This window comes from Trachypithecus francoisi, unplaced genomic scaffold (genome assembly GCF_009764315.1).
Source record: "Trachypithecus francoisi isolate TF-2019V2 unplaced genomic scaffold, Tfra_2.0 Lachesis_group13, whole genome shotgun sequence".
NCBI classification, from domain to species: domain Eukaryota; kingdom Metazoa; phylum Chordata; class Mammalia; order Primates; family Cercopithecidae; genus Trachypithecus; species Trachypithecus francoisi.
In genome coordinates, this window is record NW_022681458.1 from 24,558,358 (window position 1) to 24,630,446 (window position 72,089).

Sequence of the window (72,089 nt, forward strand, 5' to 3'; positions counted from 1 at the left end):
CTGTTGAGTTGTCATGTGAACAAATCAGAGTGGTGGTTGAGGACACCAGATGTGTTATTTCCTGCCACAGCAAATTAGAGGGCTCACACTGTTCCACTGCAATTGAATTTGTTGATTATCTTTGCAAGAGGGAGAAGCTTAGCATCAGTGAAGACATTGGTGTTTGGTAGGTATTCATTTAATCTCTGATCAATCTTATATAATAAGTTATATTATTCTCTCCCTTGGGGCTGCATTTTGCAGTTTTTTTCATAAAGGCAATTCAAACAGGGTAGAGTCCTGAAAAAAGAAAATCAGACTTGTAAGAAATAGCACTATAGAAGCCATAATAAAATTTTTTCTCGGCTGGGCACGGTGACTCATGCCTTTAATCCCAGCACTTGGGGAGGCTGAGGTGGGAGGATCACGAGGTCAGGAGTTCAAGACCATCCTGGCTAACGTGGTGAAACCCCATCTCTACTAAAAATACAAAAATCAGCCGGGCGTGGTGGTATGCACCTGTACTCCCAGCTACTTGGGAGGCTGAGGCAGGAGAATCGCTTGAACCCAGGCAGTGGAGGTTGCAGTGAGCCGAGATCGTACCAGTGCACTCCAGCCTGGGGGACAGAGTGAGACTCTACCTCAAAAAAAAAAAAAAAAAAAAACAGTTCTCAGGAGTGAACTCAGGTGATAACAGATAATAGCTGGTCTAATATATTTTCAGATTAAAGTAGTTTTTTAATATCATGTGGAATTGAACATGGTAGTTTCAATCTACCAATAATACAAGAGTTACAACAGTTTCCAACATTGAGTGTGCGTGTGTGTGTGTGTCACTCTGTTGACATCCCGGTGTGTTCCTCCTTATGCCAGTGCATGCCAGCTATATGTCTGGGCAAGAGGAAGGGCTGGCTCTGAAACTTTCCCAGTATGATAACACTGCTCTTTGGCAGAGGCCACCCACTTTCTTTTGCTACAGAGAGCACACAACCCTTCTTTTGCCCTGTGTAATCTATTAGCACCACCAGTATAGCTAGACAGTGTTTCTAGCCAACGAGAAGCTAATGTGTGATGAGTGCTTATTCCCACCTCCTGACACCACATATGCACACTCACACATGCCCAATCTTCTCTGAGCCCCATTTTGGACATGTGGGGATGTCTGTTACTCATCCAAGTTGAGATGTTGAATAGGAAGTAGGATTTGCAAGTCAGGAATTCTGGGTAGAGGACAGATCTAGGGGTAAAAATGGATGAGTCATCAGCATATTGAGGCTCTACAGAATGTGCAGTGCAACGACACAGCTTGGTGAAGTGTTCAGAGGATTCGAGGCTCTGGAGTTGGCTCTGCCACCATGAAACTGGTGACCATAAATGTGATTCTTCCCTATGTGAGCCTATGTCTTCCCATTTGTAGAATAAAGGGATGGGAGAATGGCATTTCTAAGGTTCCTTCCAGCTAAAACATGTTTGTGATTTTAGGATTCTAATTGCTAAAGCGTCCCTACCTTCAAAGAACTCACTATCCCCTGGGTTGAGCAGGTCACAAGCCAGTCAGTCGTAGGAGCAATGGGGCAACACAGCAGGAGCCTGCCACACTAGTCGCCCAGCAGTGGGAACGACCATCCTGCACTGGAGTCGCCAGGAAATGGTGTGGATTGGAGGCCACCAGATCCACAGAGACTTTTAGCTGGGTCTCATTCTCAGTCCTTTGTGGTGCTGTTCGCCGCCTTGCAATTCTAATAATCTGTAGGTCTAGTCAAAATTTCACCCTATCTCCAGGAATTGGTGCTTTGATCTGTAAAAAGAAGAGATTGGGCCAGATGATTTCTGTTTCCATAGAAGAGTCTAGCCCAAATATTTTGAGTCTGTGGTTGCCTGCAGACTAGCAAGAACCTTAAAACTGGTTTCATGATTTTGGGTATTCTGGAAGTTTCAATAGTTTTCAAGAAAGTTAGAGGTTCTGGGATCTGGGTCATTTTTCTTCTGAGCTACCACCCTATCTATCTTTGGATGGAACCTACACTGTTGTCTTTCTACCAGGTAAACCTCCAGATACACAAACACTGCAGAGGCTGTGGGTCAGAGAGCAAGAGCTAATTGCTGCACTGGAGTCTGAGCTTAAGGGCTGACTTGGGTCCATAATGGGAGCTATCAAACCCTTTGGCCGTCAAAAAAATATATACCTACTTGATAAGAAACTGAACCTGAATAACATTAATAATAATAATAATAATAACTATTCCTTGAATGCTTATAATATGCCAGATATAATGCTAAGCACCCAATAAGAATCTCATTTAATATTTGCAACCTTCTGAGGTTGGTATTATTTCCATAATACAGATGGCAAAGTAAAGTTTAAAGGCTTAAGTAATTTGCCCTAAGCCCCTCAACCAATAAGTGACAGATCTGGATCTGGGAATGAAATCCAGGTCTGTCCTACTCCAGGATGCCTGAGTAACCTTCCTGCTACACTCTCAGAGTCCTGAGTTGACTTTGAAAGAAGCTTTTACTCATCATATGTGCATTAGCAGGACTGCTCAGTTAGACTACAATGTTCCAGATTTATAGGCCCCCGGGATAAACTATGCAGATTTTCTGTATTTATTACCCCATCTCTGCCTGTGTTCATGTCTCAGCCAGCACCCTCTTTCCCCACCCATGGAAGTCTCTGGGCCATGCTGACATGCCTGGTTTATAAAATCACTGGCTCAACATTCTCTAGCCCTTTCATTCGGTGTCATAAATTCTTTTTTTTTTTTTTTTTTTGAGATGGAGTTTTGCTCTTGTTGCCCAGGCTAGAGTGCAACGGTATGATGTCGGCTCACCACAACCCCTGCCTCCCGGGTTCAAATGATTCTCCTGCCTCAGTCTCCCGAGTAGCTGGGATTACAGGTATGCACCACCACACCCAGTTAATTTTGTATTTTTAGTAGAGATGGGGTTTCTCCATGTTGGTCAGGTCTCGAACTCCCAAACTCAGATGATCCGCCCACCTCGGCAGATCCCAAAATGCTGGGATTACAGGCATGAGCCACCGCACCTGGCCTGGTGTCCTAAACTCTTTAGGAGGCTGCAGGAGTGGGAGAGAAAGCAAGGTGGGCTGAAGGTTAAAGACTGGGCACAGGGCTATCAAAAAATGTGATATGCAAGCTCTTTCTGTGACCCTAGGACTTTTAAAACCCCAATTATAGTGCCCTTGGTCATCCTGATATGGAGATTATGAACTTGGGCTTTGGCATCAGCTAGACCTGGGTTCTAATCGTAGTTCTAAAGCCTTTTCCAAGTTACTTCCCTTCTCTACGTCTCAGTTCCCTCATCTGTACCATGAGTAGGAATAAGTCCATCCAAGTTTGTTTTTAGCATTCCCGGAGATCACACATCTGCAGGGTTCAGCACAGGAAATGTTCCAAACTTGTAGCGGCTATTTGTAGTACACCCTCATTGGCCGCCAGCCTAGTTCCTTCTCACTTTTTCCATGCTGGGCGAGGTGGTGCACTGCCCTTTCTGATAGGTCAAAAGCTGGACTGCCTCTGGAACTCTCTTTGATGTGGCTCCCCTTCCCATTTTATGAGCAGAAACGGGTGGAATGACCTTGAAAAGAAGCATGATTAAGCACTTTTAGCTAAGCACCCACTGTGTACAGAACACAAAATTAGGCATAGAAAAGCTGTGTTCTTACAGAGTAGAGCATCCAGTTGAAGAGCTAAGACCAATACTCCAAAAGGATGAGGCCATAAGAACACAGGACTGTGCATAACTAAGTGCTGTGTGGGCGCAGAGGACAATTGCTCAAGCTGCTTAAAACTCTAAGCCAGTGGTTCATCCAGATGCCTGACAGAACGATCTCAGAGGCCTAGGAACCTGAGGAATCTCATAGCTGGTTATAAATGCACATTATCTGTAAGAGTCAGGATTGCATTGCTGGCACCCTGGGTGGGTACATGGGCAGTGGCAACGATTTGTGTGTGGGCTGCTGTTTCCATTCCCAGAGGGCAGAGCTCATGTTTGGGCTTGGAGGGTGTTTCCTACTCAATAAACAAAAAGTGGCCGCAACAGGACTGGGGCAAAACAGTGAGGGGAAAGAGCACGGAACTAGATGTCCAGAGAGCTGGGTCTTAATTCCATCCTGAGCACTAACTCCTCGTACAACCTTGAGCAAGTCCTTTGCCCTTCTGTTTATAAAATGAGGTGGGTGGATCAGGAGTTCTCAAACTGTACTCCATGCTACCCTGGGGTTCTAGAAATTCTGGAGCTCAAGGGCATCAGTGGGTCAAGAGGACAGGTGAGTGGTGGATTGGGACTCCAGGCTGCCTCTCTCTCTACTTTGTCTGCCTTCAACCGGAGCAGTCCTACCTATATCTTTTTACATATTAAGTTTCTTTTCTTGGAAAATCACCTATCTCCCTCCTCATCACTTCCACTTACACATAGGCCAAATGAGTCCCAGAGAGCTGAAGCAACTTGGTCAAAGTGACCCAGTGTGTGGCAGAGACTATACTAAAGTCTCCTTTGTGATAATGCTGACAATTATTTGTTGTCCAGGGAAAAATGGCACTCCCCATCTCTTATAGATATGGAAGGAAATCATGATTCCTAAATTCTGAAATGGGGCAAGGTAGGGGAGAGAGGAGGGGGCTGAGCCCCTGCTCATGACAAAGCACACCTGAGTACCAGTTCTGACAAAGACCACCTGAAGTCTGGGCAGTGCTCAAAGGAGAAGCCGGTATGCAACTGGGGACTTGAAACTCCACTCCTTTTTGACAAAGAGGGGGGCCCAAGCACTCCCTGTTGACAAAGAAGGGAGCCCGGCCGGGCGCGGTGGCTCAAGCCTGTAATCCCAGCACTTTGGGAGGCCGAGACGGGCGGATCACAAGGTCAGGAGATCGAGACCATCCTGGCTAACACGGTGAAACCCCGTCTCTACTAAAAATACAAAAAACTAGCCGGGCGAGGTGGCGGGCGCCTGTAGTCCCAGCTACTCCGGAGGCTGAGGCAGGAGAATGGCGTAAAACCCGGGAGGCGGAGCTTGCAGTGAGCTGAGATCCGGCCACTGCACTCCAGCCCGGACGAAAGAGCAAGACTCCGTCTCAAAAAAAAAAAAGAAGGGAGCCCAAGCCCAGGAAAAGAGCCCCATGAGTCCCTCTGAGGACTTGCTAGAGTGGCTGTCACTTTCACCACCATCAGCCTCTTAGTCACTCCCAAAAGTCAGTACACTATGTGATGAAGGTTCCTTTTCCCTTTTTAAAAAAAATTAATAGACTTTATTTTTTACAGAAAAATTGAGCAGAAAATACAGAGAGCTCCCATATACCTCCCTCCTCTTTTGCATTGGTGTGGTACATTTGTTACCATGAGTGAGCCAATATTGACACACTATTTTTAACTAAAGTTCACAATTTACATTGTTTACACTGTCTTCCAAAGTGGCTGTACCATTTGGCATTGAGCAGAAAATAAAGTTCCTTGTCCTCTGAGTCAGGGTTCACTCTTTGTGCTGTACATTGTACAGGTTTTGACAAACACATAATGTCATGTGCCCATCGTTTCAGTATTTTATAGAATGGTTTCACTGCCCTAAAAACTTCCCATGCTCCACCTATCCATTTCTCTCTTCTTCCTCTATTCCTGGGCTCCGGGAAGCCACTGATCTTATAACTTACTCTGGTTTTGCCTTTTCCAGAATGTCATCAAGTTGGAATCATACAGATTTCAGATTGGTTTCTTTCACTAAGCAATATGCATGTAAGTTTCCTCCTTGTATTTTCATTGTTTTGATAGCTCACTTCTTTTTATCGCTGAATAAGATTCCATTGTATGGATATACCACAGTTTGTGTATTCATTCACAAATGGATGCTGAAGGTCATCTTTGTTACTTCTAAATTCTGGCAATATGAATAAATCTGCTATAAACATTCATGCCAAACTGTCTTCCAAAGTAGTTGTAACCATTTTGTATTCTTACTGTTATAGTGGGTTGGTTTGTTTGTCTTAAAACAGAGTCTTGCTCTGTTGCCTAGGCTGGAGTGCAGTGGTGTGATCTCAGCTCACTGCAAACTCTGCCTCCTGGGTTCAGTGATTCTTGTGCCTCAGCCTCCTGAGTAGCTGGGATTACAGATGTGCATAACCACACCTGGCTAATTTTTGTATTTTCAGTAGAGACAGCATTTCACTATGTTTCCTAGGCTTGTCTTGAACTCCTGGCCTCAAGTGATCCACCTGCTTCAGTCTCCCAAAGTGCTGGGATTACCGGCATGAGCCACCATGCCAGGCCTGTCATAGTGTTTTCATTTGCAAAAAATGTCATTAAGTGGCCTTCTAAGTAAAGAAAAACTAAAACTAAATTATTACCATGAATTTTACTGTTTATACTGTGAAATACAAATATAAGAACATTAACTCAAGGCTAGGTGCTGTGCTATGATCCTAGCACTTTGGGAGCCAAGGCAGGAGAATTGCTTGAGTACAGGAATTCAAGACCAGCCTGGGCAACATAGCAAGACCCCATCTCTACCAAAACAAAACAAAACAAGAAACAAACAAACAAAAAATCATTAGCCGGAGGTGGTGGTGGCATGCAGATATAATCCTAGCTACTTGGGAGGCTAAGGCAGAAGGTTCACTTGAGCCCAGGAGTTCAAGGTTTCAGTGAGCTATGATTGCACCACTGCACTCCAGCCTGGACAATGGAGCAAGACCCTGTCTCTGGAAAAAAAAAAAAAAAAAGGAATCACTGAAATTACACAATTTGTATGTTGTAGCTCATACATGCATAGGTATTTCATTCTTGCCAGAAAAGTAGAAACACTGCACAGACTTAAGTGTTTTTGATAAATGTGTATTCTACCAGCATTTTCTACTTTCCATTTACTTTTTCTGTTTCTTTCTTTTTTTTTTTTTTTTTTTTTTTTTTGAGACGGAGTCTCGCTGTGTCGCCTAGGCTGGAGTGCAGTGGCGCGATCTCGGCTCACTGCAAGCTCCGCCTCCAGGGTTCCCGCCATTCTCCCGCCTCAGCCTCCGAGTAGCTGGGACTACAGGCGCCCGCCACCGCGCCCGGCTAGTTTTTTTGTATTTTTAGTAGAGACGGGGTTTCACCGTGTTAGCCAGGATGGTCTCGATCTCCTGACCTCGTGATCCGCCCGCCTCAGCCTCCCAAAGTGCTGGGATTACAGGCTTGAGCCACCGCGCCCGGCCTACTTTTTCTGTTTCTTAAAATTCCATATTTTATTTCAAATTCTACCTTCAATTTAATGAGAAGTAAGGAAGGAGTCAGAGGACAAGAAACTATACATTGCCCTGTGTTTTTCTTTCCTTCCATATCATCAGTTTCGCAAAAGTAGTTGGCTGACACAGGGAAGTAACAGGACTAAGGAAGCTTCCTCGGTTGTTCTATTTATTTATTTATTTATTTATTTATTTTTGAGACGGAGTCTCACTCAGTCACCCAGGCTGGAGTGCAGTGGCCGGATCTCAGCTCACTGCAAGCTCCGCCTCCCGGGTTTACGCCATTCTCCTGCCTCAGCCTCCCGAGTAGCGGTGCCCACCACCTCGCCCGGCTAGTTTTTTTGTATTTTTTAGTAGAGACGGGGTTTCACCGTGTTAGCCAGGATGGTCTCGATCTCCTGAGCTCGTGATCCACCCGTCTCGGCCTCCCAAAGTGCTGGGATTACAGGCTTGAGCCACCGCGACCGGCCTCACCATTGCCTTCTTTCTGCATCTGAAATAAGCTCTTATTTGAATGGAAAGCACAGCCTTGCAGCGCGGTCAGCACCCACTTACTCAGTCATAGTCATGTTAATAAGGAACAGAAGTAGGGAATCTCTGTTCAGTGAGACTCAAAGCCATCAGCTTCCAGACCATGCTTATCTTCTACCTGCTTGAGTCTCTCTGAGCCACCACGTGTGGTATGTCCACTGGAATTGGGTGTTCACAGGGCATCCCAAGTGCTCTATCTGAATGGGGCAGCAAGGAATGGAGGACACACGCATCGCAAATGCCTCCTCTGCTCATGAACATGCCCCATTGTTCTACCAGTCTTCACTTACAAAACATTTATCAAAGATAAATGTATTACAGATTTGAAGATGGCCAGCGAAACATGCACTGGGCCCTTCTGAACGCAGGCCCCATTAGACAGCACAGGTTGTAAAGATGTGAAGCTGGCCCTAAGTTTCCTTAAACTTTATCTGTTCTGCTCCACTGCAGGTCACAGCTCTCTTGACATAGGAGGAGAGAACTTCTTCCTGTCATCTGCCTAATGGTCAAACCAGGACCCTGAACATGATCCTAAGTCCTCACTCTCTCTCAAAGTCTACATTCAATCACCAACTCCTACCAATTCCCCTGCAGAAGCACCCCTTTAATTTTCCCACTTTCCACTTCACCACTGCCAGCTGGTTCTGCCTGCAACGGCTGCAAAGGCTGCATGATGGATTTCCCTGCCTCCTGTTTCTCTCCTCTAATGGAATCCCCAGACAACAGCCAGAGTGAGCTTCCTAAAAAGAAAATCTAATCAGGTTACTTTCCTGCATAAAACGTTTCAATGCCCCCAAAGTCCTCGAGATCAAGGCTTATTCTGCATGGCTTACAGGATTCCTTCTGGTCTGGCCTGACTTTCCAACATTTCTCATGGTTTACTTCTCATTTTGGTACTCCATAAAAATTCAACAATGTACACTTCTTTGAATATCCTTTTCTCAGCAACTCTTACTTTATTCTTCACAAGCCTCAGATATTACTTCTCCCCATTGCTATAAGTGCCATTACATAATACTTTCAGAGCTATATCATAATTACTTATCTGCCTCTTGCACTAGATTCTAAGCTCCAGAGAGCAGGGGCTTGGTCTGGAATTACTGTAGTGTCCCCAGTGCACTGAGTACAGTGACTGTCACATCGTCATCACTCAATAAAAAATGTATTGCAAGAACAAGCTCTCTCTGAATCTCCCTGAGCCAGATGTGTCCTCATGTCACAGGCCAATGAGATCAAAGCTTCTGGGTGGGCGGTGGGGTGAACTGGGTGGTACCCAGCCCATCTCCTCATTTCCCTGGGCCAGCCTTTGCTAATTCACTCACATTTCTTGGCAAGTTGTGCATGACGCTTTATTGGGGCTTCTTGGGCAAATGTTTTTCAACTTTCCATTTGTCAACAACAGCTCAGGAAAATGGAGAATACATAAAAACACCAACCTGTATATAAAATCAGAGTTTTCAGGGACATTCTCTCAGCCCAAAAACACCCTTGTTTGGCCCAATCTGAAGTTTTTTCAAGTAGGGTCAGTCTGACCAAGCAACAGAGAGGGCGAAGAAAGTGGGATAATTTATGCCATTTCCAGAATATATGTCCACATTGCACACAGGCTGGTTAATCTGCAGTGAAATAGCAAGCATTTGCACAAACTAATTTAACACTTTTCTCAAACACCTCAGATTGTTGCAGAACCTCTCTGTGCTATTAAAGAGAGGTTAAGAAAGGAAAGAACAAACAAAACACACACAAAAAATAGCAGTTTGAAGTTGAAAACAAAGAGTCTCAGAATAACTTCATTTCCATACCATAGTCACTGCAAAATCATCCTTTGAAAATTGCTTTTTAGTTAACAAGCCTATTTATCTTGTCTCATTGGATCCTTGTAACAATGCAAGAGGTCCTTGAAGTTTTCTGTACCAAGTCCAAATTCTCCATCTGCTTTTAAAGTCATCCTTGATCTCAGCCTTTGCTTGTGCCCCTACCTGTGTCGCATTCAACTGGCCACAGGTTTCTCATTATGCAGTCTCCACGCCTAGGTCACAGATCCTGGGAACAGTCCTATTCATGTGATCTCCATGGCTTCTCCCTTGGCATGCTCTACTATAGTAAAGCTCAGTCTTCTCTCTGGTTTCTTTTATAAAGTGTATAGAGTGTGTATCTTTATAAAGTGTATATCTAAAAGAGCATTTGGTTTTATTTATCTATTTTGAGGTTCATCATTGTGATTCTTGAATGTAAAAAAAAATTTTTTTTTTTGGAGACAGTCTTGCTGTATCACACAGGCTGGAGTGCAGTGGTATGATCATAGTTCACTGCAACCTCAGCTCCTGAGCTCAAGTGATCCTCCTACCTCAGCATCCCAAGTAGCTAGGACTACAGATACACTCCATTGTGCCTGGCTAATATTTTAAATTTTTGTAAAGATGGGGTCTCTCTTTGTTGCCCAGGCTGGTCTAGAGCTCCTAGACTCAAGCGATCCTCCCGCCATATTGCAGATGTGAGCTACCGCACCCTGCCTGAATCTAAACATTCTTATCTTTCATCGGTTCTCAGCCACCTTCTCTTCAAACATTGCCTCACCCCATTCTCTCTGTTTTCTCTCCTGGAAGTCCTCTGAAATACATGTCAGACTTTGTCATTTTATTCTCCATGTCTCCTAATATCTCTTTCAGAATTTTCATCTCTGGTCTCCATCAAGATACTTTCCCACATTTAGCTCCAAGTTTTCTAATTGTTTCTCAACTATTAGGCATAGTTGAGCTGAGATCCAGCCACTGCACTCCAGCCTGGACGACAGAGCGAGACTCCGTCTCAAAAAACAACAACAACAACAAAAAAGAATATTTTTCTTATTTCCAAGAAAGGGTAGCATTTGTTTCACTTTTTTTTTTTTTTGAGATGGAGTCTCACTCTGTTACCCAGGCTGGAGTGCAGTGGCGCAATCTTGGCTCACTGCAAGCTCTGCCTCCCCGGTTCATGCCATTCTCCTGCCTCAGCCTCCTGAGTAGCTGGGACTACAGGCACCCGCCACCATGCCTGGCTAATTTTTTTGTATTTTTTAGTAGAGACAGGGTTTCACCGTGTTAGCCAGGATGGTCTTGATCTCCTGACCTTGTGATCCGCCTGCCTTGGCCTCCCAAAGTGCTGGGATTACAGGCGTGAGCCACCGTGCCCAGCGGTATTTGTTTTACTTTTAAAGCCTGTCTGATTTTATTCGTTTATGTTTTTCAAGCTTTATTTTATATTATTAATCATTTTAACACACTTAATTATCTCCTCTGACAGTTGTATAATCTAAGGCTCTTGAAAGTCTAATCCTGTTGTTTGTTGGGTCTGCAGACTTTTGCTTATGTTTTTTCCTTCAGTGTTGTATGATTTCAGATTGTGAGCTCATCTTCAGCAGGACTTTAATCTGGAGAAACCAGTGTAATCAAACTGCTTGCTTCTAACAGAGTATAATTGGCCCATACCAAACTTTATCTTATTTCTTAGCCCAGGGGTTTCCAGGTTGTGTGGGAATTGTTTATTTAAACCCCAAACCCACGAAAGGCTCATGCCAGTGGTTCTGAATTCTTAAGGGAGACATTTCCCCCTCTTGAGCTAAAGCTCAGTTCAAGATAAACATACTTTCTTCTCATTTCTTTCTGCTAGGGATTGGCTTTTTATGCAATTTTTAAAAGGACATTGTCCTTCCAGGGTCCTGGCTTTAGGTTGACATCTCAGTGCCAACACACCACCTCCCACAGGCTCAAGAATTTGTTTCCTGTCCCTGAACAGTATTAAAGCCTGAGCCTCTGTGCAAATAAGACCAGCTCTAATACCAATACCACGCTCATGTGTGGTAACTGTAAGAGACAGCCAATGTGCTTGCTTTCCTAGTTTTCAGTTCTCTCTTGATTTCTAGCTCCTGGGAATTTTTGTGCACTCAGCTTTGTTAACAACAGATAGTATTTCTTGTTTATAAGTACCAGGTGCGGTGCTAAGTGCTTATTGTATGCCTTAACCCATTTAACTCCTGTTGCACCCCTTGAGGTAAGTGCCATTATTATCAGTCCTGTTTTCATATAAGGAAATTGAGGCACAGATAGGTAAAGTAACTGCCCAAGGTCTTAAGGCTGTTAAGGGATTAAGCTCAGACCGGAAGCTTAGGCCAAATGACCTCAGAGCCCATGCTCTTTTTTTTTTTTTTTTTTTGAGACAGTCTCGCTCTGTCGCCCAGGCTGGAGTGCCCTGGCCGGATCTCTGCTCACTGCAAGCTCCGCCTCCCAGGTTTATGCCATTCTCCTGCCTCAGCTTCCCGAGTAGCTGGGACTACAGGCGCCCGCCACCTCGCCTGGCTAGCTTTTTTTGTATTTTTGTAGTAGAGACGAGGTTTCACTGTGTTAGCCAGGATGGTCTCGAACTCCTGACCTCGTGACCCGCCCGTCTCGGCCTCCCAAAGTGCTGGGATTACAGGCTTGAGCCAGCCTGCTCTTAACTCATGCTTATTATTGCCTTAATTATGTTATAGTGAACTCCAAGTTTTTCTTCAAAGAATCAATGTGTCAGTATGTTTAGCTCTCTTATTCTTTGATTCTCCATTTTTAACTTTCTGGTTCTCTTTGCCCGCTTGCCTCTAGTTTCAGTAAACAACTTTCTTGCCAGTTCTAATTAATAGTTCACATCTGTTCCCCTGGTCACCTGCTTTGGCCTGAGCCATCCTGAGTCACCTGTTCTTTAAACAATCTTCCTGCCAAACTGCTGACCCTGCCACTCCGGCTCACACTCCTGCTCTCTCTACTAAAAATAACAAAAAATTAGCCAGGCATGGTGGCAGACACCTGTAGTCCCAGGTACTCGGGAGCCTGAGGCAAGAGAATGGCATGAACCCGGGAGGCGGAGGTTGCAGGGGGCTGAGATTGCACCACTGCACTCCAGCCTGTGTGACAGAGCAAGACTCCATCTCAAAACAAAACAAAACAAAAACAGCCAATCAGAATTAGTTTAGACTGTGTGGTCCAACCCTAGCAAATAGGGGAACAACGCAGCAGTAGGGGCTACCTGCATCAGGAATAAGAACCTCTTCCCTTCCCCTATCCAGGTGTGCTTTCACCATTACTCCATCTGTGAGTCGCACCCTTCTATAAAGGTAAAGAATTGCCTTGCTGAGAAAATTAATTTTATGTTCAAGTGCTATTTCTTTGCAGCACTGAGGAATAAGCATTTGTTTCTAACTATTAGGATATTTAGGTGTTTTTCTAACAGGAAACAATTTAGATTCCTTATTGTAGTTTCACTCTATTTCTCCCCAAACATCTGAATCAAGAATAACTGCATGAATAGGTGTGCTTTCTGTCAAACTGACAGCCTGACAATTATTTTAGCTGGTAGCACAGAGAAAAAGTTGAAGCCTGCACTTTGGGGAAGAAGCCAAAATCCAGGCTCCATCATGAACGCTGCTTCTGCTAACTCAAAGAAAATGACTTACAGCTGAAGAAATTGGAGTATCTTTGAGTTGTCAGGGTCTTTACAGACAGTCCTTATCAAAGTGTGGTCTATGGACCATCTGCATCAGAATCAGCCCAAGGCACTTCTTTAAAATGCAGATTACCCCGAACCTAATAAATCCGAATTCCTGGGGTCAGGTCCAGGAATCTACCTTTTAAAATAAGCTCTCCACCAGGTTCTAATTAGAATGTGCACTGGGGTTTGAGAACCACTCACTGCTCAGTGTTTGCTTTGGAGCCCAACCTGGGACCACAACAGGCACACCAAAGCGTTCCTACCTTCCTTTCATGATGTGGCACCACACACTCAATGCACAGATGAGGGAGCAAGCCCATGAACGTGGCCTTCTGCTGGGGTTCCATGGATCTTGGGTTCCTCCCATACCACTACTACTAATTACATTACCCTACCAGTAACTGCACTATGCTGTAAGGAATGGTCTTGACTGCTGTCTGTTTCCCCATACAGTCTGTGAAGGTAGAAAATGCTCTTTGCTGGCTTTACATCTTTGATACATAGCATGGGGCCTGACATGTAGTAATCACTCAATGCTTGTTGAATGAATGAATAAATTGTTTGAACTCCTTAAGAGCCCCCTACTAATCAATGATGTGAATGAATAAATTGAGTTGAACTGCTCAAGAGCCCCCTACTAATCAATGATGTGGTGAGGGCTAGAACCTCAGTCTTTAATTATCCCAAGAGGCCTTTAAATCTTCCAACTCTGCTATTCCAGCAGTCATTTTTCTCCCACTCTTTTGGGAGCAGATGGAATTTCCTTTTTGCCAAGAGAAGGTTCGAGATATGGGATAGCAATGCATTCCTTCTTACTCCCCTGAATCCCACTGAGACACTGGAATTGTTATCCAGTAGCTAACTGGGTGGGGGGTGGGGAGGCGCGGGAGTGAGGGTAGGGCGAGGGCAGACATTGAGAAGCTGTAATGTGAGAATCATTTGGAAGTGTTGTAGCCTGGACAGCGATGGAAACAGCCCAGCAGCTCCAAGACAGACTTCATCATTGTTGGTCCTTGAAGGCAGGGAAGCTGGGCTGAGATGCTACAAGGCTCCTAACAATCTTTCCTTTCCAAACAAGGCTCCTTAACTTGCAGGTGTGTCCCTATCCCTGCAGTGCAGTGAAGCATGGCAAGAGGACCCTATGTCAGGAAAGCTAATCCCCATTCCCTGCCAACACTACTCAGTGGAAGGGACAGTCCAGCAGGCTGGTATCTCTCCAAGGATCCACCTTCCTTCTTCAAACCAGGGTTTGAACCAGCTCCTGGGTCCAAGTTTAGCCCACTCTTCCAGTTTGTTATTTATGAAACATGTTTGATTCTAGCTCTTTCTACATGCCAGATCCTCTGAAGGTTACTGAGATGAGAAGGACTTGGGCCGCGCCCTGACGGTTTAGACTAGAAGACAGGCATTCACACTCACCTGCCAGGTCATCATTCAGGGAACAGCTTCAGGCTCGCAGCGAGGCCTCACCTTCTCCTGCCTGAACAGCTTCAACCCCTTTGATGTTTCTCTGCCGGTGCCACATCATGGAGATTGTTATTTTAATGCTCACAGAGCCTACGTGATGTGGGACACCCAGTTCCAGCAGCGACCCACATGCTTGAGTGCCGTGTAATCACAGGCCTCCCAGCAGTTTTCCCGCACAGGAATCTAGAAACAGCACCCACCTCCCACCTCCCTCACACCGTCTCACTCCTGCCTGTCTCTCTCTGCAGCCTCTCTGTCTCCTTTTCTTTTACCTTTGGCTCACACTCCACTATATGTCTAAGTTTTCACTAATCTGGAAGCCTCTTGTGTTGTTGATTCAGGGCTGTTGTAGTCAGGCTGAGAATTCTCAGCAGTTAACCATCATGTTACCTTCCACCCTCACAGGGTCTCCAAGGGGATTAAAGAAGCTTCTTAGGACACTAGGACACCAGGACACCAGGCACGAGGTGGCCTACTTAGCAGGTGCCTGTGCCGTGCCCATGAACACTTGTGTTCATCCATTTGTTTACATGCATTTATCCAAGACAGGAGGGGACATACTGTTTTGTGTGTAAATGGAAAACTTTAGGAATGCAGCGGAGGCATGATGCAGCAACGTTCTTTCACCAGGCCCTGCTTTTCTCTGCTCATCTCAGTTCTGCTCACTCTGCTTGGCTCCACCTCAGACCTGTTCTCCCTGGGAGCAGCAAGATGGCCCTGGCAGCCCCAGTTCCCACTCCCAGCCCCATTCCAAATCCAATGAAAGTGTCAGAATTGAAGCCTTTTTTTTCTTCTTTTGAGGCGGAGTTTCTCTCTTGTTGCCTAGGCTGGAGAGCAATGGTGTGATCTCGGCTCACTGCAACCTCGCCTCCCGGGTTCAAGTGATTCTCCTGCCTCAGCCTCCCAAGTAGCTGGGATTACAGGCATGTGCCACCATGCCTGGCTAATTTGTATTTTTAGTAGAGACAGGGTTTCTCCATGCTGGTCTCAAACTTCCGATCTCAGGCGATCCGCCCTCCTCAGCCTCCCAAAGTGCTGGGACTACAGGCGTGAACCACTGCACCCAGCATAGCACTTTGGGAGGCCGAAGCAGGCGGATCACAAGGTCAGGAGATTGAGACTATCCTGGCTAACACAGTGAAACCCTGTCTCTACTAAAAATACAAAAAATTAGCCAGGCGTGGTGGCATGCTCCTGTAGTCCCAGCTACTTGGGAGGCTAAGGCAGAAGAATCGCTTGAAACAGGAGGCAGAGGCTGCAGTGAGCCAAGATCACACTACTGCACTCCAGCCTGGGCGACAGAGCGAAACTCCATCTCAAAACAACAACAACAACAGCAACAAAACCGTTGCTGAAGGAAGAGAAAGAGAAAAGAAGGGTTAACTTGAATAGGGGCTGGGCTCTGGGTATTCTTACCCCAGAGAAGTCTTGCTCACCCAAAGGCTCCCATTCTATGACCTCATAGAATAAGAAATCATCAGGCTCAGTCCAGGCACGGTGGCTCATGCCTAGAATTCCAGCACTTTGCGAGACAGAGGAGGGAGTCTCGCTTGAGCCCAGGAGTTGGAGATCAGCCCAGGCAACATAGCAAAACCCTGTCTCTATTTGAAAAAAGAAAAAAAAAGGTAAAAGAAATTAAAAAAAAAATCATCAGGCTCTCAAAAAGTCTCCAAAGTACACCAGAGGGAAAAATAAGAGTAACTCTGCCCCAAGGTCCAGGCATAGGAGAGCAAGCGTGCTTCTTTCTGAAACAAGCAGCCCTACTAGATGCGTTCTCCTAGGCGGGCTGGATGACCATGTAGTGGAAGTCAGCCTCTGTCTATTCCAGGAAGGGAAAGTTGAGCTGGAGGTAGAACGATGGTCCATCTAGGGGAAAAGATAATCAACTCTCTGGCCTCGTTTTAGTTTTAACTAGATCTACATTTGCTCTCCAGCTTGGCAGAACAATGTTAACAAATGCCTTTCTTTTTCATCCAGATATTCCCCAGATGGTTTCACGAGTCCCTGAATGGTGTATGTTTTGGCATAAATCTACCCGCAGGACTTTTAAGAGGTCATATCCCTAAGCAAATTCAATAAAACAAAATGAGCAAGTCCTTGGGACAAACTGGAATTGTCTCCAAATCTAATATTGAGGCCTGATGCACTTTTTCAAAATGGAAGCCACCCCAGTAGCCCCTCCAGAAAATGTGTTGAATTTATTCATCCATGAAAGCAGAGGGCTGGAAGTGCGGCACAACTAAGGGCTGGAGAAACTCTTTTCTCCCAACCCAACAAAACCAAGCAAGTTTGAGAGAAGGAAAGAGTTATTCTTGATTGAGAAGAGGTGGATAGACCTGGGAGGGAAGCAGAAGAGAGACGAGAAAAGTTTTCTACCCCCTGGTTCAGTGAAATGGAGAGAAGGGAGGAGAGGGGAGGGGGAGGGGAAATGAGGGGTAGGGGAAGGGAGAAGGAAGGGGTAGGGGAAGGGAGAAGGAAGGGGAAGGGGAAAGGAGGGGAGGGGAAGGGGAAAGGAAGAGGAAGATGGGTACACAGAAAGACCTGCAGGACCACTAGAACACCTTCTCCTGGGCCTAGGAGGAAAGATTGCCTAAATTCTTCTGAATCCCCTTCATGAAAAAGGTCAGTCTTCCTGGGCGAAGACCATAGGAGTCCACAAGAGGCTGCCTCCTGGGACATTATGGAAACAGGGGCTGTGGGCAGGCAGACTAGAGAGGCATTTCAGCAATGGTTTGACCTGGTATGTGAAAATTTTTTCCTGCTTAGATAGTTGGCAAATATTTTCAAGGCAAAATGGAATTTATTAACAGAAGATATTTGTCAAGGATTATTCTCTCCCCCAGCAACGGACCCCTGCCACCCCATTCTTCATTTTTTATTTTATTTTTGAAACAACTTCTTCCCAGGATAGAGGACTTCATCAACAAGGTTCTTTCATCTTCCTTCGTTGTTTGGATCCTTAAGCCTGGCTTGAAAGAAGAGGGAGAAGTCTTCAGGGGAAATGCTCCCTGCGCTGACCCACAGGATGGCTTCCTTCAACAAATGCAGGTATCAGCTTTCTATGCTGGGAAGAGCCTGGGATGATAATGAATTGTCATTCCAGAGGAATTCATTTTGTTCACCCTGGCATGGGCTTTGGGGCCCCACAAACCTGAGTCTGAATCCGTAATCCCCTAATTATTAGCCATGTGGCTTTCATCTTAGTGAACCTACATCGATTTCTGTAGGAGTAGAGCAAGGGGAGAATAGGTGTTGGCTTTTGCCATTGTTAGGAGGATTCAGTGAGATGGTACATGTTCAGTGTCTGGTACAAGGTCTGACTCAGAGTGAAACCTCAGTGCATGTCAGTTCTGTTCCTTCCAATACAGGACAGAGACCCTGATGGGAGCCTGCTCATGGGCTACTCAGCTAAGGATTAGAATATGGCAGCTTTAGGTATCACTTAATACAGGTAAGAGTCCAGCCTTCACAAAACCTACAGATAACCAGAGGCAGCAAAAATAGGTAATATTCATTGAGGGTTTACTAAGGACCAAGTGTTCTAAACACTTTACCTGTGTGAACTTACTTAACCTTCACTAGAATCCTATTATTATGCCCAAAGCAAGAGAATGGCAGAACTAGCATTGGAAGCCAGCCCACCTGGCTCTCCAGCCAGCTTTCTTAACATCACTGCAGCAATGGAAGGGAACCACTGGATTAAATCATTTCAGAAATTGAACAGGGGTTGAGAGATTAGCTCTTTCAAGCCCTTGTTTTGCAGAAAAGAAAAGCAAAGCCCAGAGAGGGAAATTCCCACCCAAGCCCTTGCAGCTGCTGGTGGTGGAGTAGCTCCTGGTCTCTCAGGCCAGTGTCTTGCCACTGTCAAGGAGAGGAATGGCCAAACCACTGGGGAGAGAGACTGTGTTATTGACCACACTGTCTATGGGAATGGCAATTCCCTAATGGAATTTTATGCAAATTTAACCCACACAAAAGGCCAATCATTTTTTTTTCAGCCACCTTTGATTGGCTGCCTGCTACAAGAGACATCAGGAGGTCCATATTGCCATGGGGGGAACTAAAGATGGAGGATCCTTCATTTGTGGAACTGGGAATGGGCTTTGGGTCACACGAGGCTCATCCCTGATGAGCTAGAACGTGGCAGTTACCTGAATCCAGAAACCGATGTTAGGCTCTGTATGGACGTGCAGAGGAAGAAGGACCTGTCGCCACATCCACAGAGGGGTCAGCAAAGACACACTTGCAATGACCCTAAGAAACCATGGGCAAGTCTCCATTTTTTTCCTCAGCCAAACCTGTATGCACTGGTACAGCCATACCAATTATTAAAATATTGAAAAACTTCTGTATCCCTTGGGAAATAGCCACTACCGTGAGCCCCTCTAGTGCCCTTCTCTCCTGGCACCTTCAGATCTCCCTGAGTCCAGCAACGAAAGGGTTAACACTTGCCCCAGCAGAGGGCCTCTGGGGGCCGGCTCCTGCCTTCAGAGCTGTCTGTTAAGACTGATCTAGGACTAGATTCATTCTTACTGTTTTTAAATAGCTTGAATGTCACCTCCAGATGAAGCTCCCCAAAAGGAATGAGACATCTAAATAGAGCCACGTGGGGTCCATCTGGGGTGGCTCCCCAGAGGACAAATTTTGCAAAGGAAATCTGAAAGGGTAAGAGATGCAATTTAGTGGCTAGGAGAGTGAGGGTTTGGACAAAGCTCTGATTAAGGAGCAATCCTCCTGTGGCATGCTAGGGTTTAAACACAGGGTTCAGAGTGGCATGCACATCCCTCTGCCCTCGGCTGCCCTCTGCACACTACTCCTGTCACAGACTCTGAGGACAGGCCTAGCAGCCAGTGGCCACCTTATTAATACTCCTTGATCTGCCACACTCCCTCCCCTCATCACACAGGCTGGGAGCTTATGGTCCTAGACAACACGTGCTGGAAGAATGCAGATCAGAGCAGCACAGAGGACTCCCCGACAACCCGCGAATCCTCTGCCCAGCAGGGTTGCCAAAGGTCATCCAAGCAGGGTTGAGGGATATAGGAGGCTTCACTCAGATTCAGACATTTGCAGAGAAAGAAAAAGGTTCAATAACTTCTGGGGTATGATGTCCCACATTGTGTGACAGCTGGGAAAGGGCTCCTTGTCTTCGCCTCATCCCCGCTGTTCAAACGGAGAAAGAGCAGACAGGGCCAGGGAGGCAGAAAGAGTGAGGGTGAGACAGAGCCCACTCACCTTCCCCTACACTGCAGTGGAAATGCAGGGCCAGGCCAGCATGTGTTTTGCTGGCTCTGAAGCCGGACAGTCCTGGGTCCACACCCAGGCTCCACCCTTACCAGCTATCAGACCCTGGGCAGGTTATTTAACCTGTTGGAGCCCAAAGTTTCCTTGTTGATAGAACAGAGATAATAATACATCGGGGGCCCTGTGAGGATTGAGTGAAGTCACATATGGAAGGCATTTACCCGTGTGACTATTGCTGGTTCTCTTCCTTCATCTTATTAGGCCAGGAAACAAAAACTGTCTCCCGAGCCATTCAAAGGTTATAAACTAAGTTTAGGAGTTTTTTCTTCCACCAAATAATTTCTCCCATATCTTCACCCGGTTTTTTCTTCCCTTGAACTTCCCAATCCTTGGCCCTTTCCTAGGAATAAAAGGGCAACAGATGCCCAGGCAATAAGGAGATGGTTCCTGCGGCCAAGTAGATATTTCAGAAGGGATGGCTTCTGCCATCTTGTACTGCATATCAAGAACCTCCCAAAAGTTTGCAGGGTTTAACCTGGAACTTTGACTTCTAGGAATCAAAGTGAAAACATTCAAGAATTTAAAGGTTCAAAGATTTAGAAGTTTATGTACAAAGCTGTGACACACATACATATATATGCACACTAACACATATGTGTGGGAATATATATATACACACAAACACATACATCACAATCTAAATGTCACATAAATTTTGCTAAACAAATTAAACGAATTATTTATTTATGGTAGAACATTATAAAGAACACTATATATGATAGGACACTGTCATGAAAAATCAGGTTTGAGAAAGTATTTGTTGAGAGAGAGAGGGACTCTTGAAATACATAGTACAGTGAAAAGTCAAGACCCAGAACTGTATTTATGGGATGATTTCAAACACCCAACAGATGTCTGAGTATAGACAAAAGGCTGGAAAGAAATTTGCCAGGATGTGAGTTCTGGTCAACTCTCAGTGTTAGCATTGGAAGTGAGTTTTACTTTCCTCATGAAAGTAATTCATGTCCATGGTAGAAAATTTGAAAAACACAAAATGATATAACACGAAAAGGTGGATTTCAGTTTTAAAATATCTTAAAAGAATGATTAATTTGCAACTGATCCACAAAAAAAAAAGTCAACAATCGAAACCTTCAGCTCCTTGACTACCAGCTGCAATGTTTGCAACACTATGCTCTGCACACAGCTATGCACACAGGCAACACACATGCACATGCGCACTCTGAGATTCCACAAAGACACGCAGTGAAGTCCCTTGGTGGGGTTACAGGAGCTGAGGCTGAGATGGTGTCCATTGGAAGAGAAAAGACATGAAAAAGGAGGAGAGGATTGTGAGGAGAAATGAAATGAGAAAAGTGGCGAGTGGGCTTCTAGGAATAAAATTCCTGCTAATCACCATCTTCATTTAGAGAGATGGGCTGAGAGTCTTTTGCCAAAGAAAGAAGAGTCTACAGGATGGCTGGGACAGATGCTATTTTAAGAAAAATATATGAAACCATCTGGAGACTGAAGGACTTGTTCACCAGAGCCAGGTGGGCCCATTTTCTATTGCAAATAACAAACCACCCCGAGACATGGTGGCTTATGGGACAGTGGTCATTCATGCATCTGCAGCTTGGGCAGGGCTTGGTGGGGTAGCTCACCTCTGCTCCATGTGCTGTCAGATGAGACAATGTGATTGGGGGTGCCCAGGACAGCAGCCCCTAGTCCTGGCACACTGGTGCTGGTCAGCTGGGAGCACAGCCAGGGCCGTGGGCTCCTCTCCACGTGGGCCTCTCCTCCCCAAGGGCTGCTTTGGCTTCTTGTGGGCACAGTGGCTGCGTTCCAAGAGTGAGTGTCCTAAGAGACAGGAAGTGAGAGCTGCCAGTGTCTGTGGGCCCAAAAGTTGGCGCAGCACTGCATTCATTTGTCAAGTAGTCACAAGGCCAGATTCAGGGCAAGGGGAGACAGATTCCAATTCTTGATGGGAGGAGGGTCAAAGAATTTGGGGGCCACATTTTAAAACTGCCACAGAGGGGGACACACAAGATCAATTCTTGGGGGGCTGCTCCAGCCCAAACCGTTTACAACATCATAGTGCTCATGAAGGACAGATGGGATGAGAAGTTTGAGGCGTGAGCAACATCACACCATATCCATAAAAAACTGCCTGCTCTGGCCTGGGAGGGGAAGCCCAGTTCCTCTCTGGCCCACCTGGCCAGCCCCCACAGCATGGCTCCCTTCAGCCTCTGGGCTCTTCTCCTTCCACCTCTTCTGTCCTCAACAACCCTGAACAACCTCCAGTTCCCACAGGTCCCCAGGGCCTGTGTGAGCAAATGGAACATCCTGCCACTCCTCAGAGCCAGCTATAAATGCCAAATGATGTCAGGGAGCACTCAGGTGTTTCCGGCAAGAGAATTGGCCACTTTCTCTCCATGGGACTGACGAAGCAGAGGAGGGAGCTGGTCGTGCTTTGTCTGGCCGGTGTGCAGCTCTGCCAGGACTGGTCTTCTCCTGGGACTTTAATGCATATAAACTTCTAAGAGGGGACCTCACAGATGAGTACAGCCATGAAGGGGTATGAGCCTCAGTGCAGGGAAGTGGCTGACTCAGAAAAGCGGGGACTAGAGCCCAGTCCTCCCAAGTCAAAGTCAGATGTTTCCTCCACCAGCCCATCTCCTAGGGTGCATTCGTTCCCTACTAGCAATGGAGCTTCTACTGTGAGCGAGGCTCTTACACCTAAGGGAGCTCATCTTTGATGAGAAAATGTTTCCAGTCCAACACCGCCACCCACAAAACCCTAATAGGGCATCTAAACATTTCCTGCAAAGAAGCCACAGCTCAGCAGGGCACATCTGCAAAGCCAAGGTACACTGGCTCCTGTTCCAGAGCTCAACACCTCTCAACCACCCTACCAAAGGTGAAACTTCTCTAAAGTCCTCAGTGTCACCTTTTGTAAAGGATGGGAACTGTGCTTCTTATGCTGTGATATATTCAAGGCTAATTTTCTATAACAATGATGCTTCAAGTGAATTACCATTAAGTAAAAAGCATGATCCGGGAAGTCACGGTTTCCTGTTCACCATACCACCCCATATGCCCCAGGCCCAGGATAAAAAGCACAGCCCAGTGTTGGGGGTTTGCTATAGAGTTTGAGTTTTGGGACCAGATGGCCCCTGAATCCAGGGATCTGGGCAGGAGAGCCTGGAGCATTAGGGTTCTCCTACAGCCATAGAGCATGCCTTACCAGGGTCACCCCAAACAGGTGTGCAAGCATCAGGGTGCCCAGGTGAAGGCACAAGTGAAGGCTGAAATTCTGCTTGGGACCGACTGGCCAAAACATCTCCCTGCAGGCAGCAGGGACCTGTGCCCCTCATCCTTTTCCACCAGCGAACAGAATTCCCCCTCCCAGTGTTCCTGGTGTATGGTCTTTTAACAAATGTTTATTGAAAACCAACTATGTACCTAAGACTGTCATAGACACTTGGAATAAAGAGAAAAACAAGCAAAATCCCTGCCCCTGTGAAACTGACGTGCTAATGGAAGAGGCAATATGATATCAGGGGTAATAAATTCTCTCAAGAAAAACAGAGTGGGGAGGGGATGGAAGACAGGGAGGCCGCTCTGGACGCACTGGTCTGGGAGAGTCTCTGAGGCGGTGATGTCTACGCAGAGGCCTCAGTGGGGTAAAGGAACCCAAAGAGACATGGTGGCAGTAAGATGCCAGCCAAGGGCACATCAAGCCTCAGCGCCCTAGTGGGAGCACATGTGTATTTGAGACTGAAACAAGTGAGCAAGGGAAGAGAAGTAGGAAATGAACCAGAGGCTCCTGCTCTCTACACTGCGTGGAACCTAAAACCAGAAAGATAGTACTAGCATTTAAGTGCTGGGTATATGTCAGGCACCTCTCTTGTTCAATTGTTAAAACCACCCTAGGAGGGAATATGTAGGCTCAGAGGAACTACCAGATCACACAATACTGAATGACTAACTTGGAATTTGAACCCAGGAACGTATGACTGAGCAGCCTGTTCTGTTTTCACTATAGCCTCCTGGAGACAGGCTTTCTCTCAGGGTCCTGAGGCCCTTTTATCTAAGCAGTCACTGTATGGGGCACACTGTCTGACCCACTGTCTGAGCCCAGGAGAAAACTGTGACAAGTGCCTGCCCTTTGGCCATCAGCCTCAACAAAGGCAGACCACAAAGACTCACTCTTACCCATGTCCGGATCCCCCACCTGCCCCTCTTCCCAAGCCCCAAAAGGGCTATGGTTTGTGTACCCATGAGATATCCTGAGGCCAGAACAGAGAGAAACAGGACTGCTAGACAGATCTAGATTCCCAGCCTTCGAGTTCCCTCTTCTTGGAACCAAAGGAAGACCAACTGCGAAGTCACATGAAGAGACACAGAGGGGCTGAGCCAAAGCACAGCAAGCATGGTGCCATCTTTTTTGTTTTTGGATGGAGTTTTGCTCTTGTCACCCAGGCTAGAGTGCAATGGTGCCATCTCGGCTCACTGCAACCTCCACCTCCCGGGTTCAAGCAATTCTCCTGCCTCAGTCTCCCGAGTAGCTGGGATTACAGGTGCCCATGACCACACCCGGTCAATTTTTTGTATTTGTAGTACAGATGGGGTTTCATCATGTTGGCCAGGCTGGTCTCGAACTCCTGACCTCAGGTGATCCACCCACCTCAGCCTCCCAAAGTGCTGGGATTACAGGTGTGAGCCACCACATCTGGCCGTACAGTGCCATCTTCAGAACTGCAGAGAGTTCTGTGTCAATTCCATGGTTAGTGTCCTAGAAACCTTTGTTTTCTAGACTAAGGACTCTTGGGAATCACATCCAGGGAACCAGAAGTGACTGAGATGAGATAAGTCAACGACGTCGTCTCTCTTCCTCCTGCAGTAGAAGGACCAGGGAATAAGCCAGAGTACACAGGCACCCAGCCAGGAGGAGTCCAGGCTTGGACTATTAGTCAGCAAGTTCCACCATGGTGAGCAGAAAGCACAGGCCAAGCGGCTTTAATTCAGCTGAAACCCCAAACCACCAGGCTGTGTATTCACCTCACTGGGGTACGAAAAAGATTTGGGGGAGAGTTAGTGCTTAAGACAAAAGTCGGCCGGGCGCGGTGGCTCAAGCCTGTAATCCCAGCACTTTGGGAGGCCGAGACGGGCGGATCACGAGGTCAGGAGATCGAGACCATCCTGGCTAACACGGTGAAACCCCGTCTCTACTAAAAAAATACAAAATTAGCCGGGCGAGATGGTGGGCGCCTGTAGTCCCAGCTACTCGGGAGGCTGAGGCGAGAGAATGGCGTAAACCCGGGAGGCGGAGCTTGCAGTGAGCTGAGAACTGGCCACAGCACTCCAGCCTGGGCGACAGAGCGAGACTCCGTCTCAAAAAAAAAAAAAAAAAAAAAAAAAAAAAAAAGACAAAAGTCACTTTCCCTTCCAGTTCTGATGATTCAAGATGTATCCAACCATTATTTTCCAACCACTTACTAGAGGAAACCTTTTACCAGCCTTCCTCTATTTTTCTTTATTTTATTTTATTTTTTGAGAAGGAGTCTCACTGTGTCCCACAGGCTGGAGTGCAGTGGTGCAATCTCAGCTCACTGCAACCTCTGCCTCCCAAGCTTAAGTGATCCTTCCACCTCAGCCTCCCGAGTTGCTGGAACCACAGACTACTCAGACTGGCCCAAACATGCCCCTGCAGGCAGCAAGGACCTGTGTCCCTCACCCTTCTCCACCAGCAAGCAGAATTCACCCTCCCAATGTTCCTGGTTTACGATCTTTTAACAAATATTTATAGAATACCAACTATGTATCTAGGACTGTTACAGACACTTGGAATAAAGAGAAAAACAAACGAAAGGCCTGCCCTTGTGAAACTTATGTGCTATGTTTTTCCACACCACACCTGGCTAATTTTTTATATTTTTGGTAGAGACGGGGTTTACCGTGTTGCCCAGGCTGGTCTCAAACTTCTGAGCTCATGCGGTCCTCCCACCTCAGCCTCCCAAAGTGCTGGGATTACAGGTGTGAGCTACGGTGCCTGGCCTATTCCTCTTTATTTCCTTTTTCCTTTATATATTCTCCTCATCTGTGCTTGAGTGTTCTCTCGTGCTCTCTCTCTCGTCTCATGTAATCTAATACAATGGAATATTTTTCTTTGGGATCGTGGGGGAGGTTCTCACGTCTGGGAGCCTGGCCAAGGTATATGTATTTACAACATCTGAGTTCCATTCCAAAAGTTTGTTTCATGACCCTGTTCCTTTGATTACAATCTAATCCTATGTACGGGCAGGAATGTTTTCTGCTGCAGCACCGGCCTTGAAAGAGGCATATTACCAGCTATCACAACCTCCTCCCTGGTCACCCAGTTCAAAGACAACACACACACCCCCAGGCCTCTTCCTACCAAGCAAAATTTTTAGAAGAACCATGCTTGCAGAAAAATAAATAAGACATTTTCAAAGAGACATCAATCTTAAAACTTGCCCTTAGCTTCTTTAAAAAAAAGAAAAAAAAAAGAGTGTTAGAGTAGATCAGTCTACGATTTAAGCTTTCAGGTTGTGGGGAAAAAAAACATGTATGAGTTCAATGCTAGCAATGATATTAAACATATATCAACTTCGTGTGCGGAAATTTTTTTTCTGATTCAATGCATTTATGAGCAGCCTACACCCCACTTTGGAATAGAGGCATGGAATAGTGAAAGATGCCTCGCTAGAAGCAGCCCTACTTTCAAATCCTAACTCAGCCACTTAGTGGCTGTGTATGCAAAACTATTTCTCCAAGCTTCAGTGTCCTCATCTATAAAATAGAGACAAAAAATATCCAATTCTTTGGGTTGAAAGAATTCAATGAGATAAAGTCTTAAAGCTCTCAACAAATGTTAATTTCTCCCATACGCACATCCTTGCATTGCGTGCAGTTAAGAGAGGCTGCAAACAGGCATTATCAGACCCTTACCATCAAAAAGATCACAACCTGTGGAAAGATAACATTTAGCAGTATATAATAAACTGCAGAACTGGTGCTAGGTTGGAAATAGTCAACACAGAAACAGGGCATAAAAAAGATGGCCCCAGGCCGGGCGCGGTGGCTCAAGCCTGTAATCCCAGCACTTTGGGAGGCCGAGACGGGCGGATCACGAGGTCAGGAGATCGAGACCATCCTGGCTAACACGGTGAAACCCCGTCTCTACTAAAAAATACAAAAAAAAAAAAAAACTAGCCGGACGACGTGGCGGCGCCTGTAGTCCCAGCTACTTGGGAAGCTGAGGCAGGAGAATGGCGTGAACCCGGGAGGCGGAGCTTGCAGTGAGCTGAGATCCGGCCACAGCACTCCAGCCTGGGCGACAGAGCGAGACTCCGTCTCAAAACAAACAAACAAACAAACAAACAAAAAAAGATGGCCCCTATCAGCAGGGCTTTGGGGAAGCTTCGTCAGGAAGGCTGCACAGAGATGGTCCGTGAAGGGTGGCGAGGCTGGCACTTCAGGCTCATGTGTGGAGGGAGAAATAGATTCCCATGCTTGTGGGAGCACAGGACAGGACTGACCCGAAAAGGTGGGGATGATGTGACAGGGAAGGGGCAGTGTAATGGTGTGGGGACACTGGAAAGCCAGGCAGAGGCAGTTGGCCATGATTTCATTTGAAATGGTGTTCATTGTCAGCTTTGACACCGTAAGATCAGAGCTTTATGGAATGAAATGCCTCCCCTCTCCCCAGACAAGAGGCAACCAGCGGGGAGAAGGAGGAGCCAGTGGGAGGGACAACCACAAAAGAAGGAGGGTGGTGGAGTCCACCCACGGCTCAGATGCAGCATATAAAAGGGAAGAGGAATCACAGATGCCTCTTGGTTTGCATCAGGAAAGCAAGCAAAATATATTGACCATACCGGAGGCCCAGAAGTTAGAAAAGGGAGTTGCCCGAAGAAGAAACAGCCATTTGGTCCATTTTGGACAAGTTTATGTGAGATGCCTGAACAAGAGCGCTGCGTGTGTGTGTGCTCTGGAGAGTGTGTACCCCTTAGCGGGAAGGCCTGCTTCCCCTTCTATTCCACTCTACCCACTCTTCTCACTGTATTCCAGTTTCATGTTTCTTAAAAACTTAGCTGAATTGATAGCTAGGTGTGCCTGGAGGGAGGAAGTTACACAAGCTGTCCTGAGGAAGCCAGAGGTGTGTTCAACCCCTGTGATTCCTGAGTGAGTGTTAATTGGGTTCCTGAAGCCATCAGTTAGTGGTTCCCAAATGTTGTGTTCAGATTCTCCCACCTTTTTTTGCAGAAAAATAAGAGTTTCTAGAAAGGATCTGACTCCAAACCAGGCAAAGTCCCATGTCTTAGAGGGAGTCAATACCTTAGAGAATGTTAAAATTATTGGGCCCAAAGGTAATTTGGAGATAGTCTTTAGATGCTCTTAAGAATATTGTTCCTGGATTATGTATATTCTAAATATCTTCTGTGATTCATCTCTTCACTTTCTTTAAGGAACCCTTTGATAAATCGTCATAGGTACCATGGATGGGTCCTCCTGCGCATGCATTCTGCCTCCAGGGAAGCCCACCCTTCTCTGCTGATGCAGTTCAGCATGGCTTTGGCTGGCAAAGTCGTGTTGGCTTCTGGGCACCAGAATAGCAATCAAGCCCCGAGGCAGCCAGCATCAGGAATCGAGAAAGGGAGTTCCAGATGGAAGCGGCAGAGTGTGAAGATGCTTGACTGCAGGCCAGCCCCGTGGCGGGGGGAGAGGTGTGGGGGTTTGGAATGCCCTAAAAGGTTCCAGACCAGAGGCAAAGCTGCTGGAAAAGGCTGAGCACAGACCCAAAGGAAAGCCCTGTATCCAACCCCTATGTTAAGATATGGGGAATTACAGACCCCCCAGGACTGAAATTACCCTCCCTCTAAGAACATCATGTCCACTGTTCAACCGTCTGCCAAGATTACCAAAGCAGAATTTTTTTTTAACTGAGACGGTATATCTGCCACGACTCCCACAACTCCCATGGGTCATTCATTCAGACCCCTTCTATGCAATATTAAGAAGGGAAATTGCACTACCTTCTATGCAATATTAAGAAGGGAAAGAAGTCTAACTTTAGATTTTTCTGGACAATTTGAAGAAACAAACACAGAGGAAATGGTTTACATCAATGAAATGGATAAAAGTTAGAGAATAGAAAGAACTTCTCAGGAGTCTGAGAAAGTGTGAGAGAACAACCACAGTCTGAACAGTGAGTCTCGGTATTCTTTTGTGAAAGAGCCAACTACACTAGGCCTCAGTTTCCCCACCTATAAAATGGAAAGACCATTCCTTGCCTTGCCTTACTTGACATTGTAAAGAGTAAAGCCCATTTGAGATGTTAAAGGCCTTGGCATGTTGAAAGGAAGTGTCTGCAGAGATCTATGAACTGAGAGGTTATCCAGCCATGGAGATGGGAAAATGAGGACTGTCCACCCTAGAACATCTACCAGAGGCACCTAATGAGTAATGGGGCCAGAGCCGTTTGTAATGTGCCACCAGACTGTGCTCATCCTCTTGGCTGCCAACACTCCTCCTGCTTTCAGATGATAGCCCACTTTTCTCCATCAAAGGAACCATGACTTGACTACTCCCAAGGCTTGGTGATCCCAAGCATTCCAAGACCACCTCCCAGAAGCCTCCATCAGAGCTACCAAGCAGCAACTGCAGACTCCTCCTGGAGGCAGGAAACAGTCACAGGCCCAAAGGGAGGTGAAGAGAGAACACTGAGGCACTGGCTTAAAACCTGGGAACGTGAAGCACCATCTCAACATGTAGGTTTCAACTAACGGCAGCCTCAGTGAGCCCTGGAATCCCACTGGGGTGTCTTGATCAGAGACTGGAGGAGGCCAGAACTGGTTCCGCATCTCCCACCCCTGCCTCAGCCACAGCATCTCTGATGTTACTGGTCTTAAATATTGGGATGTTTTGTTTGCAAAAAGAGTTCTAGGACTCTAAAACTGTTTATGAAACACTTGTCTGCACTAGTAAATTTTATTTTTAAAAACCAGAAGAAAATTACAGAAGAAAAATTAATTGCACTTAAGACTTTAGAATCATATATCACATCCAACAGAAGAATTCTACTAGAAAAAATGCCCAAGCTGTTGCCCCCAAACTAATGTAACATGCTCACAAATGGCATCTGCCTTTATATTCTCGCTATGTCTTTATTTAGCTTTCTCCATTCTCTCAATTCCTAAGTACTCCTCTAACAGGTAGAGATGCTGCTATTTAGGAAAATGTTCCCTGCGTATCCTCCTCTAGGCCACTGCAGACCCTTCTCGCAGCTCTGTTTTGTGCACCTTCCATACTTAACATTTGGTACTGCAGGTAGATCTAGACTATGAACACCTTGAGGATCGGGATCATGTGTAATTCCATCAATCTATGTGGCCCATGTTTCAGCACAGTGCCAGTAACTCAGGAGGAGTTTGACAGACCTGAATGAACAAATGAACGAATTAATGCACGAAGACACTTCTACACAAATATATAATTTCCTGGTTTCTCTTCTGTAAGTTAACATCTTCTATGTTTTGTTTTGTTTTTTTCTTCTAGGTCACAGAGGGCTAATGCTGTAAATTCTCTCTCAGGGGAAAGCTGGGCAGACGCACTTGGGAACATTTAAAAAACTAGGTTGGCATTGGAGAGGAAACAGCCAATATATTTAGCCACCCATGGCATGCCAAGGCCTTATCGAGACAGAAATAGGCACTGTAGGAGGAATCTCAATTAAATATTTTTCTAAGCAGTCAGCTCTGGGCTTTGCCTGAACATGGATAGAGAGCTGGGGTGAAGCATAGGACAGAAAGCCAAGAAGATCTCAGTGGGGCTTCTGAATCATCCTGGGGCTTAACTGCTTGCAATGTAAAGCTGGTGACCCCAGGGGGCAGGGGTGCTGGCCTACCTTCCATGTCCAAGGAGCAGGACACCCTCCTTGCAGACACTTTCCAGAATCCCCCACATTTGGGGGACCCAACCTCTCTGCCATACCTACTCTTAAGTGGCACCAAGTATCTGGAATATTCTTCCTATGAGCTTTACCCAACTATTTCCAATAGTCAACACTCCCTAAGAATCCTGTCTTATCCAGAAAGTATTCCTGGAATGACTTGAGGAGAAACACAGTGACACTTTGGGCACAGAATTCCACCCTGAGGCCTGGTTATCTTTTCCTTGTTAAAATATGCAGCACTTCAATCTAGAGACATAGGGACAACTGCCCTGAATTGACTGGGGTATCAGGATGGGCTCCAGTGCTGGGCAGGGTGAGAGTGGGAGCGGGTATCTGGTGGGGGTACAGACAGTCCAGTGCAGAATGCATGTATGAATAATAAGAAATCTCTCTTTTTTTTTCATATTTGGGCTTTTCCAAATATGGAAAACAGCTTTTCCCACTTAAAAATGTATCATCAACCTTTTCCCATGTCATTGCATGTTCTTTTACAATGTGATTGTTAACATCTATATAGCATGCCCTCATTTGGAAGTCATTTTATTTAGCCTGTCTCCAGCTGTTAAGCATTTAGATTGTTTCCTGTTATTATCACACTATGATGAACACCCTCAGGGTGACTGTTGTGTTAATTTCTAATCATTTCAAGAAGCAGGCTAGCTGGGGTTAAGAACAAGGGTGTTGCAGCTATTCTTCCCGATCTCAATCCCAGTGTCATGACTTGTTCCTTGTTAGACCTTGCTCACATGACTTGGTCTTCACATGCCTCATTTTCTTTATAGTAAAAAGTACTAATAGTACTTACTTTATAGGGTTGTCTTCGGGATTAAATATGTTAATATAAGTGCTTAAAACAATGTCACTTTAACTCTGTGTATGGTTGAGAAAGTACTCAGTGAACTTTAATTATGATATCTTTGGATTCTATTCCTTGAGGAATTTCTGGGTCAGCAAATTTGCATATTTTAAGGCCTTTGAAACATATTGCCCAACTGGATTAGGCCAATTTACATTCCCATAAGCAATCTATAAACACATTGGGTTGTTCACAGTCTTCTAAACCTCTTCTTTTAAAATATCCAAAACATTTACTGTAAGCAACCTGGACTTCTCTGTAGTGGTAGGATTCAGCACTATTGATCCCTTTTTCTTGAAACTCTCGACTCCCTGGTTTTCTTCCCCTGCCTTCTGGGTTTCCCTTTCACATCTCTGATCTTCCCTCCACTTCGTTGCCTCCCCCTTTCCTGAGACCTCAAGATGCTGGGATGTTTCCCGAGGTCCAGACAGCAGCAGTCTTCTCTCCTTTCTCTACATCCCCTTTCTCAGAGGTCTCATCCACTCCAGCCATCCCCTCAGCTTCCTAACTGACACCTCTAGTTCTCATTCGTCACAAGTGTTGCAACCCTAGTCTCCAATTACTGATTAATCCCAAGTGACTGTCCCGTGGTTTCAAATTCCAAATCCAAAACCAAATCTACCACATCTGGTTCCCCCCGCTCCACCTTCACAGGCAAGCTTCCAGTTTCCATATTCCTATTACCAAAACTTGAAACTTCAAAGTCACCTCGGATGCCACTCTCTGACATCTAAGCAGTCATCAGATCCAACATGCTGTTTTTTCTCAGTATCTCCTGGACTGTCTCTTCCTTTCCATTCCTAATACTGTCACCCTTATTCACACTTTTATCATAAAGTTAAGTCCTCTTGCCAACCAGCTCTCCCTGGCACACTCCTTCCTTTGATGGGGTTAAAGATGGATCTTCTATAATGCCCCACCACTTCCCTACTCAAGGCTCCTCTGCAGACCTCATCACCTGAACAAAGCCCATACTCCTCCCTCTGGCATCAAGAATTTCAAAGACCTGACCCCATTCTGTATTTCCAGCCCTATCTTCTGGACCTGACCTGTATTTCTCTTTGCCTGTAATGTCCATTAGCTCTAAATCCTATCTATTCTCCAAATAATTCTCCTCCCAGAAGTTTTTTCCGGCCACTCCAGCCTACAATAACCAGTTGTATTTAGGACAGTTGGGCTACAAATAATAGTTTGAGAAACACTCAAATTGGCCTCAACCATAGGGATATTTGTTAGCTCGAGTCACAGGAAATCTACACACAGAAGAGCTGAAGGGTGGGGCTACAGCAAGCACTGCTGCTCAACAGCATCTGTTTTCCCCTTCCTCTTTCCTAACAGAAGTTCAGTTTTGCTCAAATCTCCCACTCCTCTTTTTGTTCAAGTCTGCATAGTCTCATGCTTCTGGGAGGCTGATCTCATTCTTAGCTCTAGTGAATACTTAAGGGCGTGGGTACTGAAGCCTGAGTTCAAAACTTAGTTCTGCCATTTCCTAGTTGTGGGGTCCCTGGGCAAATTATTTAAACTCTGTGCATCCCAGCACTTTGGGAGGCCAAGGCAGGAAGTTCACCGGAGTTCAGGAGTTCAAGACCAGCCTGGGCAACACAGCGAAACCTCATCTCTGCTAAAAAAAAAAAAAAAAAAAAAAAAAAAAATTTAATTAGTCAGGCATAGCAGTGCACACCTGTAGTCCCAGCTACCCTGGAGGCTGAGATGAGAGGATTGCTTGAGCTGGAGAGATCAAGGCTACAGAGAGCTATGATTGCACCACTGCACTCCAGCCTGGGTGACAGAGTGAGACCTTGTCTCTCTAAAAAAGCAAGCAAATGGCTGGGCACAATGGCTCACACCTGTAATCCCAGCACTTTGGGAGGCCAAGGTAGGTGGATCACTTAAGCTCTGCAGTTCAAGACCAGCCTAGGCAATGTGGTGAAACTCCGTCTCTACTAAAAATAGAAAAATTAGCCGGGTGTGGTGGTGCGCTCCTGTAATCGCAACTACTCAGGAAGCTGAGGCACAAGAATCACTTGACGCCAGGAGGAAGAGGTTGCAGTGAGCCAAGATCACGCCACTGCACTCCAGCCTGGGTGACAGAGTGAGGCTCCGTCTCAAACAAAAACTGTGCTTCAATTTCCTCATGTACAAAATGAGGATATTAGCAGTACTCCTAGAGCATTAAGGTTGTTAAGTGAGCTAATATATGTAAAGCACTTAGAACAGTGCCTGGCACATAATAACAGTTGTGTTTACGGAGCACTTGCTGTTTTTACCGACTGGGGTAAAACAGTAATGGCACTCCCATGCTCTTCGCTATTGCCTGGTTTGGAGTAGCCATGGGATCCAGAGCTGGCCAGAAAGCCATGAGGGGAGTCCACTGGGGACCTTCTAACGATGTCGTCTTAACTCTTAAGGAGGAGACTTGAGATTGTCTGACCCTTTGATTTTCCATACTGCGCCACGTCGGAAGTCTGAGCACGCTGCCTGGTCCATGCAGCCTGGGCAGCTGGGGCCTCAGTGTTGGCTGGGTGATGCCGTCAGAGACCTGGACGCTCATCTCCTTGTGCATCCCTCTTCCATGTGCTGGCTTCTTCCAAGTGGCAAGTTGGCAACAGCAGTCCCAGTCCCCATGTTCTAGGCAGAACAATGAGAGGAGTAAACACTGCCCTTTCCTGTGTCTCTCTTTAGGAGCGAGAGAGGCTTTCCTATAGGCTTTTCAGCAGACCCCATTCTTACCTTATTAGATAGAACTGTGTCATGTGGCCTTTCTTAAACCAATGAGTGCCAAAATAAATAGGATTTTGTATAGTCCAGTCCGGGCAAGCCTAGAGTTGTGATAGGGTCACATCCCTGGAGATAAGGCAACTTCTAGCAGCATCTCTGCTGGTTCCTTTGTCCATGGGCTGTTGTGTCAAGATAAAGGATTTCCACGTAGGACTCAAGAGACCTAGGTTTCAGCCTTGGCACTGCTGCTAGCCAGCGGGGTGACTTTGAGCAAATCACTTAACTTCTCTGAGTCAGTGTCTTCATCTAAAGTGAGAATGATAACTTTGCCTTCGTATTGTAAGAATCCAGTGAGAAGATGTGAGGCAGCACCTTGCAAGCTGGAAGGTGCTGTGCAAATGGAAGGTGCCATGGATTTTAAGGGCTGCTTTCCTCCTTTAGGAATCTGCTTTCAGGCAAGTGAACTCTAAAGCCAGCAGCCAACCAGCAAAGTGAGTCAAGAATCTCCATCTCCTTCCTCTGGACTGCTCTTTTGGGCTGCCGCATCTCAAAGCCTACTCTTGGGTCAGCAGCCCCACCACAGATCCTCTGTCCCTCTCCACACCCTGTAACCGCAGGCCTCTTTTGGACTGAAGAATTTTCAGGGAAGAAAAATGCCTCACTTCCTTGAGATGCCCACACCTACCTGCCTCAAGTCTCACTGTCAGAAGAGCTGGGATGTTGCATTTTTATCTAGAAATTCGAGGCCATCTATCTATCTTTTTTTTTTTTTTTTTTTTTAAGATAGAGTCTCACTCTGTTGCCCAGGGTGGAGTGCAGTGGCGTGATCTCAGCTCACTGCAACCTCTGCCTCCCAGGTTCAAGTGATTTTCCTGCCCCAGCCTCCTGAGTAGCTGGGATTACAGGCGTATGCCACCACGCCTGGCTCATTTTTGTATTTTTGGTAGATACCGGGTTTCATCATGTTGGCCAGGCTGGTCTTGAACTCCTGACCTCTTGATCCACCTGCCTCAGCCTCCCAAAGTGCTGGGATAACAGGCATGAGTCACACGCCTGGCCAAGGCCATCTATTTTTTGACCCACTCTCTTGAGATCTGTAAAGGCCAGGTAAGACAGGTTTTAGAAAATTATTGTTAAAAGTTTGAGCTCCATCCACAATGACAGTCTCTGAGTTAGAATCTAGGCCTCATTGCTCAGAGGCTGGTTGATCCAAGGCAAATCATTTAGCCTCTGAACCTCGGTTTCCCCATCTTTAAGGTGGAGATAAGGATGTTTACTTCATAAGGCTGCCCTGAGATAAGATAAACCATGTAAACCACTTAACACTATGCCTGACAGAGCAAGAACCCATCAAGCAGAAGTTAGGCAATCTATTACATTTATAACACCTGTTTGGTGTCATGAATTTGGCCTGATTCTAGCTCCTCTCCAGCCCTTGAGGGGCTGGGAGGCTTGGAAAGAGAACAGGAGACCTGGGTTCCAGTCCTGGTGCTACCACCATGAGCTGTGTGGTCTTGGTCACCTCGAAGCTTCTGTTTTCTCGTCTATAAAGTGGTAAGACTGCATAAGGTGGTTTCTGAGGCCCCTCCCTATACTACCAAGCTCATGTTTGTGGCGTCTTAGTTCTTCCATGACAAGACTTCCAGAGTCTCCTCCTGTCTATCTGCTTTGCAGAAGTGGCTCCTGGAACTGCCCATGTCCAGGCATTTACTCCAGGGGGCTCCTGGTCATTTTCAGGCATAGACACTGCATCTCCACAACTGTCCTGCTGCTTCCCCTTCCCTTTCATCTGGAGCTCCTCCTAGACTTCTGAGAATGCCATCCCTCCCTACCACCATCGTATTCCCCCAAGGCCTCTGTGTCCTCTCACTTTCTTGTCTTCTACCCAAATTCCTAGCTCCTGAAGCCAGGTAAAAAAGCGGTTTAGTTCGACCTAAACTGGCACTTTCTCAGAACCTCCCCTGCCTCTGGCACATTCCTTGTGTTTCGGCAGGACCCAGAGAGCTGGAGAATTCCTCTCCCTCCTTAGCGTGGGTCCCCGTGTTGGCATGCCAACAGCCCCAAATATTTAAAGCAATCATGAAAATGAGCTCAGAGTCCCATGCCAGAGCCTTGAAAGGAATTAGGCTAAAAACAGAACAAAGGAAGAGGTGAGGCCAAACAGAAAATGCCATGAAAGGCACTGCCCAGCATGGCTAGATCCCAGAGCCCTCCTCTCTGGCTTCACTCACCTATAGCGAGGCACTGTGCTAGGCACTGAGGATGCAACGTTGAATGAATCATCATCCTTGCCCTTGAGGAGCTCCCAGGCCAGCTGAGAAAGCTACACAAACGGACAAAATCACAGTACAGTATGGTAAGTACAGACAAGATGCCGCCGAACGCACAAGGGAGCCATCAAAGCAGAGGGGCCTGGCTCTGCCTGGAGTCAGTGATGCATTCCTAGAGCCTTGATCCAGGCCTGACTTAGGACAGGCATTCACCCAGGGACAAGGCAGAAGACGTGCTTCCAGAGAAAAGCAGATGCAAAGGCACAGAAGCATGAAACAGGATGAAGGAGGGAGAGAAAGTGCACAAGCGTGACTGCTTGGTAAACTTGGTAATGATCCAGCCTCTCCATTGGGCATGTTTATGTACACGTAATGCACGGAGAATGAAATTAGACTCAGCCTTATAATTGAAGATTTTTAAAAAATGTTAAACTAGATGGACACATGGATGCTTGTGGGTGGAAGGAAATTATTGGGCAGAATGCCTGTATCAGAAGGTGCCTGGAGTGCATGCCAAGCATGGATGTGTATAGAGGGAGGAAGACAGAGCTATGTGCCCACAGCACCTTTCCTGTGATCAATCCCGGGAGACTTCCTGCTGGAGGGGAGACGGGGTTTCCCCAGTCACTTGAGTGACGGAAGAGAATCAGCTTGGCAGGCTGGGAGAGCTGGCAGTGCCCCAGGCACCTGGCACAATGCAGGGGAAAGTGTCAAGGTCAAAAGCGATGCCTGAGTCAGTTGTGACTAAGTGAGCCCCAGGGCTTCCCAGTTACCAAGAGGAGATAGGAGTGGTGGGCAGGCCCAGGGCCTCTCCTGCCAAAGCGCTTTCAAATCCTCACAGCAGGCACAGAGTGTGGCTTTGGGCTGAATCTTGGGCAGCTGGGAAGCCGCACTCAAGCGTCTTCGGAAAGCAAGAGGTAAAATGAAAGTGACACAAGCAAAATGTGACACAAGCAAAATGATCATCAGGTGCTATTAAAGGAAATTCGTTGTGACGACGACACCTGCAGATAATAATTGTGCTCATTTTCATCACCACCATCATCATCATCACCATTTTTATTTACTTAAACCGGTCTAACATTTACTAAGCACTTATGAGCCAGGCTACATTAAACTTTACATGCACTTAATCTTCATAACAATCGGAAGAGATCAGCATTCTTGCTCACGTTACAGAAGAGGAAATATCCCCTAGGAAGGTTGTATTAAGGTTCAGGGTGTCCTGAAACCAGGCAGCATGTATTTTAAAAGCAGAAAATGTCATGGGCTGAACTGTGTTTTCCCCCCAAAATTCTTATGTTGAAGTTCTAACCTCCAGCACCTCACAATGTGAATGTACTTGGAGACAGGGTCTTTAAAGAGGTGATTAAGTTAAAATGAGGTCATTAGAGTGGCTTTTAACCCACTATTGTGTTCGGAATTGGTGGGTTCTTGGTCTCGCTCACTTTAAGAATGAAGCCTGTGAGTGTTACAGTTCTAAAAATGGGTGTGTCCGGAGTTTGTTCCTTCTGATCTTCGGACATGTCCGGAGTTTCTTCCTTCTGGTGGGTTTGTGGTCTCACTGACTTAAGGAGTGAAACTGCAGACCTTCCCGGTGAATGTTACAGTTCACAAAGGCGGCGCATCTGGAGTTGTTCATTCCTCCCAGTGGGTCCGTGGTCTCGCTGACCTCAGCAGTTAAGTCACAGACCCTCCCAGTGAGTGTTACAGCTCTTAAAGGCGACGCGTCCAGAGTTGTTCATTCCTCCCGGTGGGTTCCTGGTCTCGCTGACTTCAGGAGTGAAGCTGCAGACCTTCGTGGTGAATGTTATAGCTCATAAAGGCAGCATGGACCCAAAGAGTGAGCAGCAGCAAGATTTATTGCGAAGAGCGAAAACATAAAGCTTCCACACTGTGGAAGGGAACCCGGGTTGCAGCTCCTGGCTCTGGTGGCCTGTTTTTATTCCCTTATTTGGCCCCACCTACATTCTGCTGATTGGTCCATTTTACAGAGTACTGATTGGTCTGTTTTACAGAGTGCTGATTGGTGCATTTACAATCCTTTAACCAGACCGAAAAGTTCTCCAAGTCCCCACCCCACCCAGAAGCCCAGCTGGCTTCACCTCTCACTATCACTGGTGTCCTTGTAAGAAGAGGGAATTTGGACACAGACATGAAGAGAGGAAAAGACCATGCGAAGACACAGGGAGAAGACAGCCATCTATAAGGCAGGGAGCGGGGCCTCAGAAGAAACCAACCCTGTTGACATGTCAATCTCAGATTTCCAGCCCCCAGAACTGTGAGAAAATAAATTTCTGTTGTTCAGCTCCTCGTCCATGGTCCTTTATCATGGCAGCCCTCACACATAAATCGAGACAGCAGTGACCCAGGAGTGCCTTAGAGAAACTAGGAGAAACAAGGCTGCAGGGGTCACACGGCACCCACGAAGGGGAGCTGGCCGCCTGCACGCCTTTGCCTTGCCCTCAGCTGTAGGACACCTGAGGACCCCTTAGCATCCTCAGCTCAGCTCTGAGAGTAATAAGCCCCAGATGGCTTGGAGTTGTACAACAGCAGTGCAATTGAATGGTGTCTTCCTTGAAAAGATCAGGACTTGAAAGCAATAGGATTAAAAACTGGGGTTTAAAGAGATTAAATCACAAAACCTAAAACAAAGCAAAGGCAGCATAATCTTTCTACTCTATAGACCTTTATACACCAAACCACCATGAGAAGTAGGGTCAAGGGGGTGGGCCAATATTTCCACCTGGCTTGAGAAGCAAAACTAGTGCCCAATAGGAGTTCACTTTCTCACACGAAATGGGCCAGAGCCCAGAGGATGAACCTCTGGAGAGGCGTCATTAGGATGGGTCAGTAACTAGGTCAGCAATCACTGTGTCTGGGTTCTCTTGGATTCCTCGAAGCAAGTTAATTATTAAAGGGAACAGGTGAAAATATAGTCTTGAGGTTTGATTAAACTAAAATTGGTCTAGTCAGAGAGTAAGGTGGGGAAGAGGTTTTCAAGAATTCCAATCAGCCCCTGATGATAGTGCGGAGACCCAAGTTACCTTGGAATCTGCAATCAATACAGAAAACACCAGAAGTATAGAGGAGTGACGGCTCTGGATTCCACTGCAGCAGGGCCTAGAGAACGAGAAAGGCATCCTGAAACTTTAAGAACGTTGCATCTCTGTGTTGACAGCCGATTTTAAAACAGGTACAGGTCACCAGGGCAAACAGAAGCCTGGCCAAAGATGGGGAAGATAAGGAGGACTTTCTGGAGGAGGTGCTCTGGAAACTGGGCTCTGGAGGAGGAAGGAGAGAGAGCTCAAAGGACAGAGGAGGGTGCTTTGTCCCTTGGAAAGCATGAAAGAGAAACTCCAGTGGCCAGGCACGGTGGCTTATGCCTGTAATCTCAGCACTTTGGGGGGCAAAGGTGGGCGGATCACCTAAGGTCAGTTCAAGACCAGCCTGGCCAACATGGTGAAACCCCATCTCTACTAAATACACAAAAATCAGCTAGGCATGGTGGCGATCGCCTGTAATCCCAGCTACTCAGGAGGCTGAGGCAGGAGAATCGCTTGAACCTGGGAGGCGGACGTTGCAGTGAGCCAAGATCACACCACTGAGCTCCAGCCTGGGTGACAGAGTGAGACTCAGTCTCAAAAAAAAAAAAAAGAAAGAAAAGAAAGAGAAACTCCAAAGGTTCAGTGGACATCAGAAAGTTCTCCATGAAGAGTTTAAAGTTAGAAGGGGAGTCATGGGCAGCACCTAAAAGGCATGTGTGTTTGTGGGATGTATGTGTGGTGTGTGTGTGCACATGCATGCATGTATGGTGTATGTATGTGTGGTACATGTAGTGTGTGCATGTATGTGTGTGGTGTGTGATGCATGTAATGTTTGTGTGTGCATGCATCTATATGGTGTGTGGTGTGTGATATATGGTATGCATGTGGTATGTGCTTATGTGTATGCATGTGTGCGTATGTGCAGTGTGTGCATGTACGGGTGTGGCATGTGCATGTGTGCACATATGTGGTGTGTGTGTGTATGTGTGCACGTGTGATGTGTGGTGTGTGCACTTATGTGCATGCATGTGTGGTGCATGTGTGGTGTGTGTGTGTGTGTTCATGCACACACATCCTGGGACTTTAATGGTAAGGATCATCTGGCCAAATATCTCTGGTGAGGAGAAAGCAGGTGGCCCGGGCCAGAGCTAACAATAGCAGGATTTAGGGAGAACTGGGCAAGTTTGTCAGGCGCCTCCTGAAGCAAATGAGGAGCCACAGTAAAGGGTCTCAAAAGAGGCCTGCTGGATTTTCAATCAGACCTGCAGTGTCAAGTTTCAGCTCAAGTGATATCCAAATGCCTCATATTTCTATTTTATCATTTCCATATTTTCAGTGAGCAGAGCTTACCATCTGCACAATGTTGGGCCAAAGAAATAAAAACCAAGAGGAAATTGCACTACAGTGCGGCATAATCAGTCTGATCCGCCTGGGATATTAGTGGAGACGTGTGTCTTCACTCATCTGAGTATTAATGTCCTGACTGTTTCTAAGCAGGAAGTTTCCTATTTGGCTAGGCTGAAAGGCAGCTCTAAAATGGAGCGGCAGTTTTCTGTTCTCCACAAGCTCCCCTCCCCTGCTCCTAAATCACATCACTCCCCAGTCGCTGCAAATGATTCTCACGTGTCGACAGGTTACACAGTTCAAGACAAGACATCAGCAGGAGTCTGGGTTGGAGCAAGAACCAAATAGCGAGTGGGGAGGCCATGTGAGCTGGCTATTAGGTGACAGGGGCAGGCAGTGACCCACCCGCTCTTTCCAGCCTCTCCCTCCTGGGCCCTGCTGACGTGTCTGGTTGTCCTCTGCAGCCTAGTCCGTGGCACATCTCAGAAAAGGCATGACGACTCTTCAAACCTTCATTTATTCATATGAAAAGCAGGCTTATAAGGCCTACCTTGTAAGGCAGTAGGGAAGAGTGCTATGTTTCACAGAAAAAGCTCCTAACAGAGCATCCAGCACACACTATCTACTTAAAACATGCTTCAAATATAACAATAGTATACACTTACATCATGCTTACTACATGCCATGAGTGGTTTTAAGCACTTGATATTTATGTGTGTGTGTGTGCACACATGAACTAATTTAATCCTCACAACCCTGTAAGGCAGATTCTACTGATATCCCTGTCTTACAGAAGAAGAAACTAAGGCACAGAGAGGTTCTGTAACTTGACCATGGTCACAGAAATGGTAGAGCCAGGATTCAAATTCAGGCAGTCTGGCTTCCAGGGACTAGGTGTAGATAAATAAATGAATTAATTGAAACTTGATGTGTTGGCCGGGCGCGGTGGCTCAAGCCTGTAATCCCAGCACTGTGGGAGGCCGAGACGGGTGAATCATGAGGTCAGGAGATCGAGACCATCCTGGCTAACACGGTGAAACCCCGTCTCTACTAAAAAAATACAAAAAACTAGCCGGGCGAGGTGGCGGGCGCCTGTAGTCCCAGCTACTCGGGAGGCTGAGGCAGGAGAATGGCGGAGAAGCTCGGGAGGCGGAGCTTGCAGTGAGCTGAGATCCGGCCACTGCATTCCAGCCCCAGCGACAGAGCAAGACTCCGTCTCAAAAAAAAAAAAAAAAAAAAAAGAAAGTTGATGTGTTGGTGGATGGATGGGCAAAGAACACGGATTCCCATGAATTCCAGTAAGGAGCAAGTTATCTAAGCAGCACATTGACAACTTAAAGGCTCAGAGTTCTAATCCCAGCTCCCATCAAGTCCAGGAACTGCAGTCATCTAATGTTGCTACAAAGTGGCTAGAGGTGAAGGCTGCTTCCCTTACTGAGACAGGTTTAGTATGCCATAATTTGGAAGGTTATCACTGGAAAACACTCAGGTATCACTTAACTCCTAATTTTATGTTTGCAGGAACTGAGGCAAGAGAGGGAAAGTGACCAGCTTAGGATCACACAGTGCCTGTTCAGACACGTGCCACTTCTATGCCCAGTGCTGTTTTTATGACATAATTTGGCATCTCCTTCACACTAGGAAAGCTGCATCTGGAAGTTGGGGGAGGAGTTATGGACAGAAAAGCAAGACTGAAGCGCTGAATACACTGCCTGGCAAATTGTTTTAAAATGATAAAGTCATACTTCGTTGCAAGGAAGTTCCTGTTTATATAAGTCTGGTGAAGTCATCAGACCTTTTGCCTCTCCCCCGCCCCTCCCCGAGGCATCCGGAGGTCCACAGAGGAAAAGGACACTGGTACAGAATGCACCCTACACTCCCACGCCGCTCGCTGTTCCCCCAACACGCCTGAGGGCATTCCACATTCCCACCACAGCATATTTGCTCACGCTGCTCTGGGACTGAATCCTCCCATCCGTGCCTGGAGTAACCCTCCCTAGGCTTCAGGGACAGCTTAAAAGCTGCCCCCTCTGTGACTCTTTCCCAGCCATCAGAGCCAGGATGGACTTCCTGAGCTCCAGGGGCAGTTGAAAGCTAGTGGGGAAAGTTCTGGCTCCTGCATCAGCCAGGTCTGGATCTCTGTTTTGATTCTCTGTTCTCTGCTCACTTAAGTGTGACCTTTGGCAAGAACCTTCATGATCTCCCTGTCTCCATTCTCCCACTTATCAAATGGGAATAACAGTCCCCTCCTCCTGAGGTTATATAATAAGATCAACATACATAAAGCAAGCATTTAGGACAGGGCTTGGTCCTTAGTAAATGGGAGACATGATTGCTGCTCTCGGAGGTCTTATTCCACATGCTTTTTTGATTTATGGTTGTTTGGATTTGTATCATATCTCCCCTTCTAGAGAGATACCTATCTGTTGGCTGGAACTGTGTCAAGTTCAACTTTCCAATCCTGCTGCACTCTGAGCCTTGTGCAAAGTTGTGCTTTGTGAGCAATGTGTTAAGTTGAAGTGAATTGGAACAAAAAAGATGAGTTAATTGTGGCGAAAAGCAGGGCGTTACAGTTTTTGTAAAAAGTCTATGATGACTGCCTTTATAAATAGACCTCAGAGGTTCTGGGTAGATGTGCACAGTAGAATATTGCTTTCAGCTCTCATTACTAGTGTTCTTAAGGATGAGGCTGAGAAAAGCAGTAATAATAACATCCTCCTATCAAGGACTTCAAATGGTCCATGTTAGGTTCTTTGTACCTTCATTTATTGGCTACTAACACTCTCTAAGGTAGACATTATTACCTCTATATATGGATAGGAAATTATCCCTATATATGGATAGATTCAGAGAGATCAAGTCACTCAACAAGGTCGGATAGCAAGTATAGAGCTGAGGCCGGGTTTGAATCCAAGCCTGTCTGACTCCCAAGGCCATGCTGTACCCTGAGCAGGTCTGCAGATCGCCTTCTGCCATCTGACCTAGGGCTTGTTTTGGTGTGGCCGTCAAGCCAAGGTGGGTTTTTACACTTCTAAATAGTTGAAAAAAATGAAAAGATTAATATTTTGTGACACATGAAAGTTACATGGAATTTAAATTTTAGTGTCCATAAATAAAGTTCTACTGGAACACAGCCACATCTGTTCATCTATACATTATATAATGTATAGTCCTGCCAACTATACGTTGGCTGCTATAACAGAAGTGTTGAAATATTTGCAGGAGACACTGCATGCCCCTTAAAGCCTATATTCCCTACCTCATTTTTTCAGAAAAAGTTTGCTACCCCCTGCTCTATGTCATACTGACTCTTACAGACAAACTTAATGCAAAGAAAACTGCCCTTTCCATAAAAGTCATGCTACAAAAAGGGCACCCATCTCTGCAGCAATAAATCTTGGTCTCCAGATTCTGACTTTCCTTTATGCGTGCTGAGCCCCCTTGGTTCTTGCTTTCATCCAGCTCGCAATGTGATTTGAAAGGCAGAGCCGAGAGCAGCCACCAGACTCTGCCAGGCAGAGACAACAGGCCACAGCAAGCCTGAAAGCAAAGGGAAAGGAATTTAGAGCCAGAAGTCAGCTCAGCTTCATTAATGCCTTCACCCCCTTGATTCATGGTTTCCTGCCACATCTTGTTCAGCTGTGAATGTGCCCAGGCCCCAAGCAGGGACAGGAGGCTGGAAATGATGAAAGCACAGGGGCTTCAGGCTCCCTGATTCTTTATCGGGCCTCCACCCTGACCACTGGGCAGAAGCCTGGCTCAGTAGATCTCTCCCTGGGAAGCCTCAGGCAGTCCCTCTCCCTGCAAAGTACTCAGTCTGAATGTAAAATGAGCGCCTAGCCCAGCTGTTCCATTGCCCATCTACCTCACTCACCTGTTTTCCTTCTCCTTCACACTGCACAAACACCTTTTGACCCTCCATTGTCTCCCTATGGAGTGAGCTCTTTGTGGCATTCCTTCATCCAGCAAGGGCTTTTGAACATCTGTTGTGTGTTCAGCTTTATAGAGATACAAAGGAAGTAAAAGTAACCCAGGAGGTTTCTGTTTGTTTCAGGATACCAGGGATACACATGGGAAGCCACAGAATGATCCTTGAAGAAATGCTGAGCACCAGTTATGTGCTTGGTATGCTCCAGGTGCCTTCATAACCATGCTTTTGCTTAAGCCATAAAACACACCTGTGGGCCCAGGCATCCTTATGCCCATTTTATAGATAAGAAAACTGAGAATCTGAGAGATTGCCTGGAGATCAGATGGCTATTAAGGGATGGAGCTAGGGATTCAATTCAGGTCTCACTGGTTACAAAATGCATGCATCTTTGAAAAACTGGGCTGCTCCCTCTACCAGGATGTCATTGGGTGCCTCAGGGCTACAGGATGGGGATTTCAAGACAAATTTCTTAGGGAAAACAATCTGAAGTCCTTACACAGCAGCAGAAAGCACACTGGAACACCAACAAAAAATTCTAGACACAGCCTGGCCGATCCTATAGTTAAAAAAACAATTCTTCTAGACCCAACTCTTCCTTGAATGAGTCATATGTCTCTGGGTATGATTTCTCCCCTTCCCTGGGTCTCAGTTTCCACATCTGTAAAACTAAAGTAGACGGTCTGGACAAAGTGATCTCAAAGCATCGCCCACCTTCACTGCTTCTCTCTGTTCCTGCTTCACAAATGCAGTGCTTGGGCACAGGATTCAAAGTTCAGCTCTAGCCGTGAGTCACAAAACTCAACCCAAGTGCCCCCAACTGAACGCCGAAAAGACAGAAAAAAAAAAAAAAAAAAAAAGCCCTAATAAAACTCAGATAGTCTGGTTATATGGGTTCAAACCACAAAACTAAATTTTTTTTAAATGGAGACAAAAGATACTATATAGCTGCTATATTCCTTTCTAAATTTCTTCCTGCTTGGTTTTCGTGGAACTGTTTCCAAGAATAAATCAGGCTTCTGTTGCATTTGCATTGCTAGAGCCTCCTGAAGCAGGAGATAAGAGGCAGCAATGTCAAAAAGGAAGCTGGGGTGGTAGGGTGGGAGGTGGCGGCAGAAGGAGGCCTGAAGCTTGAAGGACAGGAAGGATTTAAACAAAGTGGGGACAAAAATTAAAAAACAAACAGACAAAAAGAATAAAACCCCAAGGCCTTTTGGGGAAACTGTGAGGTGACCAATTAGTTTTAATAGGAATTATCAGGGAATTAAGGAGAGACTAGAAATATAGGCAATCTTAAAAGTTTTCAGCAAATTAAAAATGTGACTTAACGTCCCAGTAGCTATAAGTACACTTAGCATCCAGATCTTGGTTTTCTAGTAACACTGTCTAATATAAAAAGAATTAGCATTCTTTGAAGAAATGCCTGATTCTAGTAGGACTGCAGCAAGAATTATACAAAATGAGTTTGGAATATCTTGAAATACCAGAAAATAAGGAAATGATCAAAAATGAATTTTTTTAAAAACCTACAATACAGCTGGGCACAGTGGTACATGCCTGTAATCCCAGCACTTTGGGAGGCCAAGGTGGGAGGACCATTTGAGCCCAGGAGTTCGAGATCTGCTGGGCAACATAGCAAGACCACACTAAATTATGTATAATTTACCCCCTGCAATTTTCTTTTTATCCTTTTTTTTTTTTTTTTTTGAGACAGGGTCTCATTCTGTTACCAGGCTGGAGTGCAGTGGCGCAATCTCAGCTCACTGCAACATCTGCCTCCTAAGCTCAAGTGATTATCCCACCTCAGCCTCCCAAGTAGCTGGTACTATAGGGATGTACCACCGCGCCTGGCTAATTTTTTTGTATTTAGGGTAGAGACAAGGTTTTGCCATGTTGCCCAGGCTGCTCTCGAATTCCTGGTCTCAAGCAATCCATCTTTGGCCTCCCAAAGTGCTGGGATTACAGGTGTCAGCCACCATGCCCGGCGCCCAGTTTTTTTTTAATTAGCCAGGTGCGGTGGTGCATGCCTGTAGTTGCACCTACTCAGGAGGCTGAGGCAGGAGGGTTCACCTGAGCACAGGAGTTTGAGGTTGCAGAGCCATGACTGTGCCACTGTATTTCAGCCTGAGCAACAGATGTATACTCTGTCTCTTAAAAAACAAAACAACACGGGCTGGGCGTGGTGGCTTACGCCTGTAATCTGAGCACTTTGGGAGGCCGAGGCGGGTGGATCACGAGGTCAGGAGATCGAGACCATCCTGGTTAACGCGGCGAAACCCTGTCTCTACTAAAAATACAAAAAAATTAGCTGGGCGTGGTGGCAGGCACCTGTAGTACCAGCTACGTGGGAGGCTGAGGCAGGAGAATGGCGTGAACCTGGGAGGCGGAACTTGCAGTGAGCCACTATGGTGCCACTGCACTCCAGCCTGGGCAACAAAGCGAGACTCCATCTCAAAAAAATAAACAAAACCCTACCATAACGGGGTATGTCAAAGGGATGCAGGAGCCAACTGAAAGAGCTACCAATGGACAAAGCTGGAAAAATTTAAGCAATAAAATGAAGTAGTATTGATTTGTAACCCAAAAATAATGTAAAATAAATATCCATAAATCCACACTGATAGAAGTAACCGAATAAATGGAAAGAGAAAAAAAAATATCCTATAAGAGAATCTCAAATAATTGATGTAGATATTGTACCCTTCAGAAGAGGGAACATAACTCTCCATTCCTTAAGTGTGGGCTGGGCAGAGTGACTTCCTTCCAAAGAGTAGGAAAGGGGGGAAAGAGTACCTTAACAGTGGAGAAACCAGATAAACACTGCTGAACCGGGTGATCAAGATCAACAGTAACAGTGATAAATCATATCGGTAACATGTGCCTTTGATATGATGTCATTAAAATGGCACTTTACCTCTGTGGTCCTCTTCCCAAAAACCCAAAATCCCAGGCTAATCATGAAATAAAACATCAGACTAATTCCCATAAAGGGGCTTCCTATAAAATACCCGGCCAGTGCTACTCAGAACTGTCAAGATCATTAAAACCAAGAAAAGTCTGAGAAACTGTCACAGCCAAAAGGAATCTGAGGAGGCATGACAAGTAAATGTACTGTAGTACCCTGGATGAGCTCCTCAAACAGAAATAGACATCAGGTAGCAACTATGGACCGTAGCACATAATAATGTATCAATATTGTTTCACTGATTATAGCAAATAGAGCACACGAATGTAAAATGTTAGTAATAGGGAACATTACGTATATATGGAGGGCACATGCGAACTCTCTGTGCTACCTGCTCAAATTTTCCTTAAATCTAAAACTATTCTAAAAAATAAAGTCTACTTTTTTTTTTTTTTTTTTTTGTTGAGACGGAGTCTAGCTCTGTCGCCCAGGCTGGAGTGCAGTGGCCAGATCTCAGCTCACTGCAAGCTCTGTCTCCCGGGTTTACGCCATTCTCCTGCCTCAGCCTCCCGAGTAGCTGGGACTACAGGCGCCGCCACCTCGCCCGGCTAGTTTTTTTTTTTTTTAGTAGAGACGGGGTTTCACCATGTTAGCCAGGATGGTCTCGATCTCCTGACCTCGTGATCCGCCCGTCTCGGCCTCCCAAAGTGCTGGGATTACAGGCTTGAGCCACTGCGCCCGGCCAAGTCTACTAATTTTTAAAAAGCCTAAAAAATGTGACTTAGGAAACTACCATTAGCAGGCACTTGGTCAGAAACAAGGGTAAAACTCCTGCTCCAGAACCTTCCTCCCTGGGAAAGTGCAAGAGGCAGGCACCTTTCTAATTCCTAGGACAAGGCCCACATGTGGTGAGCCTCAGGGACCCCCTCACTTTTACCCAGTGAGCCTATAAGCAGGATCAAGCCTTCCTTGTGCCCATCCAGACAGGTATGTGTGTTACCAAACTGAACTGGGTCTGTTTGACTGCATGCAATGAAAAGCCAAACATGGCTGGGGGTAGTAGCTCACATCTGTAATCCCAGCACTTTGGGAGGCCAAGGTGGGAGAACTGACCACAGTGGAGTTCAAGACCAGCTTGGGCAGCATAGTGAGACTCTGTCTCTCCAAAAAAATGTTTTAAAATTAGCCAGGCATAGTGGCATGCACCTGTAGTCCCAGCTACTTGGGAGGCTGAGGCAGGAGGATTGCTTGAACCCCAGAGTTTAAGGCTACAGTGAGCCATGATTGTGCCACTGCACCCCAGCCTGGGTTACAGAGCGAGACCCTGTATCAAAAAAAAAAAAAATCCAAACACCAAAGCACTGGGTTTTTGTAGAAAGAAAAGTTTATTGCAAGGCTGCAGAGAAAAGAGAGGAGACTGGCTCAAATCTGTCTCCTGGAGCTGGGGGCTGGGGCAGGTTTTATAGTCAGAAGGTAAAGGCATGATCTTGGATCTTGCAATGAGGTGATGCCAGGAAGTGTGATCTAACTGGATCTTGCCATGGGATGATCTTTCCAGGGCTAAATCTGATTGGATCATGCCATGTGGTGTCCCCATTCCTTGGTCTGAGCACTTAGATTCCATCAGCTTTGCATTTGGTCCATTTGGGTTTGCTTAGGTCACCTGCAACATGGAGGTAACTGAAAATTAACCATTTTGAGTTACATGAAGTAACACAAAGTTGAACCAGATTGGGCTGGCTTTGCAGTTATGCGTGTAGAACCACCTAGTTGATGGCTCCCTTGGCTTACCTAACACAGTATCGCCTCAGCTACACAACAGCAGATTAGGCGAATGGCAGAAGGTAAGAGAGTCTGGGACCACAGTCAGACTGATTTCCACTGTTGGATTACATTAACAAGAAGCCTCAGTTTCAACCTGTCATTAACATCCCCTTAAACTTCCCGATTTCTCTTTTTAACAAGAACACATCTCAGACTCAGACTTTTCTATAGGCAACAACATCCAGCACACATTTAACAATTTAACACATTTAACAATTTAACACATTTAACATCCAGCACACATTTAACAATTATCCTACACATCCCTTCTCTAGGGTATAGAAGCCCTGGGTCTGGGGGAGTAATGGCCCAGGATCCACTATCTCCTGCTGAGATGATGGCTTCTGTTCATAAATCCCTATTAAATATGAGACACTGGATTTATCAGCCTCTTTGATCTGTCAGCTTCCTCAGCCTTTAGGAAAATATTTACATTCCTTCCCTTCCCGTCCCTTCCCTTTTTTCTTTGTTTTTATTTTGACAGTTACATTCTGTATGTGAAAAATATGCTAGTATTCAATTTACAATAGTAATAGAGCATTTCCTTGGTAAATAAAATAGGTTAAGAATATAAAATAATCACTTTCACCTTTCAGTTTAGGGGAGAACACTAAGTTTGAAAACAATTTGATGGTGAAGCTGTGGGTAAAAAACATGCACTACTGTGTACTGCTGAAGGGAATTAAAGCGGGTATCCCTTTCATTCAGTAATTCGGCAACACGTATCAAATTTGTAAATGCATTCCCCTCTTGACCTAGTGATTCCATGTTTCTATTTCTGGCAATTTTAGCTTTCAGACATGCTTACTGTATTAGTAAGCTCAGGCTGCCATAACAAAATACCATAGACTGGGTGACTTAAACAACAGAAATGTATTCCTTACAGTTCTGGATGCCAGAAAGTTCACGATGAAGGAGCCAGCTGATTTGGTTCCCAGTAAAGGACGTCTTCCTGACTTACAGACAGCCACTTTCTCACTGTGTCCTCACATGGCAGAGAAAGATCTCTGATGTCTCTTGCACTTCTTACAAGGGTACCAGGCCTAATGGGTCAGGGCCCCATTACGCCCTCATTTAACTTTATTACCTCCTCACAGGCCCTATCCCCCAATAGAATTACATTGGGAGTTAGGGCTTCAGCATATTTCATGGGGGAACACAAATACTCAGTCTATAACACATGTATAAACAAAATGACATATGTTCAATCTTACAGACTGAAAAATAAAATCATAAAACAGCAAGATTATTCAGACTTACATATATATCATATATAAAATATAAGTAATTTGATTTATATTTTATATGTGTATATAATTATGATTTATATTCTATATGTATATAAATATTATATATGTATATAAATATGTATATAAATTATACATATAAATTATATACATATACATTATATATGTATATAAATATATTATATATGTATATAAATATGATTTATATTATATATATATATATATAAAAAGCACTATTTGTAATAGCAAAGGTGTGCGGGTTAAAGCAACTCCATTTTACATGCTAATCCACCATGTTGACTTCTGATTAATCCCAGTTTCGGGAATACCTCTAAGATTTCTATTTTATCTACTGTTCCTTGTGTAAGAGCATGTACTTAACCATAAATCCTGCACTTAGATCAAAACAACCTTGACCATAAATCCTGCCCTTAGGCAGATTCACATGGCATTCTTGCCTTTCCTTAAGGGGCCAACTTCAATTATCCTACACATCCCTTCTCTAGGGTATAGAAGCCCTGGGTCTAGGGGAGTAATGGCCCAGGATCCACTATCTCCTGCTAAGATGATGGCTTCTGTTCATAAATCCCTATTAAATGTGAGACACTGGATTTGTCAGCCTCTTTGATCTGTCAGCTTCCTCAGCCTTTAGGAAAATATTTACATAAGATCTGCCCACTGTGGAACAAAATAATGGGAACAAACCTAAATATTCATTAATAGAATGTCTGGTTTAAATAAATTCTGGTAGACACATACAATGAAAATTCTGGCCGAGTGCGGTGGCTACACCTGTAATACCAACACTTTGGGAGGCTGAGGCAGGGGGACTGGTTTGCTTGAACCCAGGAGTTCAAGACCAGCCTGGGCAATGTGGTGAAACCGTGTCTCTACAAAAAAAAAAAAGAAAAAATTAGCTAGGTGTGGTGGTGCATACCTATCCTATAGTCCCAGCTCCTCGGGGGCCGGGCTGAGGTGGGAGGATGCCTTGAGCGTAGGAGGTAGAGGCTGTAGTGCAGTGAACTGTGACCACACCATGGCACTGTAGCCTGGGTGACCAAGTGAGGAGGAAAGAAAGAGAGAGAGAGAGAAAAAGAGAGAAAGCGGAAGGGAAGGGAAGGGGAGGGGAGGGGAGGGGAGGGGCAAGAGGAAAGAAAGAAAGGAAAGGAAAGAAAGGAAAGAAGGAAAGGAAGGAAAGGAAGGAAGGAAGGAAGGAGAAAGAGAAAGAAAGAGAGAGAGGGAGGGAGGGGGAGGGAGGGAGGGAGGAAGGGAGGATAAAACAAAGAAAGAAAAGGAAAACAATTCTATGCAGCTAGTAAAAGCCAAGAATGAACATGCTCTGTATGGAACACTATGGAAATATCTCCAAGGTATATGGTTAAGTAAAACAAGTAGGTCCATATCTATTTAACCTGCAAAACTTTTGTGTAAAGAAAGATGGGGGCTGGGGACAAGAATATTTGCATGGGCCAGGAGTAGTGGCCCTTTGGGAGGCCAAGGCAGAAGGACTGCTTGAGTCTAGGAGCTTAAGACCAGCATGGTAACATAGTGAGACCACTTCTCCACAAAAAAATTTTTTAAAGTAGCCAGGTATGGTGGTGCACGCCTGTAGTCCCAGCAACTCTGGAGGCTGAGAGGGGAGGATCACTTGAGCCCAGGAACTGCAAGCTGTTACCAACCAGACCTGTTTTCAATAAAACAGCAGAGCAGCTTTCCTGCAGCCTCATTTTCATTTTCATTTAAGATTAAGGTGGGGGAGGAGGAGCACATTGGAGTAGGGGTTTGGTGATGAGAATATACATACAGACGAATATGAGTCAGGGCTGGAAGTGGCCACATGGCCAGTATGAAAAGCTTTACAGTCACAGTCAGTCCTCTTTCCCTTGAGGGACCCAAGAGAGGACTGTGAGGCAAAACAGAGTCTAATTCTGTTTTACAGGATGTCGCAGCACATGGAGTCCTGTGTGACTGGCCCTACCCCTACACTTCAGAGAGCACACAGAAACAGAACAATCCAATCAGACGTGCATTTGCCTGTCTATGGTATGTACAAGTGTCAATGCATTATTCACTGATTACATCAGTTTACCAACTTAATTAATTCTTCCACTTGCTCAGTGCCTAGCCTGTGCCTTTCAGGCCCCTCCAGTACAGGCCCTGTGACCACCAGAAAAGCACTGACCTCAGCTTAGTTCATGTAGTAAAATATAGTAATAAAAACAGCAGCTAACACTCATGGACTTCTTTCTTGTGCCAAGTATTTTGCTAAGCACTCCACTCTTGTCTTATTTAATTTTCAGAGAAATTTCTTGAGATAGAAATTGTTATTATCTCCATTTTACAAATGGGGAAACTGAGGTTTGGAGAAGTTAAATGTCTTCCCAGAGTCACATAGCTAGGGAGAGCCAGAGTCAAGAAGACCCAGGTAATCTGGCTCAAGCCCATCCTCTGAACCAGTCCCCTCTACTGCCTTATTAGCTTCTGATGGCTATGACAGCTTCACTGGTGACCCTTGCTCATGTTCATGGCAGGATGATCAGTGGAAATCCTCCGTTGGACTCAGAGCTGTCACTCATAAAGACCTGTCCTCAGGGGTTGCACACCTCCATTCTGACTCTGTACAAGTGTCACCCAGGAACGTTCCATGCTGTGCAGCTGGCACTAATTCCCCTCTGCACAGCTTCTCCTTTCAGTATCACAGACACCCTCAGAGGTGGACAGGGTGGGCCTTTCTATATCCACTCAACAAATGGGGGAACTAGGCCTAACAGGGGTAAAGAGACTTGTCAAGGTCACTGCAAGTGTTTGGTGGAGCTGGGATGCTAGCCCAGTTTTCTAAAGACAAAGCCATCTTCTATTGCTGGTACCACAACAAAGAACTAACACAGAAAGTACATAACAAAGAAAAGGAAGGAGACTCTCTAGGGTCTTTGGTTTTTTCCTCCTTTCACCAGAGGTCTGAAAACAGTTCTCTGGAATTCTCCCTGCTATGGTCAGAATGTTTGTGGCCCTGCAAAATTTCTGTGCTGAAATCCTAAACCGCAAGGTGATGGTATTTGGAGGTAGGGACTTGGGGAGGGGAATTAGGTCATGAGAATGGAGCCATCATTAATGCAGTTAGTGCCCTTATAAGAGGCCCTAGAGCCAGGTGTGGTGGCTCATGCTTGTAATCCCAACACTCTGGGAGGCCGAGGTGGGTGGATCATGAGGTCAAAAGATCGAGACCAACCTGGCCAACATAGTGAAACCCCATCTCTACTAAAAATACAAAAATTAGCCAGGCGTGGTGGCGGGCACCTATAGTCCCAGCTACTCTGGAGGCTGAGGCAGGAGAATCGCTTGAACCCAGGAGGCGGAGGTTGCAGTGAGTCAAGGTCGTGCCATTGCACTCCAGCCTGGCAACAGAGCAAGACTCTATCTCCAAACAAAAAAAAAAAAAAAAGGGAGAAAAAGAGGCCCTAGAGAGCTAGCTGCTAGCTGACCGTTTCCATCATGTGAGAACATAGCTAGAAGGCACCATCTATGAGCCAGAAAGCAGGCCCTCATTAGGCATCAAATCTGCCTTGTTCTTGAACTTCCCAGCCTCCAGAGCTGTAAGAAATATATTTCTGTTGTTTATGAGCACCTAGTTTATGATATTTTGTTATGGCAGCCTGAATGGACTAAGACACTCCCTAATGACAGACAACCGAGAGATTCTTTCCCAGCCAAGACTCTCCCCCCGAATCATCTGTTCCTTAGGGTTATACAGCTTCCAAAATTGGCCTTGTGTTCAAAGCAAAAATATACCCCTGAGTAACACACAAGCTCCCTAATTTTTTCACTTTGAGAGAGTTCACAGTCTCATTGGGACAGACAGGAGAACACCAAGCTAAAAGTTAGGCAAGGGGCCAGAAGTGAAGGAGACAGTTGACAGGAGATGAAGAGGACTGAAAACCACATAAAACTTCTTTACGGTTTTCCTAAAGTTCATCCCGTGGGCTACAGACAGTCTGCTGGGTTTAGGGAGTGAGAGGAGGCCTCCATCTTCTGACCCTTCGTTTGGTCTTTTCTGCCTTCTCTCCCTCACACTCACCTGGACCACCACAGTGTTAAGGGATGCCAGAATCCAAGGGCGGGGATCAAGTGATAGGTGTGGGATTCATGGAGCTTTCTTGCAGGAGTGAATTCTCTGCCAGAGGCAGTCTGGGTATAAATGAGGCCAACTGCTCATTCAGAGTTATTAGAGATGATGGAATAGTCCCAAAGACAGTTCTCAACAAAGCACATCTCAGCATGGCTAGTTTATCATCACCTTACACGACCTTGGGTAGGTTGCCTATCCTCTCCAAATCCAGTTTCCTCAACTGAAAAATGAAGCTAATAAGAATACCTATCTCCATGGTATTGGTGAATCAAATGAGACAGTCTGGGTGCTGTGGCTCACAACTATAGTCCTAGCATTTTGGGAGACCAAGGCAGGAGGATTGCTGGAGGCCAAGAGTTCAAGACCAGCCTGGGCAACATAGCAAGATCCTATCTCTACAAAAATTTAAAATACTAGCCAGGCATGGTGGTATACAGCAGTAGTCCTAGCTACTCATGAGGCTGAGTAGAAGGATTGCTTGAGCTCGGGAGTTTGAGGCTGCAGTGAGCTATGATTGTGCCACTGCCCTCCAGCCTGAGCAACAGAGGGAGACCCTCTTAAGATTAAAAAAAAAAAAGATAGAGACCAATCTAAGTTCTTTGTAAACTGTAAGCCAACAGAGAGATGTCATTAGTCCTTATTCATTAATCACCTTTACCTCTAATTGGCTGTTGTACACAAAGTGGGTACCAGATTCTGCCATAAAATTGTTTTATTGGAAGAGATAAGAGGCAACACAATAAAAAAAAAAAAAGAAAGAAAGAAAGAAACATGTTAGCACAAGAAAGCAGTTTTGAAGAGATGGTCCTGAACTGAAGTCAACAGCAACCTTGAAAAAGAAATGCCAAGTTCTCTAACCTTTACACCACAGTTCAAAGGGCATTGGCCTCTGACTCACAGGTAACACAAATATTTTTTACTCCAATGTATTTCTTTGTTCAATATGCTCACCCCATTTTTCCCTGGGCCCTCTCTACATGCATCAATATTATGGTTCTCTTTTGAGCAGTAACCTTCAAACTTCAAGTGTGATCAAAATATCATAGGTACTTGTTTGAAATGTCAATTTCTGGGTCCCACATCCAGAAAATCTAGGGTAGACCCCACAAGTCTGCATTATGAACAAGCTCCCTGGGAGATTCACCTTTTCTTTAAGACTTATTCCGGTCTTCAAGAGAGACCTATTCTTTAAGACCCTATGCTTACTTAAGTCCCAAAAGGCATGGACTGTGTCATTTAACTGCCTAGCACATTGCCAATGCCCAACACTCAGAAAAGATGCTTGCTAATAAATAAGAAATACTAGGAACCCTGAATACTTGCTTCTAAAAAGACGTAAATGTTTGTCTCCAACATCATCATGATGACGACTAGTTGCGTAATTCTCACACCTTTCTAAGAATGAAATTCCAGCAACCTCAGCTTTCCCATGCCAAACTTTTCTGACATTCCCATGCTAGATTAAGTGACTCCCCATTGTGGTTTCACAGCCTTCCGCCCATACCAGCACTTACAATATATTCTATGTATTGACTTTACTATTAGTCTTCCCCCACTGGAAGGAAGTTTTCCTCCTTCCTTAAGGATAAGATCTGTGCCCCTTTCGCTTGTGTTTCTACCACCTAGACCAGTGATTAGCACCAAATCAGCAGACATTAATGGAATGAAATGCAAAAGGGAATGAAATAGGATGGGATAGGTTGAAAACACTTTAAGAGGGGAGAGGGGAGGTGAGCCCTCTGTGATGTTCTGGTATAAGGAAGGACAGCCTAGGGTGAGTCACATGACTCAGTGTGGTTAATATTCAGTCAGTGGAAGGTTTTATTTTGTCCGTGCTTTGGGGATTTTGAGATATTTTTTCAAGGAGTGGGCATCAATAGATGTTCCTGTTAATGCTACGGAAGGGTGGTCTAGTTTCGCATACCGATTTTGACATCTTAGGGCAGGTGTTTCAATTGGTTAATGCCAGGGGATAGTTCACACTAAGATCATCTTTGCTTAGATAGCAGATGGTCATGAATTATATTATTCTTTACCAATATCTGGTTACCTCCCTGTAAGATTATGCTTACCCACACTGTTGAACTCCCATATGCCATGTGGCTTGCTTTGTTCATGAAATGTGGGCAGAAGTGATCTGAGTCACTTCCAAAGGACTGGCCATGTACTTCATCTGCCTGGGTCCTGAAAAAAGGACAGTAATAGGACCTAGTAGAGCCTACAACTGGACCCACAGTGGACATGGAATGTAGGCAGGAAGTGGACATTTGGGAGTTATTACTGCAACATAACCTGGCCCTTCCTGGCTTATGTTCCCTTATTTCCAATCAATGGAAATGTTCATATACAATTAGTTTGCCTTTGTGACTTTAAGAAACATTACCTCTTAGGGCCTTAGTTTCAATGTCTATGAAGTGAAGAGGATAACATAATGATAAAAAAATATCAAACATAGATTGATTGCTTATCATGTGTCTGGCTAAGCATTTTAGAAAAATTATCTCATTTTATCCTTATAACAACTTATGAGGTTGGTATTATTATTAGCCTCATTTTATAGACCAGGAAACAGAGGCCTCAAGAGGTTAGGAAACTTGCCCAGTGGGTAGCAAGAGTACTCAGATACTAAGAATAATTATTGATAGAATGCAAATGGCCTGACACCAGAGCCCAGCCTCCTAATCTCCATGTTGCATCAGGTCGTCTCTAAGACCTCATCTGTCTGGGATACACCAAGAGTCTGTGACGTCATCATGTGGTAACAACTGCCCTAGTCTTCAATTTTTAAACCAAGACTTGTTTTCACCACTGCCCTCCTCTTGAGGGGTGAAGACAACTCCTTCCTCAGCCTCTCAAGTAGCTGGGACTACAGGTATGAGCTACTGTGCCCGGCTAAGTTGGACTCTTGAGCTTCTTTCATTCCCAAGAGACAGATCATCGAGAGAGGGCCATGGAGAATGAGAATGTCCCCTTGAAAATATTTTGGGCTTCTGTCTACCAAAAGAATGGCAGTAATAAGGAAGGACGCATGAGGGTCTGTTTGTTGCATGGTCTTTGTTGCATGGTCTTCCTGGGCACAGGATATGGGAAGTCTGGGTGTGTTCCACCAATGCTGTTCTATAAAAGGTGTAGGACTTCCCTTCCTGGAACCATTATTGTTCCTTGCTCCTGTCTTAGGGGGCTGAGGGGCACCTGTTGTGAGGCTTAGTAGGACAAAATGAACAAACTTCCCTGGGACCTGCAAATCTGAGTATAGAGAAACATCATGAGCCCATCTTTACCTACCTTCCAGCAATATCCAACTCTCCCCCTGTCCACACTACTAGTGTGTACAACCTGTGCATGAGCAAATACAGAAGGAGGGCAGTCGATGCCATCAGCCACTGAGGATGAAAACTCAGCAGCTCCAGCAAAAGGACAGGGTTGAACTGCTGTTGGGATGTATCTGAGAATCTCACTTACCTGCCTTTTCCTTGTCTTCCATTAGCAGAGTTCATGGAGATTTGGTTCCATTTTGGCATCTCTAGAAGAGTAGAGCTGAAGCACAAAAGAGACAAGACTGGGGTTCCTTTTTAGGGCCCTAGGCAATGACTTGAGTAAGCTCTTGTGTTTTACTACAGAAAAGTGCTCCATCAAGAGCCAATGGTCAACAACATCAGCAGGTCAGAGAGGATCCTCCTCTGACCACCTCCCACAATGCCATCCCTTCAGATGCTCCTGGCTATACCTTCCTTTAGGGCCACTAAATTCTTACTCCATCCCCACAATTTCCTGCAGTACTTACCACTCCCCGCAGCTGATTTTGGCCCTGACTCATTGGTGCTGACTCAACAAAGAAAAGCAGACCCCTCAGGCAGCCGGACAGTGGACCAGGGCCAGAGCCTGCAGGAGTGGGCGAGAGGGCAGGCAAGGCGGGAATTCATCAATCAGCTTGTCACCAAGTCTTTGCTGAGCCCCCCTGAAGACTTGGTCCCATGCCGAGCTACGCAGTGGGGGTCCCAGAAAAAGAAGGAGAGAAGACAGGAGCCTTTATTTTGTGGCAATTATGGATGTGGAATTGGAGCTCCTTCGTTTTGAGGGTCTCCAAGCACACACAGCCTGGCCCAGCCCACCATCACTCACTAGAGGGAGGGTGAGTGCTGCCAGGAAAGGCCAGACACAGTGGAGCTTAGGGAAGGTTGGGAGGTGGCAGCCAGGAAGGGTTTTGAAGCTGTATTTGCAAGCTTTTGACATAAGATTCAGATAATATCAATTTTTTATAAGAGACCAGGTGGGGGTGGTGGTAAATGGAAATTATGGGAGGATTTTAAAGCTCCCATATCCACATCCTGGACACTGCCATTGCCACCAGCCTCCACATTTCTTTCCCCACAAGCCTGCTGGGTGTGGGGTGCCTCCCTTGAGTTAATGCATTGTGTTTCTGAAATGTCCCTGCTAAGATGAACCTACTATGTTACTCTGAGCGTATCTTTCTAACCCCCTTTGCATTTGCAGAGGGGGAAAAAGAACCATAGATGTGAGGGCACAGAACAGTGACTTTGGCATGAGGATTCACTTAAAATCCCAGAGCCCTAAGAATTGGAATCCTGACTCAATTACGTACCAGTTGTGTAATTCAACCTGGGGCAGTTCTCTGAGCCTTACTTTCTTCATCTTGTAAAGAGGAAGGAATAAAGCAGCAAGCTCACAGAGCATTGTGAGGACAGGCACAATTGCTAGCACATCATAGCCACTTCTGTTAGGAAATAATATACAACTGTTATTGTAAAGAAGTAAAGACAGAGTGGGGAGAAATAAGCTCATGGTCCGAGAGCACCAGGGAAAGTGTCACTCTCTCCATCTTCTTACCTTGACGGTCAAAACTCATCAAGGGCTCCCTCTGCTGTCCATTCTCTGCATTCATTTTCCTATATAGAAAGTAACACACTCTGGGGCCGGGCGCGGTGGCTCAAGCCTGTAATCCCAGCACTTTGGGAGGCCGAGACGGGCGGATCACGACGAGGTCAGGAGATCGAGACCATCCTGGCTAACATGGTGAAACCCCGTCTCTACTAAAAAATACAAAAAAAAACTAGCCGGGCAAGGTGGCAGGCGCCTGTAGTCCCAGCTACTCAGGAGGCTGAGGCAGGAGAATGGCATAAACCCAGGAGGCAGAGCTTGCAGTGAGCTGAGATCCGGCCACTGCAATCCAGCCTGGGCAACAGAGCGAGACTCCGTCTCAAAAAAAAAAAAAAAAAAAGAAAGTAACACACTCATATTCCTTAGTGTGGGGCACAGAATGTGCAAATGCCCTAATTTAATCAGTGGAACTCTGTTTGCTCTTCATTAACATTATCTTTCAAAAACATTCTTTCCAGGCTGGGTGGAAAGGTGGCTCACGCCTGTAATCCCAGCACTTTCAGGGGCCAAGGTGGGAGGATCCCCTGAGTTCAGGAATTTGAGACCAGACTGGGTAACATAGTAAGACCTTGTCTTTACTAAAAAATAAAAAAATTATAAAACAGCCGAGTATGGTGGTATGTGCCTATAGTCTCAGCTACTCAGGAGGGCTAATGCAGGAGGATCCTTTGAGCCCAGGAGGTTGAAGCTGCGGTGAGCCATGATCACGCCGCTTCACTCCAGCCTGGGAAACAGAGTGAGGCTCTGTCTCAAAAAAAAAAAAAAAAAAAAAAAAAAAAAAAGTAAAAGAAAAAAGAGAAAGCATTCTTTCCTTTCCATTCTGTTGTTCTTCCCCTGATCGTATTCCTTTGTCTCATCTCTGGGTTGGCCCTCCCAATCACCAAAATCTGTCACAATATGCCACTCTACATGGGTTTCTTATACTCTCTGAGGGTTTTTGTTTGTTTGTTTTTGAGACAGAGTCTCACTCTGTCGTACAGGCTGGAGTGCAATGGCACTGTATCGGCTCACTGCAAACTCTGCCTCCCGGGTTCAAGCGATTCTCCTGCCTCAACTTCCTGAGTAGCTGGGATTACAGGCGCGCACCACCACGCCCAGTTAATTTTTGTATTTTTAGTAGAGATGGGTTTTCACCATGTTGGTCAGTCTGGTCTTGAACTTCTGACCTCGTGATCCCGCCGCCTCAGCCTCCCAAAGTGCTGGGATTACAGGTGTGAGCTACTGCACCTGTCCTCTCTGAGGTTTAAGCTAGTAAATGGCAGAGCTGAAATTAGATAACATAACTTCTAGGTCTAAAGCTCATCCTTTTCCTACATTATTATCCCTCTCTGAAGTGTATAATCTAGACACGACATTTAACTTATCTAAGCTTCTTTTCCTCATCTGTAAAATGGGGGAAACAATCATATTAATCCATGAGTTTGAGGGAAAGAGAAGGGGAGACAGTGCAGGGGGAGACACGCTTGCCAATAGAAAGAGTACAATAAATACTAGCTACAGTATTCAGGCATGTTCAAGTAACTCAAAGAAGTTCAGTACTGCTGGTGCTTAGAGTGGAAACAGGACGTGACAACAGATGCAGCTGGCAAGACAAGCAGGGGTCAAGTCATTAAGAACTTTGTAAAATATGGTCCCACAGTTACCTAGGGCAGAGCTGTCATGAGGATTAAATGAGTTTATATAGTTCAAGTCCTGGAATGGAGCCTGGCTCACAGCAAGGTGCATGTGTTAGGTATTCCTGATAAAACCCTCCCAATGCTAATCATGACTTAGAGACTAAAGAAGAGAAGCATATAAGCAGAACAGACTTGAGTTGAAAGAATAGTTGTTTTGGGGAGGGACATGCAAAAAACTTTCAGAAGAACATCAGGAAAGAGAAGAGCCACATCACCCCTCTAATATTGGTCTTCAACCTTAACAGATTACATCATTTCATGTGTGAAGGTGAGGCACGCACCTTAGAGTGCCCACTTAACAGAAACAATGGCTCTCCTCCTGGCTCCCCTCCAAGTTATGCTTCCACTGAGCATCCCATTGGCTCTGCCCGGTGGCAGTGCCATCAGGATGTCTCCCTCCATCAGTGTAAACTTTTGACCCACTTGCCAGGGTCTGGGCTCTCACTTAGCTTCCCTCATCACTTCACGTCTTCATTGCTCTACTCAACTACAAAGTCCAGTGTTTATAATGGTGTATTTAATACTGTCCTCCTATACTGGTTTTCCTTTTTAAAGGAAAAAAAATTCTTGAACACCCTGAAAATGTGGCCACAGACCTAAACACTATAATTTGAGAACCACCTGATAAAGTCGTAGTCAATGAAATATACTTTGATGATACATTAACACTGAAGTTTTGCTTTTTTTTTTTTTTTTTTGAGACAGAGTCTGGCTCTATCGCCCAGGCTGGAGTGCGGTGGCCGGATCTCAGCTCACTGCAAGCTCCGCCTCCCGGGTTTACGCCATTCTCCTGCCTCAGCCTCCCAAGTAGCTGGGACTACAGGCGCCCGCCTCGTCGCCCGGCTAGTTTTTTGTATTCTTTAGTAGAGACGGGGTTTCACCGTATTAGCCAGGGTGGTCTCGATCTCCTGGCCTCGTGATCCGCCCGTCTCGGCCTCCCAAAGTGCTGGGATTACAGGCTTGAGCCACCGCGCCCGGCCGATTTGAGAACCACCTGATAAAGTCGTAGTCAATGAAATATACTTTGATGATACATTAACACTGAAGTTTTGCTTTTATATCTGATAATTTTTAATATAATCAACAAAAACAAAACACTAAATTCAACTTTTCTAATGAGCAGATCATAGAAAATATACCCAAGTTCATCTTCATTATGTATTAGTGGGTGGTTTGTCCCAGAAGACCTATACTTATTAACTCCTTTTGGTCTTTTTTAAAAAGCTCGGTCGTATTATATTAATTTAAAAAGAATTGGTATTTACTAAACTGTAATTTTACACAGGCTCGTATCCATTTTATATATGCCCTCAAAATGGATCTTCCAAACCTTACATTTAATTCTTGTCAGGCTATTTTCCTTCCTCTGGCTATGTTCTATCACCCCCTAGTGTTACATGATGCTTACAGTCAATACATATTGACAAATTTCTCTGCTTTGTTGAAGGAATGAGTATCTGCAGATAAGTACTTTCCTGGTTTAGAGGTTAGGTTCCCCAAAAATGTATGAAAATGCATTAAGTTCCAAGGCTAGTAAATCTTCAAAAACTAGAGGACCTATTGACTATACTGTGACACCTAGTCACACAAAACAAATAGTGAATATGGTAATATACATGCAACAATAACTATTGTATTTCCCTCTTGACATTGTTATGAATAGCCAGGCATGGTGGCTCATGCCTGTAATCCCAGCACTTTGGAAGGCTGAGGCGGGAGGATCGCTTGAGCTCAGCAGTTTGAGACCAGCTTGGGAAACATAGTGAGATTTCGTCTCTACTAAAAATGAAATAATTAGCCAGGCATGGTGGTGCATGCCTGTAGTCCCAGTTACTCAAAAAGCTAAGGCAGGAGGATCACTTGAAACCAGGAGTTTCAGGCTGCAGTGAGCCGTGATTGTGCCACTGCACTATAGCCTGGGCAACAGAGCAAAACCCTGTCTCAAAACAAAAGAGACATTTTTAGGAATACATCAATGTTTAATGCCAATTCAGGAAACAAAATGGAACAGGCAGGCTTCAGGAGCAGAAAACAAATCACAAAGGTGTTGGTTTTTGTACAGTGTGAAAAGTCAAGTTTTTAAAAAATTGATTAGCATTGGCCAGGCGTGGTGGCTCATGCCTGTAGTACCAGCACTTTGGGAGGCTGAGGCAGGTGGATCACTTGAGGTCAGGAGTTCAAGACTAGCCTGACCAACATGATGAAACCACATTTCCACTAAAAATACAAAAAAAATTAGCTGGGCATGGTGGTGCATGCCTGTAATCTGTAATTAAGAGGCTGAGACAGGAGAATCGCTTGAACCTGGGAGCCAGAGATTATAATGAGCCAAGATCACACCATTGTACTCCAGCCTGGATGACAGAGCAAGACTCTATCTCAAAAAAAAAAAAAAAAAAAAAGATGATTAGCATCTATTACTGCTACCTCTTGAGTGTTGAGACATTTCTTAGCATTTTGAGTTTTGCTCCACAGGGATTTCTATTGTTTAGAAATTAACAAATTCACAGTTTCCATCTTATGATGATTCCAACTTGCTGGGTCATCTTGTTCATTGCCACTGATGTATTTTCCTTTTTTTTTTTTTTTTTTCCATATAGGATCTGGCTCCATCGCCCAGGCTGGAGCGAAGTGGTGCGATCTCAGCTCAGCTCACTCCAACCTTTGCCCCATGGGCTCAAGCCATCCTCGCACCTCAGCCTCCCAAGTAGCTGAGACCACAGGCACATGCCACCACACCTGGCTAATTTTTCTATTTTTTGTACAGACAAGATTTCGCCACGTTGCCCAAGCTGGTTTCGAACTCCCGGGCTCAAGTAATCTGCCTACCTCGGCCTCCCAAAGTGCTGGGATTACAGGTGTGAGCCACCATACCTAGTCCCTTGATTTTCTCTAGTCAGTGTTTCTCTGAGTTCTTTAATTAATTGTTCAATTTGCACCTCAAGAATATTTTCAGAGCCATTGCCACCTACTTATCTAGTGTTTCATATCTTTATCGATGCCCCAGAATTGCTGAAAAATCACGCACACGTTTTCCATGTTTAACAATATAAATGTCCTTCTTTGTCTCTGGTAATGCTTTTTTGCCTTTAGGTCCACATTGACAGATACTAACATAGCTTTCATTTCATGAATCATTATTTCTTAAATGCCTGTCATATCTTTTTCCATCCTTTTACTTTCAATCTTTCAGTATCTTTAAAACTTTGGTGAGTCTGTATCCTTATTCCTTATATTTTATTTCTATATCTGATTCCCTATGCTTTAGGTTTTTCTTTAATCCTTATACTTTGGGTATGTAATCCAACTTGACTATATCTTTTTTTTTTTTTTTTTTGAGACGGAGTCTTGCTCTGTCGCCCGGGCTGGAGTGCAGTGGCCTGATCTCAGCTCACTGCAAGCTCCGCCTCCCGGGTTTACGCCATTCTCCTGCCTCAGCTCCCGAGTAGCTGGGATTACAGGCGCCCGCCACCTCGCCCGGCTAGTTTTTTTTTTATATTTTTTAGTAGAGACGGGGTTTCACCATGTTAGCCAGGATGGTCTCGATCTCCTGACCTCGTGATCCGCCCGTCTCGGCCTCTCAAAGTGCTGGGATTACAGGCTTGAGCCACCGAGCCCGGCCTGACTATATCTTTTAATTGACACACTTAGTCTATTTGTATGCAAAGTTTACTGGCACATTTACATATATAATATGTATATTATACATGTGTATATATACACGTCTACACAGGTATAGGTTATATATAATATTGTAATACATATGTAATATGTACTACATTATATATATTACAAATGCATATAATAAATGTATTTATATATAAATGTGCCAATAATATATGTGTGTGTATATATATACACGTGTACACAGGTATGTTTAAATCCACCTTACTAGGTACTACTTGCCTTACAAATTCCTCTCTCCTGTTTCTCAATTCTATTTCCATTGTATTGTTAGTTATATATTACTTTCTATTATTTTCATGACTATCCGAGATTACAACATATACTAACTTTGTAGTTTGACTTCTTACAGAACAATGCAAGAACCTTCGGATATTTAACACTATTTACTCTTTCCCAATGTATATGCTGCTGTAATACATTTTCGTATCACTCCCCAAAGTTGTTGCTGCTACTCTTCATGTGGTCTAAATTCACTTGTATTTACTGACATAGTTCTCGTTTGTTGACTGCCATTTCTTCCTTCAAGTCTCATCCATGGATTATTTACTTTCTGTGTGATGTGTGTACTAGTGATCAATTCTGTATTTTATTGCTGGTGGTGGCAGAGGAAACTGTTTTTGTTTCACCTTCATATTGTGATGACATAATTGCTGAGTACAGAACTTGAAGCTCTTTCAAAGTATAACTCTATTGTCTTCTAGATTCTATGGTTGTTAAGAAGTTAACTGTTAGTGTTACACTTTTGTTGATACTACCTGCTTTTATGATGCTCTTTTTATCTTTGGTAGTCAGTAATACTATGACATTCTTAGGTGTAACTTTTAAATTTTTATTTTGTGCAAGTTTACATGGATACTTTAATCTGTGGCTTGGTATCTTGATCCAATCTCTACCAAAAAAAAAAAATAGTAAGCCGGGTGTAACACATGCCTGTTGGCCTAGCTACTCGGAAGGCTGAGGCCAGAAGATCACTTGAGTCTAGAAGTCCCAGGCTGCAGTGAGCTATGATCATGCCACTGCACTCTTGCCTGGGCAACAGAGGAGACTGTCTCTAAAAAGAAAAGAACTCTTAACTAGCTCCTATGGCTTGTACATGTATTTGTTCTTTTCCTTTTTTGGTACTTCTTTCTGGATATTTTCTTTTGATAGGGCAAGATATCTGAAGCACAGAGCTCAAATTGGATCGTAAAGGTGATGTGTCTGGAGAGACCACCTTTTCCGCCTGCTGGTTCAGCAGCAGAATGAGCTCAAAGTGATCAGAGAACTGACTCAAGATTTCAATTTAAATGGAACCAAGGTTGAACTCCCTGAGAGAAACATTACTTCCTTAGGAACTAGGACCTCCAAAGTCACCAAACTCAAAAGCAGGTCAAAAGCAGGGGAAATAAAAATGTTTTCAGTGGGTTAACTGGCAGAATTTTCAATGTAGTAGGTTCCACCTCCATCACTTGATTTCTTGACCTATCCGTTCTGGCTATGGAAGAGATAGCACTATATACTGATAGATTTAAGATATAAACTACATCTTGTAGGACAGTACCTTAATCTCTATATGGTATCACACTGATGGATAAGGCATTCTGCAAGCCCATGAATGGTAATGCTGGCAGATATACTATAGGTAAGAAAGACAACTCCATACCCATAATACGTATCTATCTCTGGGATGACAAACTGCTGCTCTTTGCATGATGGGAGACATCTAACGTACCCTTAGGGAATAGTGTCACATTAGCTGCTCAGCAAAGGCCTCCTTTGTTGCGGTTCTATCCACATATCCATGCTTGAAATATCCTTATCTTCCAACCTTGAAGAAGTATCCCGTCTTCCATGCTTGTTCCTTCCAAATCTCTGGCCAGCTGGTACCAATCCATTAGCCATTTCAAGGTGATGTGAATACCTGGAGACACCACCTTTTCTGCCTGCTCATCAATCGTATAAGTCTCTACTTTAGGTCATCTCTTCTTGCATGCAAAGGGGATATTAAGTTCTGCCCACTGGGAGGACTTCCCTTTTCCACTGTCTTCCCTCTACCTCTGTCCATTTTCAGCTGATGCCAGTATAGTATGTAGTTCCATCCATAATGCACTTTTCCCTCTTCCATTAGCTGACATAACGAACTCCCCAAGAAGACAACGATTACAGGAGAAACAGTGAGGCAGTAAGAGAATACACCTAAATATATTCCATGGGAATCTACATGCTTAAACAGCTTACTTGTATTTTCTGGATATTCTCTGGTCCAATTTTGTATAAACCGTTTCCGTTTTAGAATGGAATGCTGTGGCACACAGCTAATTTTATAATTTTATAGATCAGATAACATCAAGTTTATAGTAAACAGATTCAGTTGCAAAGAAAGTTGATGTTCCATGCTCAGGTATTCTACCAGGGTCTAGTAGCAAACCAGACCTATTTTTAAATAGGTAACAGATGTCAGCAGAAGAGGTCATTAATTTCAAATCCCTAGTGCACTACAATTTTTCTTTTGCAGCATCATAGAGCATCTCTGCCTGCCACTAACACCTCAAATCTACTTAGATTTGCTAGGTCATACAGAGCAAGTGCCAGAACAACTTGGGACTACAACTTGGATCTGCTGCCAAGTCTGTTCTTTCTCCAGGCTCTACTGAAAACTCTGACAGACTCCACTCAAGTCCTACAGGTTACTCAGTAAACGGGACAGAGAAGCACACTCAAATGTGATTTATTTTGCAACCATCCCCCTCAATCCAAACGGACCCAATAAAGATTCTCTCTCTTAGTTGGGAGTAGTCTAAAGTGCAGCAACTTGTCTATCACTTTAGGTAGGAAATCCCTGATAACCTAAACACCATATTCATATCGTACTAGGCCTATCATTCTCAACACTTCCTGATCTCTTTATGTCCACTTGTTATGTCATCGGTATAATGGATCAGTATCTTCCCTGAGACACCAAAATGGTCAAGATCTTTCTGGATTATATTATAGTATATGAGGCCGGGCACAGTGGCTCATGCCTGTAATCCCAGCACTTTGGGAGGCTGAGGCAGGCAGATCACCTGAGGTCAGGAGTTTGAGACCAGCCTGGTCCATGTGGTGAAACCCTGTCTCTACTAAAAATACAAAAAAATTAGTCGGGCATGGTGGTGCACGCCTGTAATCCCAGCTACTCAGGAGGCCAAGGCAGGAGAATTGCTTGAACCCAGGAGGCAGAGGTTGCAGAGCTATCACACCACTGCACTCCAGCCTGGGCAACAGAGTGAAACTCTGTCTCAAAAAAACAAAAAGGAATTAATACTGGGAATTAAAAAAAAAAAATTACCAATTCATTTAAAAATAATAACCCCATTACATGTTAACATCAATAACATATATGAGTTGTATATGAGTTTATGAGTTGATAGCCCTGAAGTAAAACAGTGAAAGTATACTGCTGTCCCTGCAATATGAAGATAAACTAGTTTTGCCTACTTCGCAGATAGGGATGAAAGGAAAAAATACATTTGTTAGGTTAATAGCAGCAGTATGTCGTGGCCAGGAGATATGTTGATTTCCTCCAATACAGATTTATACCCAGAATCATAGCTGAGGTTAGTTATGATCGTAAGATTATTATTCATGAAAATGTCAGATGTTTGGCTAAGCCATTTATCTGTGATCGACCCAGAGATTCCTTTTGTTTTACTGTATGTAGAAGAGGCAACCCTAGAGGTTTGCATTTGATTTTCCAACCCTAACAGCCCTCCCTCCATGGGCCACGGGTCAAATAAAGCAGTTTCATCATTCTGGAAATAGGGTAAAAAACAAAGGATGGAGCCACCATTCCACATTACCCACTGTGAGATATTCAATCCAAGACATCATCTACCATCTGACCTCCATAAGCTCCTACTCTGACCACAGTCAGTGGTCTCAGGTTCTCATGGGGAAGACTTGGAGAGTACTTTGCCCAACTTGTGTACTCTGGCTCTGTTGTAGTGTTCTTCCATGAGTTGAAGGACAAAATCCAAGAGGCATTACCTTCTAATTAGATAGTTTATAAAAGAGTAAGTAGTACAAATACTCTCTAAATGGTAATTCAAGCTTGATGTGAAAAACATTTGCCCTCCTAAAATTATGGATAATCTCGAATTCCCTATTAAGAGATTTATTTCTCCTCTGTCATCTGTAGTCTTGGTGGGACTGCCAACTAAGGTGCCAAGAGATACGAGTGTGGCCCCCAACTAGGCCACTGGACTCTTCTGTTCAGGTTTTTGACTCCTGAATAGTGTCAAGACAAAACAGACCAGAAGCTCAGCTCCCCACTGGGGATTCTTTAAGGGGATTGTCTTTCACTCCTCCCTTTGGTATCTGTGAGAACGCCCTATTTTCTTCCCCGTATAAACCTGATCTTTTAGATTTTTTTCAATCCTGTGAAGCACTCTATTACTCTCCAATAAACACTTTTCTGCTTTAGTTACCTGCAGTCAGTCTTTATTGCATGCAACCAAACACTGGCTGGGATAGGAATTAGGGCAGTGTTGTGATCCTGGCAGCAGGAGGCATGCACTTTTCCCAAAGCTTAATGATCTTGCCTTCGTTTAACTCAGCTCCTGTGTCATTTGATCCAAATTCTCTAAAGATAATTGATTGGTTCCATTTACTCTATCAATCAACTGAGCCTACTGAGAGTGTTCAGTTATGAGAAACAGAGTACCAAAGGCTAGATGACAGTAGTTATTTTTCTTTTTTTTTAAGATAGTCTCACTCCCTCGCCCAGGCTGGAGTGCAGTGAAGTGATCTCAGCTCACTGCAACCTCCACCTCCCGAGTTCAAGTGATTCTCCTGCCTCAGCCTCCTGAGTAGCTGCGATTACAGGTGCGTGCCACCACGCCCAGCTAATTATTTTATTTTTTTAGTAGAGACGGGATTTCACCATGTTGGTCAGGCTGGTCACAAACTCCTGACCTCACCTGATCCGCCTGCCTCAGCCTCTCAAAGTGCTGGGATTACAGGTGGGAGCCACCACACTCGGCTAATTATTGTATTTTTCTAGTAGAGACAGGGTTTCACTATGTTGGTCCAGCTGGTCACAAACTCCTGACCTCAGGTGATCCACCCACGCCTCCCAGTGCTGGGATTACAGGTGTGAGCCACTGCGCCCAGACATGATTATGATGGAATCTCTAATGCATTCTACATGCCTCTCTTTCCTTACATGCAATTCCAAAGATGCCCCAAAGTATCACATGTGGAACCAAAAATCCCTTCACTAATCAACCCAAATTCCCAATTAGCTACCATACCAAGATGTGATACCTTTGTAAGCTGCTTCTCAATCAAGAGACTGGTGATGACAATCCTCACGATTCTGCAAAATACGGAGAGTTGACTGGCCCAAGAATAGGCAAAACTTCATGTATCAAAAGGACTAGGTAATCTGATTATCAGAAAAGTATCAAGACTAGCTAACAGACATAGGAAGTATGATGTCAGTAAAGGGAGAATATGAACAAGTCACTAAACACCAGGTAACAGGCAAAATGAAGAGACAGTAGAATATTTATATTCCTGTTACCATAAAATTGAAATGAGCCAAGACAAAAGTTGGAATATGACACAGATGGCTCAACACACCCCTTTCAATAGTACCAGCAATTGTGCTTCCTCTGAATGCCTAAGACATTATAATCAGTTTTACAAATACTTAATAAGTCATGCCTGTAATCTCAGCACTTTAGGAGGCCAAGGTAGGCATATCACTTGAGTCCAGGAGTTCAAGACCAGCCTGGACAACCTGGCAAAACCCTGTCTCTACAAAAAATACAAAAAAAATTAGCCAGGCGTGGTGGCACCTGCCTGTAGTCCCAGTTACTCAGGAGGCTGAGGTGGGAGGATCGCTTGAGCCTGGGAGGCAGAAGTTGCTGTGAGCCCAGATCATGCCACTGCACTCCAACCTGGGTGACAGTGAGACCCCGTCTAAATTAACCACAAAAAAATTAAACTAATAGATGGGGACCACAAAATGGTCAGACCTTTCAGGACATTTAAAATCTCCTCTCTAGTACCGTCCATTTATTAATTAAATCATAAAATAACAGAGGACTCATTTTATCCCAGACCCTATTATGGGGACTAGATTGCACAAAGTGCCATAATTCTGTATCTACACCCTTTGTAATGTGTAGCTTATTGCATCAAGAAATAAGAGTGTATTTTCTTACTCCTTAAATCTGGATTCGCCTTGAGACTGACTTCTTTGTACTATAATGTAGAACAAGTAATGATGTGTGAACTTCAATTACCCTGCCACTGAACTGTGAGCCAACCCAGGCTAGCTGCTGAATGACAGACACATGACCCAGTCACACTTACTGCTCCAAATGCCAGCCAACTACCAGCCAGATATGAGGCCATCCTAGACCAATCAGATCCCCACCGACCTAACAGCTGACCACAGATGCAAGAGCAAGCCAAGCCCAGAATGACTCATTATCAGAATGACTTTTGAGTATTATTAATGCTTACTGTTTTCAGTTCTTGAGTTCTGAGGTGGTTTGGATTTCGCAGTAGCTAATACAAGAGGACATAAAGAACGAAACCTAGTCCCTACCCACAAGGACTGCACAATGACAACCTATTGAAGTTGAAAATCTTCAACAGATCAA

At 45.1% G+C, this 72,089-nt stretch overlaps 3 long non-coding RNA genes across 3 annotated transcripts; 2 read left to right on the plus strand and 1 right to left on the minus strand.

Annotated features, from left to right (window-relative positions):
* The first annotated feature begins 4,006 nt into the window (after positions 1–4,006).
* On the plus strand, positions 4,007–8,916 carry LOC117095318. Its single transcript, XR_004441922.1, has 3 exons — positions 4,007–4,267; positions 5,666–5,727; positions 8,190–8,916. It is a non-coding gene; the product is annotated as an uncharacterized LOC117095318 (long non-coding RNA).
* An 8,746-nt stretch (positions 8,917–17,662) lies between these two features.
* Positions 17,663–28,759, plus strand: LOC117095319. Its single transcript, XR_004441923.1, has 3 exons — positions 17,663–17,753; positions 21,380–21,502; positions 28,445–28,759. It is a non-coding gene; the product is annotated as an uncharacterized LOC117095319 (long non-coding RNA).
* Positions 28,760–49,369: 20,610 nt separating this feature from the next.
* LOC117094554 lies at positions 49,370–60,134 on the minus strand. The gene is made up of 4 exons (XR_004441581.1): positions 60,044–60,134; positions 59,799–59,930; positions 58,658–58,732; positions 49,370–49,661 (listed from the first exon to the last, which is right to left on the minus strand). It is a non-coding gene; the product is annotated as an uncharacterized LOC117094554 (long non-coding RNA).
* Between the last annotated feature and the right edge of the window lie 11,955 nt (positions 60,135–72,089).